This window comes from Aythya ferina (assembly GCF_964211825.1).
Source record: "Aythya ferina genome assembly, contig: HAP1_SCAFFOLD_29, whole genome shotgun sequence".
NCBI classification, from domain to species: Eukaryota; Metazoa; Chordata; class Aves; order Anseriformes; family Anatidae; genus Aythya; species Aythya ferina.
Window position 1 is genome coordinate 3,413,608 of NW_028181463.1, and position 69,917 is coordinate 3,483,524.

At 51.4% G+C, this 69,917-nt stretch overlaps 5 protein-coding genes across 5 annotated transcripts; 3 read left to right on the forward strand and 2 right to left on the reverse strand.

Moving 5' to 3' along the window:
• Nucleotides 1-9,163: 9,163 nt before the first annotated feature.
• LOC311427884 (olfactory receptor 14J1-like) lies at nt 9,164-14,367 on the reverse strand (the record flags this gene model as incomplete). Its single annotated transcript, XM_084539472.1, has 3 exons — nt 9,164-9,314; nt 9,753-9,775; nt 13,474-14,367. The coding sequence occupies 3 exons, from the start codon at nt 14,365-14,367 to the stop codon at nt 9,164-9,166; spliced, it is 1,068 nt and encodes a 355-aa protein (XP_084395598.1).
• Nucleotides 14,368-22,908: 8,541 nt separating this feature from the next.
• LOC311427885 (olfactory receptor 14J1-like) lies at nt 22,909-55,692 on the forward strand (the record flags this gene model as incomplete). The annotated part of the gene is made up of 2 exons (XM_084539473.1): nt 22,909-22,974; nt 54,823-55,692. 2 exons carry the CDS (start codon nt 22,909-22,911, stop codon nt 55,690-55,692), a joined length of 936 nt encoding a protein of 311 aa, XP_084395599.1.
• Nucleotides 31,578-32,498, forward strand: LOC311427984 (olfactory receptor 14J1-like; the record flags this gene model as incomplete). Its single annotated transcript, XM_084539556.1, has 1 exon — nt 31,578-32,498. One exon carries the CDS (start codon nt 31,578-31,580, stop codon nt 32,496-32,498), a length of 921 nt encoding a protein of 306 aa, XP_084395682.1.
• LOC311427985 (olfactory receptor 14C36-like) lies at nt 39,930-40,865 on the forward strand (the record flags this gene model as incomplete). The annotated part of the gene is made up of 1 exon (XM_084539557.1): nt 39,930-40,865. One exon carries the CDS (start codon nt 39,930-39,932, stop codon nt 40,863-40,865), a length of 936 nt encoding a protein of 311 aa, XP_084395683.1.
• On the reverse strand, nt 44,335-46,253 carry LOC311427987 (olfactory receptor 14C36-like; the record flags this gene model as incomplete). Its single annotated transcript, XM_084539558.1, has 2 exons — nt 44,335-44,352; nt 45,360-46,253. 2 exons carry the CDS (start codon nt 46,251-46,253, stop codon nt 44,335-44,337), a joined length of 912 nt encoding a protein of 303 aa, XP_084395684.1.
• Nucleotides 55,693-69,917: the final 14,225 nt, after the last annotated feature.

Below are 69,917 nucleotides of genomic sequence, written 5' to 3' on the forward strand. Positions count from 1 at the left end.
GAGTCTATGAAGCTCAGGTACTGAGAGGAGAACGATGCAACTGCTAGAGAAAGTAAAGTCAGAAGGAAAAGCTGAAGTGACTTGGGGTATTAATGGGCCCCACTGAGGGCTGTTACTAACGAAGCCTCCCCAGGGCCTTGTTAGGGCAGATAATCGGAGGCCATGATTGCAGACAGGCAAAGCACTGTGCTGAGAAAACTCTTTGTTGGTTTTTGTGAAGCAGAAGAGCCAAGGCCTGACCCCAGCCACTGGAAGGGGAGATCCTGCACCCCCACATCTGGCTCAAGGCTTTTCCTGGGGTCTGTGGGCTGTGGTGGGCAGTGTGATGCCATGAGAAGAACAGTGGTATGACACCTCTGAGGTGCTGCACAGGGTTGCAAGGAATCAATGAGGCCCCATTGCAGTGAGTACAACATATCTCCTCCTAAGCTACTGCCAAGGGGAAAAACCTTCACAGCTGTTTGGCCTTCCCTCTTTACCAGCACCCTCTGCCTTCTCCTCTGCAGGCTTTCCATTGCTGTCCCACACATTGCCCTATTTTCTTGAAGTCTGCAGACACCCATCTCAGTTCAGCATCTTGCTTTCATGCCTTGCTTTCACCCATGTCTCATCAGCCCTCACCAGCTGTTCCTTGAAACACAAAGCCAGGGTCTGATGAGAGGGTGACCTCTGGCACCACAGCATGACCCTTTGAGGGACATTTCTCCCTCCTTGTGACCAGTGCCAGCCTTCCTGGAACACTTTGTGGCAGTTTTTTCTCTACTGCTCTTCTTTGCTACCGCAGAAAGCTCCATCTGGTAGGAAACCACTCTTGAAGTAGGCATCCCAACCCAGCAGGCTCCTTGTGGCCTCTCAGCCAAGCAGACACAAGTCACCTCAGCAGCACCTTCCAAGCCATGGGCCTGCTGCTGGCCTTGCAGCTTCTTGGCTAGACACAGCCAAGCCTTGTGCCTCCTGCTGGCCAGTCATGGACTCAATCAGAATCACAGAATCACAGAATTTTCTAGGTTGGAAGAGACCTCAAGGTCATCGAGTCCAACCTCCAACCTAACGCTAACAGCCCTCCACTAAACCATATCCCTAAGCTCTACATCTAAGCGTCTTTTGAAGATTTCCAGGGATGGTGACTCCACCACTTAACTGGGCAGCCTGTTCCAGTGCCTCACAACCCTTTCAGTGAAGAAGTTCTTCCTAACATCTAACCTAAAACTCCCCTGGCTCAACTTAAGCCCATTCCCCCTCGTCCTGTCACCAGGCACGTGGGAGAACAAACCAACCACCACCTCGCTACAGCCTCCCTTGAGGTACCCATAGAGAGCGATAAGGTCGCCCCTGAGCCTCCTCTTCTCCAGGCTGAACAAGCCCAGCTCCCTCAGCCGCTCCTCGTAGGACTTGTTCTCCAGGCCCCTCACCAGCTTCGTTGCCCTTCTCTGGACTCTCTCGAGCACCTCGATGTCCTTCTTGTAGCGAGGGGCCCAAAACTGAACACAGTACTCAAGGTGCGGCCTCACCAGAGCTGAGTACAGGGGGACGATCACCTCCCTAGCCCTGCTGGTCACACTGTTCCTGATACAAGCCAGGATGCCGTTGGCCTTCTTGGCCACCTGAGCACACTGCTGGCTCATATTCAGCCGACTATCCACCATCACTCCCAGGTCCTTCTCTGCCTGCCAGCTCTTCAACCATTCCTCTCCCAGCCTGTAGCTCTGCTTGGGGTTATTGTGCCCCAGGTGCAGGACCCGGCACTTGGCCTTGTTAAACTTCATGCAGTTGACCTCAGCCCATCGGTCCAGCCTATCCAGATCCTCCTGCAGAGCTTTCCTATCCTCAAGCAGATCGACACACGCACCTAACTTGGTGTCATCTGCGAACTTACTGAGGGTGCACTCGATGCCCTCGTCCAGATCATCGATGAAGATATTAAAGAGGACTGGCCCCAGTACCGAGCCCTGGGGGACGCCACTAGTGACTGGCCTCCAACTGGACTTGGCTCCATTCACAAAGCTCACAAACTGCCTGAGATTAACGTTAGTAAAACCAGAAAAGTGAGATAGCCAATTTATTGCTAAGTAAATAGAATCAGTTTTTTCAGTGTGGCTTTCAGCTCCTGGTTCCTCATGCTGTAGATGAGGGGGTTCAGTGCTGGAGGCAGCACCGAGTACAGAACTGCCATCACCATGTCCAAGGATGGAGAGGAGATGGAGGGCGGCTTCAGGTAGGCAAACATGACAGTGCTGACAAACAGGGAGACCACGACCAGGTGAGGGAGGCACGTGGAAAAGGCTTTGTGTCATCCCTGCTCACAGGGCATCCTCAGCACTGCCCTGAAGATCTGCACATAGGACAACACAATGAAAACAAAACAACCAAAGCCTAAAGAAACATTAAATGCAAGTGCCCCGACTTCCCTGAGGTAGGCATCTGAACAGGAGAGCTTGAGGATGTGGGGGATTTCACAGAAGAACTGGTCCACGACATTGCTGTGGCAGAGGGGCAGGGAAAATGTGTTGGCCGTGTGCAGGACAGCATTGAGAAAGCCACTGCCCCAGGCAGCACCTGCCATCTGGGCACAAGCTCTGCTGCCCACGAGGCTCCCGTAGTACAGGGGCTTGCAGATGGCTACGTAGCGGTCATAGGCCATGACAGTGAGGAGATAGTACTCTGAACAAAACAAGAAGACCGAAAAGAAGACCTGAGCAGCACACCCTTGATAGGAGATTGCCCTGGTGTCCCAGAGGGCATTGGCCATGGCTTTGGGTAGAGTGGTGGAGATGCAGCCCAGGTCAAGGAGGGCGAGGTTGAGGAGGAAGAAGTACATGGGGGTGTGGAGGCGGTGGTGGCAGGCTACGGCGCTGAGGATGAGGCCATTGCCCAGGAGGGCAGCCAGGTAGATGCCCAGGAAGAGCGCGAAGTGCAGGAGCTGCAGCTCGTGCGTGTCTGCGAATGCCAGCAGGAGGAACTCGCTCACTGAGCTGATGTTGGGCATTTGCTGACTTTGGACATGGACACTGCCAAATGAGAAAAAAATATAAATAGAGTGTCACGAGTAATGTCTGTTAGCATAATTCAGTTAATTCACAGTGAAAGCCTTAAATTACCTGTTTCAAGAGGACCTTTGTCTGTCTCCCTGTCTGGAGCCCTGCTCTGTGCTTGCTGAATGTCCTGTACACTGCAGCCTCCTCTGCCCAGCAGCTCCCAATGAGCCTACTCTGCTCCATTCGAGGTTCCAAGAGGGAAGGTTCCTGGGCAGTGGCTCCCTCTGCTGACTGCGGGGTGTTTGGCTGTGTGACTCTGTGTGCATCTTCCCTGTTCAATACCCAGGAGACAAAACCAGCAGGTGGATCATGCGTGTCTGGCTGGAGAAAACAGGAAGCATCTCCTCCTGCTTCACCCTTCGTGCACAGCACTCCCTGTCAGAATCAGGCACCACCAGCTGCCACGCTGGGCAAGGGAGAGAAGCAGGCATGGGCAGGCAGGGCGGACCCAACCCAGTGCAGAGGCTGTGGTGTCGATGAGGTAGAGCCTGTCCTCACAGCCCTGTGCCATCTACCCTGCACAGACAGCAGAGGGACAAGAGCTCTGGAGTGTAAGAAGAGTTTGGAATATGCTCCTGGTCATATGGTAGAAGTTTGGGGGCAAGACCTGTATGGAGCCAGGAGTTGGACTTGATGATCCCTGTGGGTCCCTTCCAACTCAGGATATTTTATGATTCTCTGATTCTGTGCCTTCTTCCACGGAGGAAGGTGGAGGGGGCTGCAGCAAATGTGTCTACTGACACAGAGATTTAGGGTTCAGACACCCCATATTCTCAGCCCCCCAGGTTATACATGCCGTGACAGAAGCTGTGAGGGGAAGAGAGGAGACCAGGGGCTGCTGCAAGAAAGGCGCCTGCACTGCAGGGGATGGCAGGGAGGGAGCAGCTCCCTCTCACTGCCTGTCTATGTCCCTGCTGCCTGCAGTTGTCCCTGCCAGCAGGTCTTTCTCTGTCCCCACGGCTCCTCCCGTCAATGCTCACAGCCCCCATTCCACCCGCTGTGTGCCAAGCTCAGCCCTGCAGACAGCTGCCGGGGATGAGGACAGCTCTGGGGAGATCTCCCTGTCTGCAGGTCCTTAATGAATATCTCAGCAAAGCCCTGGTGCAGTGTGTAAGCAGAGAGAACTGAAGGGATGTTCTCGGGTTCATCACTAACCTGTTTATGTCTTATTCAAACGCAACAGGAAGCTCCATCACCTGGGCAAACCCAGCCACTCTGTTAATGCAGAGTCTGCCCCACAATCATAGCAGGATGAGGCAGGCAGAGAGTGCAGAAAGTGCCTTCTCTTTGCAGGCAGACTCTGACCTGCTCATCTTCTGTCCAAGGCTGCCCTGCAGCATCTTCTCCTCCACACCGCACAAGCCACGAGAGGCATCCTGGCAGCTCCTGGCCAGGCAGAGACATTCCACAAACAGAAGTCCCTTCCAAGAGCTTGCCCTGCACTGTCGTGCAGCCAGAGACTTACCATGGGCAGAGCTGTGAAGGTTTCTCCTTCACTGAGCTCTCCTTTGCCCACAGCCTCCAGGCTGCCTGGAATCCCTTTCTGCCTGGGTGCCAGCTGTGGTCAGAGCCCCCAGCCCTGCTGCGCTGTGCAGAGGAGCTGCTCCTGGGCACAGCTGTCTCTCTGCACCACGGCCCTCTTGCCACGAGCTCTCTCAGCCCCATGAGCCCGTCCCAGCTCAGCAGCACAGCACCAGCCCAAGGCACTGCAATCACCCCTCTGGGGGCTTTGCTGATGAGCCCATGAACCTCAGGCACTCAGAGACAATTGAAGACAGCTCTCCAGAAGTCCAAGTCAGAGGCAAGTTTCCTGCAGTGTCCCCCTGAGGACCAGCACTGACACAGCCTCCCTTGGAGCTCGTTAGAGCAGAACCCTGGAGGCAGTGAGGACAAGGAGACAAAGGCAGTGTGCAGGTGACACTAAGGTGTGGGAAAACTGGATGTGTGTCACCAAGCACAAGGGTCAGGCCTTGACCCATGTCCCCTGGGAAGGGAGATCCTTAGCAGTCACACCTTGCTCAGGGCTCTTTGTGGGGCAGTAGGAGATGGGGATGTGCATGGCCAAGTACAGGAGAATGCTACGACCCCTGCCTGGTTCATACGTGGGGCTGAGGAGGCAATTAGGCCCTGGTGCTTTAATGATAAGCTGTCTCCTCATGGGCATCAGTGGCAGAGATAACAGTCATAGATATGAACACAAAGACCTGGTCCTGTTGGGACTTTCAGCCTTGTCACAGTCTTCTACCCTGTCTATACATGGCTTTGCTAGGGACTCCAAGGCCTCCACATCTTTCCTTTTTGGCTGCAGACCCTTATCTGTGTGGTGTCACAGCAGATCTGAGATGAGTGCCCACCTCACAGATCTTAACCAAGTTCTTTCTGAACATTCATCATCCCCTGGTCAATCCTCAGGTTCCTTAGTGGTGGTGTGGGAAGGATGAGAGAGGTGCTAGGGGAGGTGTTGACATTGTCATAAGACCTATCTCAAATACCTTGAAAAGGACAGATGGATCAAAGACTTTCCTCGGGACTTGGAGAAGGCAGATGTCAAACCCATCTTCTAGTAGAGGGGCAAGCAGAAGGATGATTAAGCCTAACTAAAGAGAAAAGTGCCAGCTTTAACCTTAGGCCCCAAACCAGACCTAAACTGAAGTCCTCAAAACTTGCCCTTATTCTAAACCCTGAGCAGGATCCTTAGGCACAACACCAAACAATTCCTTGAAGCCCTTGCCATTCCTTTAAACCTGGAATGTGACCTCTAATCCCTAAACATTAACCTGATCATCTAACCCTCATAGCCCTCCACCATGCACACAACACATCTCAGCTTCAACCCCACTCCTACCCCTACCTTGTGTGGCTTTTATGCTTGGGGTAGGGCAGGGATTGTGAGGTCCTGCAGCAGTCCATGGCATTGGAAGAGGCATGTGAGGTGACAGGTATGTGATCAGATCAGAGGCCACAAGGAGGAGCTGGCTGGGAATGCTGGGATGGGATCAGGTGTGCCTCAGGATGTGCTGGGCCTGCTGGATGCATGTAGATGTGAAGGAGGCTGGGAGGTCACTTCTGTCGGTGGAGCTGATGGACCAGCAGGAGGAATGTGGCACAGATAGGGACCGTAAAGGCCAGAAGCATGCACATGGCACTGAAGATGATGGTGAGGCATCTTCTGTTCTGGTCAGGTGAGAGACCACAGGAGGGCTGATGGGGTGGGAGTCATGCTTGAGGTATAGCTAGTGAGACCATAGAATCAGAGAATGGCTCCTGTTGGAAGGACTTTAAAGATCACCTATTGCTAACCCCCTGGCCATAAACAGGGATGCCCCCCATGAGATCAGGTTGCTCAGGGTCCTTTGCACAGGAATCCCTTCCTCTGTTGCACCAACTACACCTCTCAGCTTGGTGTCATCTGCACACTTGCTGAGGGTGCACTCGACCCCACTGTCTATGTCACTAATAAACATATTAAACCATACAGGTCTGAGGACAGACCCCTGAGGTACAAGACTCATCACCAGCCTCCACTTGGACATAGAGCCATTGAGCACCACTCTCTGTGTGTGACCTTCAGGCCAACTCCTTACCCACTGAATGGTTCACCCATCAAATGAATATCTCTCTAATTTGGAGACCAGGATGTCATGTGGGACCATGGCAATGGTCTTACAGAAGTCCAAGTAGATGACATCGGTCGGTCTTCCCTTGTTGTCTGATGTGGTCACTCCATTCTAGAAAGCCACCAGATTGGTCAGGCAAGATTTGTCCTTTGGTGAAGCCATGCTGGCTGCCTGAGATCACCTCTTTGTGCCTTGACATCATCTCTTTGTGCCTTGAGGCTCACCATTCAGTAGTTCCCTGGGTTATCCTTTCTACCCTTTTTAAAAATGGGAGTGATATTTCCCTTTTTCAAGCCACCAGGGACTTCACACAACTGACAGGAATCTTCAAATATGATGGAGAGAGGCTTGCCAACTGCTTCAGCCAGTTCTCTCAGGACGACGGGATGCAAGTCATCAGGTGCCATAGACTTGTACTTGTTGAGTTCCATCAGGCGGTCTCAAACCTGCTCTTCACTTAGAGTGGGTGGGAATTTGCACCTCCAGCCTCCATCCATGGGTTCAGGGAAATGAAAGACTTGGGAAGCCTGACTGGCAGGGAAGACTGAGGCAAAGATGTTGTTGAGTCCCTCAGCCTTCTCCATGTCTGTCATTACCAGTCCACCCTTCTCATTCATTGCAGGGGGTACACTCTCCTTGGCCTTTATTTACCGAGTGATGTATCTCTAGAATCTCTTCTTATTATTCCTTGCATCTCTTGCCAAGATGAGGCTTACTCACCCAAATGCCTTCCGTGGACACTAGTATTAAAATGCTCTATTTATCCCTCAATTTCTTGGCAGACCTAAATAAAATGCTAAACTACAGAGCTTGCCTATACCCTAACCACAGAAGAACACCAAACGTTCCCAAAAAACCTCTGTTTACTCTCTAACCCAGAAAAGTGAGTCCTAGTCCCTAAGGGACTAGGGAGATACGAGCTCGGCTTCAGGATCTCCTGCCCCAACAGGAGGAATGTGACTGTGGCAGGGACTGTGAGGTCACTTCTGTCTCTGCACTTGATAGGGCAGCAGTAGGAACGTGTCACGCAAAGGGACTGTGAGGTCACTTGTGTCTGGAGGTGGCAGGTCAGCCTTGGCTTCTCCCTGGGATCTGCACTTTTGGGCTGACATCTGGCAGTGGCCCTGCTAGGCCAGCACAAGGCACCTGCTTGGCATGCTGACTGGGGGATCCCCTCTGCCTCCAGAGCCAGGAGGACCAAGACAGAAAGAAGGCCCCAACATGAGTTGTCCTGTCCCTTCTGCTTGAGTCCATGAGTGGGCAGCAGGAGGCACAAGGCTTGGCTGTGTGTAGCCAAGAAGCTGCAAGGCCAGCAGCAGGCCCCTGGCTTGGAAGCTGCTGCTGAGGTGACTTGTGTCCGGTTTGTGACTTGTGTTTTGGCTTGGACTGGCGCACGCTTCGTTGGGTTAGAAACTGGCTGGATAGCCGGGCCCAAAGAGTCGTGGTGAATGGAGACAAGTCCAGTTGGAGGCCAGTCACTAGTGGCATCCCCCAGGGCTCGGTGCTGGGGCCGGTCCTCTTTAATATCTTCATCGATGATCTGGACGAGGGCATTGAGTGCACCCTCAGTAAGTTTGCAGATGACACCAAGTTAGGTGCGTGTGTCGATCTGCTTGAGGATAGGAAAGCTCTGCAGGAGCATCTGGATAGGCTGCACCGATGGGCTGAGGCCAACTGCATGAAGTTCAACAAGGCCAAGTGCCGGGTCCTGCACCTGGGGTGCAATAACCCCAAGCAGAGCTACAGGCTGGGAGATGAGTGGTTGGAGAGCTGCCAGGCAGAGAAGGACCTGGGAGTGATGGTGGATAGTCGGCTGAATATGAGCCAGCAGTGTGCTCAGGTGGCCAAGAAGGCCAACGGCATCCTGGCTTGTATCAGGAACAGTGTGGCCAGCAGGGCTAGGGAGGTGATCGTCCCCCTGTACTCAGCTCTGGTGAGGCCACACCTCGAGTACTGTGTTCAGTTTTGGGCCCCTCGCTACAAGGAGGACATCAAGGTGCTTGAGCGGGTGCAGAGAAGGGCGACAAAGCTGGTGAGGGGCCTGGAGAACAAGTCCTACGAGGAGCGGCTGAGGGATCTGGGCTTGTTCAGCCTGGAGAAAAGGAGGTTCAGGGGCGACATTATCGCTCTCTATAGGTACCTCAAGGGAGGCTGTAGCGAGGTGGGGGTTGGCCTGTTCTCCCACGTGCCTGGTGACAGGATGAGGGGGAATGGGCTAAAGTTGCGCCAGGGGAGTTTTAGGTTAGATGTTAGGAAGAACTTCTTCACTGAAAGGGTTGTGAGGCATTGGAACAGGCTGCCCAGGGAAGTGGTGGAGTCACCATCCCTGGAAGTCTTTAAAAGATGTTCAGATGTAGAGCTTAGGGATATGGTTTATTGGGGACTTTTGGCGTTAGGTTAGAGGTTGGACTCGATGATCTTGAGGTCTCTTCCAACCTAGAAATTCTGTGATTCTGTGATTCTGTGATTCTGAGTTCAGCTTTAAAAAGTCCCAGGGTGTTCTGTGAGGGATCAAGAGCTGCACCAAGAGCTCTCTTTATGGTGGCACTTCCCGAAGTAGACAACTGGATTGATCTCGATGGGACTGCACCTCCTGCAGTGAGGCTGATGGCCGATGCAGGCCTGCAGAGGAATCTGGATCTGCCGGGAGATGTCAGGGGATCTGCAGGAACAATGTGCTCAGTGCGTAGCGATTAGGACCTCGTAAAATGAGTGACCATCCGAAGAATAATGTTTACGTGTATTTTTTAAAGGGAAAAGTAAATCTGAGGATTCTTTGTTCTAAACAGGTCTCTGCAATGCTGGGGGAGGAAGTGAAGAGCCAGCAGGTGAAGGCCCATAAGACTGCAAAGGAACAGTGGACACCCTCTTATAGGCTCCTGGGCCAGGTCTGGTGCAGCACTCACCTGTCCTTTGTGCCCTTAGAGATACCCCATGGTCCTGCCCAGCACTGCCCTGTGCTGCTGAGCCATCAGGGCAGATGGAAGGGGGCTCAGCAGCAGAGATCCCCATGGATGTAGGTCTCCTGCCCAGCCTGAACAGCATGGGCAGGGGGGGAGACCCCCGGGGATCCCAGGGCACCACAGCCCCTGGCTCTCACAGCAGCACCGCCAGCTTGGGGCTCTGTGGGGAGCACAGGGCAGGAAGCAGCAATGGCTGACCTGGCCAGCACAGACACACTGCCCTGGGCAAGGCTCTCTGGGAGCAGGAATGGCCCTGGGGAAGAGCAGGGCAGCATTGCTGGGCCTGCACTGATGGGGAAAGGGCAAAGGGAAAGTTCTTTGTGCAGGCCCCTGCTCGGGGCAGGCTGCTCTGTGCCTGAGCCAGGCCTCTTGTGCTGGCCTGGGGAGCGGGGCTGGCCCTGCGGGGAACAGGCACTGTGTGCTGGGGATCTGCCAGGCAAGAGAGCAGGGCTCCTGCAGCTACACAGACCTCCATCTCCTTGCAGCATAGCCAGCATCCTCCTTCCTCACCTGAACTAGCAACTAAACATGCATGAGCTGCCTGCTTCCTCCTCCTCTAGAGGGAGAGGAGGAAACACATCTGGAGGGAGAGGGGAAAGAACATAAAAACTCACAGAGAGATAGACACATGAGGAAGGGAAAGGAAAAGAAAAATGAAAGAAAAAGAAATAACAACCCCAAACATAAGGAATATTTAGTAACTCATCAATACCCACAAGCAGACTGCTGTGCTGCCAGTCTCTGAGAAACTGATACCTTGTCTTAAAAAGAAGACACCAATATTTACTTCTGAGCACCATGTTGTGTCCCATGTGGACTGTCTAGAGCTCAAGTGCTCAGTCTGGTGTGAGCAGGCAGAGGAGAGCTCTGCAGCCCCAGGGCACCGGGCACCACAGCCCCCTCACTCTGCAGACCAGCTGGGGTTTGGGCTGGAGCTGGGGCTGGGGCTGAGAGGGTGCTTCCCCTGAGTGTCTGCTAGGCCAGCTTCAGGCTCATGGCTTCTAGATACGAATGTGATCCCCACTGTGCACTAGGAGCTGAGAGACCACCAACAGGCATGGGGCTGGAACATTGCCTGCAAAGTCCCTCCTACCCTAGCACCTCCCAGGACTGGCACGGAACTGGCTCCTGTGTCTCAGAGAGGCTGGGAGCCCAGCAGGTGTGCCATGGGCTTGGAGGATCACAACCAGATCATTTTTACCTGGGCAGGTCCTGGCCCAAAAAGGGGGTGTTTTCTAGGTGTGGCATTATAAGCTCAGTGGTGTATCAGAAGCACTAAGTCCAGCAGGAAGCGAATGGCTGTTAAATGGCCTGTGAGGTGAGCTCTTTCTGAAGTAGCTGACAGGTCACCCTTGACTCCTGGCTGGGATCTGTGCCTTTAGGCTCACATCTGCCAGTGTCCATGGTAGGGCAGCAGAAGGCACTTGCTGTGCATGTAGTTTCTGAGATTGGTTCTTTCTAAGTACATGGTAGGCCCCATAGAGGAAGAGGTCTTGGATAGGGGTTGTCATGTCAGAGGTGTCAGCTTTTGCCTGAAGTCATCCTTTAGCAATGCTTTCAGTTTTCGACACAGAGGGGGCCACTGCCTCCAAGACGCTTGGGGCAAACTGAACCATGCATGAGGGTTTGGAAAAAGATAGCCTGGGTGCACAGGAGCCATTCCGTATCTAAAAGTTGGAGGCAGGAAACAAAATTTTGAGGTCGTACAAGAGCTGCTGGGCACATTGTGCAGGGTTCAGCTACAGCCTTTGTGTTCTTTTCCATCCTGACTTAGAGGCTGTGTCAGTTTCAAAAAAGGTGTAGCCAACAGATGTGAGGCAGGTACTCTGAGATCATGAAAGCCATCAGAAAGCTGCCCCTAAGAAGATGACTGATATGGCAAAGTCAGGAAAAGCCTGGCCAGGAGAGATGTGAGATTTGAGGGAGGAAAGAGGAGCTTGGCCAGCAGAAATTAATGATTTCTGTGAGGTTCGAACATTCAGGCAATGTTGATTTTGCTGTAACACTGACTTAAAATAGTCATGTAAAGCCCTTGCACTATTTTAATCACTGACATTAATCCCCAAACCTAAATGCTACTCCACACCCTGACAGGAATCCACTGTTCTTATGCCTGACCTCAAAGTATCCCTTCAAGCCAAAACACAGCCTATAGACGCTTCCCTTTATCTTGAGTCTCTTGCTCATCCTGATCTGATCAGCTTGTGGGCCACAAGGAGGAGATGGGTGGGGATGCTCTGAGGAGCTCAGCTCTGCCTCAGCATCTCCTGCCCCAGCAGCAGGAATGTGACTGTGGCAGGGACTGTGAGGTCACTTCTGTCTCTGCACTTGATAGGGCAGCAGCAGGAACGTGTCACAGAAAGGGACTGGGAGGTCACTTGTGTCTGGAGGTGGTAGGTCACCTTGCCTTCTCCCTGGGATCTGCACTTTTGGGCTGACATGTGGCAGTGGCCCTTCTAGGCCAGCAGAAGGCACCTGCTTGGCATGCTGACTGTTGGCATTGCTTCCTTGCAACACTGTGCAGGGCTGAGGAGGTGTCAAAATGAATTTCTTCTAGTAGCATCACAGTACCCACCACATCCCACAGACCCCAAGACTAGCCCTGAGCCAGACACGGGTGTGCAGGGTCTCCTCTCCCAGTGGCTGTGGTCAGGCCTTGGCCCTTCAGCTTCATTAAAACCAACCAAGATTTTTCTCAGCATAGTGCTTTGCCTGTCTGTAACCATGGCCTCCAATTATCTGCCCTAACATGTCCCTGGGGAGGCTTTGTTAGTAACAGCCCTCAGTGGGGCCCATCAATACTCCAAGTCACTTCAAGTTTTCCTTCTGACTTTAGCTTCTCAAGTGGTTACATCACTCTCCTCTCAGTACCTGAGCTGAGTATAGGGGGACGATCACTTTCTTAGCCCTGCTGGCCACACTGCTTCTGATACAAGCCAGGATGCTGTTGGCCTTCTTGGCCACCTGAGCACACTGCTGGCTCATATTCAGCCGACTATCAACCAGTACTCCCACGTCCTTCTCTGCCAGGCAGCTCTCCAACTACTCATCTCCCAGCCTGTAGCTCTGTTTGGGGTTGTTGAGCCCCAGGTGAAGAACCCGGCACTAGAACCCCAGAAAACAGAAGAGCAGGGAGCAACCTCTTGGCTGTATTCCGGGCAGCAGCTTTGGAGAGATGCCCAGGCTTCTGGGTTTGCCCTGAGGAAGACCCTCCTGTTACTGTTGTGCTTGCAGAGAGGCAACTGTGACCCAGGGTTGCACAGTGCCTGCTGCTGCCTGCAGTCACAGGGATGCCACTGCAGAGAGAACAGGACTGTCACCAAGGCATATGAGATATGATAGCTTATCCGAATAAAAGAGCACAGGAGAACACACTGAAAGCCAAAAGAGAGAAGCAGTGACAAGGCCACGTCCTGCTGCTGGCCATGGCCCTGGCTCCAGAGAAGCAGCAGCCCCTACCCAAACTCCATGTAGCAGCTGAGCTCTTAGCCCTGAGACCCTCCTGTGTACTGGGGCTCCTCCCCCAGCTCCTGAGTGTATGGGAAGAGATGGCAGCTGATAACAGTGTAGTTCTGATGTTTTGTTTTATTTACTTTTTTATTGTGTTTCTCTACATAACCTGCTTCTTTCAGTAATTAGATGACTGGGTATGATGACTGAGTAGATGACTGTAAATGAAAAAATAAAAATAAGAAAATCAGGTAGCAGGTTAACGATAACATAATTTAAATCAGAACAAATAATATGTAGAAAATATTTATAGAGTAGTAACAAAAATTTTCCTCACAGTTCCTGAAATAATCAGGGAACTCACAGACATTGATTGCAAAGAAACACGTATCCAAAGAGTTTCCTTACTGCAACCTTGAACTCCTGGTTCCTCATGCTGTAGATGAGGGGGTTCAGTGCTGGAGGCACCACGGAGTACAGAAATGACACCACCAGGTCCAGGGATGGAGAGGAAATGGAGGGGGGCTTCAGGTAGGCAAACACGGCAGTGCTGACAAACAGGGAGACCACGGCCAGGTGAGGGAGGCACGTGGAAAAGGCTTTGTGCCGGCCCTGAGAAGACGGCATCCTCAGCACTGCCCTGAGGATCTGCACATAGGATAACATGATGAAAACAAAGCAACAAAATGTTAAAGAAACGCTAAAAACTAGTGCCTCAACTTCCCTGAGGTAGGCATCTGAGCAGGAGAGCTTGAGGATCTGGGGGATCTCACAGAAGAACTGGTCCACAGCATTGCCTTGGCAGAGGGGCAGGGAAAATGTAGCGGCCATGTGTAGGACAGCATTGAGAAAGCCACTGCCCCAGACAGCTGCTGCCATCTGGGCACAAGCTCTGCTGCCCAGGAGGCTCCCGTAGTGCAGGGGCTTGCAGATGGCAACGTAGCGGTCGTAGGCCATGACAGTGAGGAGATAGTACTCTGAACCAAAGAAGAAGGCAAAAAAGAGAACTTGAGCAGCACATCCTTGATAGGAGATGGCCCTGGTGTCCCAGAGGGCATTGGCCATGGCTTTGGGCAGAGTGGTGGAGATGCAGCCCACGTCGAGGAGGGCGAGGTTGAGGAGGAAGAAGTACATGGGGGTGTGGAGGCGGTGGTCACAGGCTACGGCACTGAGGATGAGGCCGTTGCCCAGGAGGGCAGCCAGGTAGATGCCCAGGAAGAGCGCAAAGTGCAGAAGCTGCAGCTCGCGTGTGTCTGCGAATGCCAGCAGCAGGAACTCACTCACAGAGCTGATGTTGGGCATTTCCTGCTTCTGGTCATGAGGTCCTGCCCAAGGAAAAGAAAAACACTGAGAGTTTATCAGAGTTATCTTAACAGAGTTGTCTTACAAAAAAAAATAAAAAAATAATAATTCTTTTATGACTTAATTTCACATTTCAGAGGAAACTCATTCCATTTTGCATTTAATCCATCCCAAATAATTCTCCACTTCCATTCAGACTTTTGACAGGTCCTTTTCATGAGTTCTGGCTGGTGCTGCTAGAGGGTGTCACTGAGAGCATGGGACTTGCTGTGGGCAATACAGGAGTCAGTCCTGCGCTAAGCTACTGGTAAAGATCATATAGTGATTTTTGTCTCTTTTGTGCTAGCAGCCCCACTGTACTCAAAGTAAAACCTTGTGTGTCATCAACGTGGTGATGGCTTCAGTGCAGTGTCCTTGGAGAGCACATCAAGTCTGTGTGTTAGTCCTAGTGTCAACTGCCCTTTGCTGGTGTCTCTTTGACCTACGGGACAATTGCACTCCTATGTTTGCCTGAAACAAACCAGGATACTGCTGAGAGCAGAGACATCCAGGCTTAAAGTGCCCATCTGCAGACCCCTCACCCTGTCCCTGTACTCCCCTTCCCCCAAGCACACCGAGGGCTCACGCCATGGGCATGTGAAACCCCTATCCCCAGCCAGCCTGGGAACAAGACCAGCAGCAGCACGGCCAGCTGGAGAAGCCAGGAGGAATGCCAGCGTGCTGCTGCCAGGGGAGGCAAGGCCAGGGAGGGACAGAAGGACACTCAGCAGACCCTCCTGTGCTGCAGCTCTGCCTGCAGAAGAGGCAGCTCCTGCTCATTGCAAATGCTGTTTGCTCTGCTTTGGCCTGCAAACACCTCTCAAAGACAGAGGATATCAGGGGGGTTCTAGCTCCAAAAAATCAGCGAGGATAAAACCTGGGAGTACCACAATATGATGTTGGTGCAGTCCGTGAGATGAGGTTTGGGAAGGTATTTTACAAATTTCATCACTGACATATCAATTTCTCAGTGCAATGCTCCAGGAGTCTCAGTCTCCTGTACAACCCTGAAAATTCATTACCATGAAACCTTCGTCCACTCCACTGCAGAAATATGAATACACTGACTGAAAAAAACGTCTTGCTTTTCAGGTAGTCCCTGCCCAGGTCTTTCTCTTGAAAAAAACAATTTTAAATGCCATTCTCTAATGCATTTTCTACTCCTCACTGGAGAAACAGAGAGACCCACCCTGCCAGATGCTATCAGCCATTGGATGTGCCAGCTGTAGAAGACCCCTCTGGCAACCCAACCTGCAGTGCCCTGCTGCCAGAGCCTCACGGTGTCAAGAGCCTGCAGATGTGTCCTGCCACACGCTGCCCTCTGTTGTTGCGCTCCTCAGTGCCTCCAAGCCCTCTCTCCTTCTCTCCTCTCTGCGTGCCAGCTGCGGTCAGAGCCCCCAGCCCTGCTGCGCTGTGCAGAGGAGCTGCTCCTGGGCACAGCTGTCTCTCTTCAGCGCTTGCCAGGAGCTCCCCTTGGGCCCAGGAGCCCAGCCCAGCTCAGCAGCACAGCACCCAACCATGGCATCGCTTGCTCTGTGCCCTTGGGCTCCCTCGAGGTGTCCCCAAGGCCTCAGGGCTGACAGCTCCCCAAGGCAGCAGGGTCTCTGCTGGGGTGTGGTGGTTGAAGCAGACTGAAGGCATCACTGACTGCTTCTCTCTGTAGATGTCAGAGTGATTTTTTAAAGTGTGATTTGTGCTGTTGGACTGTGGTTGTCAAATATGAGTACAAATGTTTCCCTCCCTTAACCCCTATTCTGTTCCCACTGCATGGCAGGACACCTCAGCCACGACTGACAGGGATCATTTCACCCCTCTGAACGTGTCCTAACAAGAGAGGGGGGAACTGAATGCTCTAAAAGGTTTTCCATGAAGGGAATTGGACACTAAGACACCATTTGTTGATTTTTCCCAGTAATCCACATGGAAGATCCTCTACTGATACACAAATCTCTTCTTCCTCTCTCACATGACCAGCATGGAGACTGGGACGTGGAACAGCCTCAACACTGTGCTGGTGCCTGCCACCAAACACCTGCAGATGCCATGCTTCCTTCTGGGGACCATGTCCTATGGTCAGCCCTGGGCTGTATGCCATCCCCATTGTCTGCAAGGCTCGGGAAGTGGAAGGTCTGACTCCAGAAGGCAGCTGTACCTGAACCAGGGGAATTTCTCTCATGTACACTAATTCCTTCTCCTCCTCCCAGCTACTGTTCTGTGGCCCCAGTGTCATAGAAACCTCTTGTACTGTTTTGCCCCATTGCTGGAGCTGTCCTGCAGTGCCACAGTGATACTCATGGCCTTTGATTTCATAATCTACATTTTGGATCCAGTCTTCCTCTTCCCTCTCATGCAGTTTTCAGGTGTGTGTGTGTCCTGTGTTGGCAGGCCCAAAGCCTTATCCACCTGCTCTTCTGTCCACACAAGTGTCACTCTTTTCTATGATACTGCCATCACAGTCTGTGTGAAGCCCATGACAGCCCTCATCAGAGATTTTAATGAAACCCTTTGCCAAGCAAACATCATCGTCCTGGTCACTCCTCAGGTTGCCTTAGAGGTGGTGTGGTAAGGATGAGAGAGGTGCTGGTGGAGCCGCAGATGTTGTTATAAGACCTCTCTCAAAGACCATGGAAAAGCCAGATATAGGAGAGACGTTGCTCAGGATTTGGAAAAGGCAGAGGTAAAAGGTATCTTCTACAAGAAGGGTAAAGAGAAGGATGATTAAGACTAACTAAGGATTGATGAAAATGCCAGCCTTAAACCTAGCTCTCTAACCAAACCTAAATTAAAAACCTCAAAACTTGTCCTTATCCCAGACCTTGAGAAGGCACCTTGAACAGAACGTTAGTCCCTCACTTGAAGCCTTTGCCATTCCCTTAACCCTGGAGGGTGACCTCTACTTTCTAAACATTAACCTGATCATCTAATCCCCAAAGCCCTCCACCATGAACACAGCACGTCTCATCCTCAACCCCACTGCTATCCCTAACTTCAGCTGCTTGTCCCCTTGGGATAGGGTAGGGACTGTGAGGTCCTGCAGCAGTCCCATGGCATTGAAAGAGGCATGTGAGGTGACAGGTATGTGATCAGATCAGAAGTCACAAGGAGGAGCTGGCTGGGAATGCTGGGATGAGGTCAGGTGTGCCTCAGGATGTGCTGGGCCTCCAGGAGGCCCATGGCTGTGAAGGAGGCTGGGAGGTCACTTCTGTCCGTGGAGCTGACGGACCTGCAGAAGGAATGGGGTACAGATAGGGACCGTAAATGGCAGAAGCATGCACAAGGCATTGAAGATGATGGTGAGGCACCTTCTGTTGTGGTCAGGTGAGAGACCACAGGAAGGCTGATGGCATGGGAGTCATGCTTGAGGTATAGCTAGTGAGACCATAGAATGAGAGAATGGCTCCTGTTGGAAGGGACCTTAGAGGCATCTAGTTCCAAGCCCCGGTCCATGGACGCCATAAGCAGGGATGCCCCCCTTGAGATCAGGTAGCCCAGGGCCTCATCTCACATGCTCTTGATCAGTTCCAAGGATGGGGCATCCCTAAGGTCTCTCAGCAACCTGTTCCAGTGCTTCAACAGCCTCTGGGTGAAGAGTTTCCTCCTAATCTCTAGTCTAAATCTCTAGTCTTTTACTTTAAAAACATTTCCCTCTTGTCCTGTCATACGACTGAGCAAAGAGTCACTCTCCATCTTTTCTAGAAGTCTCCTTTGAGTTCTGAAAGGCCACAAAGAGGTCACCCTGGAGCCTTCTCTTCTGCAGAATGATCAGCCACCAAGTATGATGGAGAGAGGCTTGGCAACTACATCAGCCAGTTCCCTCAGGACCCTGGGATGCATGTTATCAGGCCCCATAGACATGTACCTGTTTAGTGTCATCAGGTGGTCTTGGACCTGCTCTTCACTCCCACCAGGTTGGACTTTGCACCCCCAGCCTCCATCTACAGGTTCAGGGAAATGAAAGACTTGGGAAACCTGACTGGCAGGGAAGATTGAAGAAAAGACGTTGTTGAGTCCCTCAGCCTTCTCCATGTCTGTCATTACCAGTGCACCCTTCTCATCCATCAGAGGGCGTACACTCTCCTTGGCCATTCTTTTCTGAGCAGTGTATCTGTAGAATCCCTTCCTATTATTCCTTGCATCCCTTGAGAAGATCAGTTCCATCTGTTCCTTAACTTTCCTTATTCCATCTCTGCATATCCAAAACAGAACCGTGCATGAGAAAAAAATAAATAAATAAATAAAAGCCATTCTGGAAACAAAATTTGTAGGTAGGAAGCGCAGTTTTGTGGCAGTGCAGAACTGATGGGCACATTGTGCAGGATGCGCCTAAAGATCTTTGTGTCCTTTTCTCTTCTAACTACCATGCCAATAGTGTCTCAGGAATGGAGGAGCCAACAGAGGTGAGACAGATACTCTGCGATCATGAATGTCATCAGAAGGCTGATCCCAATAAGATATGGAGAGGTCAAGAGCAGCCTGGACAAGAGAGATGTGATATGTTGGGGTGGGAAGAAGAGCTTGGCCAGCAGAAACTTATGATTTCATAGAAGTAATAGTGTTTATGTAATGTGGATGCTGTGGTAGCACTGACTTAAACTAGTCACATATAGCCCTTACCTTACATGAGCCAGTAATTTTAATGCCTAAACCTAAATGCTACTACAATACTCAGAAAGGAATATTTTTTTTTCTTTTTTTTTTTTTCTCTTGCTAAACCTAATGCCTTCCCTTAACAGTAACATGAAAACTCTCTGTTTAACCCTAGACTCCTTGGCAGACTTAAAAATACCCTAAACCGTAGAGCTTGTCCATACCTTAACCACAGACACAACACCACAAGCAGAACAACACACACTCCCACTAAAACTTTGCTTAGTCTCTAACCCAAAAAGAGAAAATCAGGTACCTAGATAGTGAGAGAGAGGTCAGCTCTGCCTCAGTATTTCATGGCTCAGCAGGAGGAATGTGATGGTGGCAGGGACTGTGAGGTCACTTCTGTCTCTGCACTTGATAGGGCAGCAGCAGCAACGTGTCACAGAAAGGGACTGGGAGGTCACTTCTGTCTGGAGGTGGCAGGTCACCCTTGCCTTCTCCCTGGGAGCTGCACTTTTGGGCTGACATCTGGCAGTGGCCCTGCTAGGCCAGCAGAAGGCACCTGCTTGGCATGCTGACTGGGGGATCCCCTCTGCCTCTAGACCCAGGAGGACCCAGGCAGAAAGAAGGCCCCAACATGGGTTGTCCTGTCCCTTCTGCTTGAGTCCATGAGTGGGCAGCAGCAGGCACAAGGCTTGGCTGTGTCTAGCCAAGAAGCTGCAAGGCCAGCAGCAGGCCCCTGGCTTGGAAGCTGTTGCTGAGGTGACTTGTGTCTGCTCGGCTGAGAGGCCGCAAGGAGCCTGCTGGGTTGGGATGCCTACTTCAGGAGTGGTTTCTACCCTGATGGAGCCTGCTTTGGCAGTAGGAAAGAGCAGGAGAGAAAAAAAAAAAAAAAAAAACACAAACAACCCTAAAAGTTGGGCACTGGCCATGAGGAGGAAGAAAAACCCAGGGAAACAACTGGTCCTGCTGCTAGTAACAGAGGCAAAGAAGGCATTAAGTACCTCAGCCTTTACCTCATCTCTTGGCACCAGGTTTCCCCCCACATCCAATAATTTATGATGATTCTTAATCCTCTTTAATTTAAAGTATTTATATAAGCAGTGTTTATTGTCTTTGACAGGAATGGATTGATTAAGCTCCAGCTGGGCTTTGGCCCTTCTAACTTTGTCCTGCACAGCCCCATAACATTTAGGACAGAGCTCCTGAGAAACTGACAGCATGCATGAGAATGAAGAACAGAAAAAGTAGAATCTGGAAGACTTCCACCCACTACCTTTCTGTGACTGTGCTGCAATTCCATTTAGCCAGTTACTCCTGTATTATCCAAACATTGGTTTAGTGGAGGACTTGTTAGTGTTAGGTCAGAGGTTGGACTCGATTATCTTGAGGTCTCCTCCAACCCAGACAATTCTGTGTGATTCTGTGTCCCCTGTACCTCCCAATACCGCTGTCTTGTCAGAGACAGCACAATCACATGAAGGCTGAACTGTCTGCCTGTGGACAGGAACATCTGACAGAACAGAGCATCAGTGTGGTGGGAGCTTGAGAAACTACAGGATTTTGTCTAAAGAAACCTCTAGACATTTACAAGGAGAAGAGCCCAGTCCTGAACGAGAGGGAGAGTAACGCCACATATCAGAGCAGACTGGGACACTGCAGAGTACACAGGACGAGGAGGGCCTGGGCACCACAAGGGATGCCATATGAGCAGAGGTGCCTCCTCACGAGGAACCAGACCAGCTTTCTACAAAGCTGCCTCATGAGGAGCACGGCCACCAAAAAGATCTGAGTTATCATGCTCATATCAGATCCGGTATGACACCACAAGGACAAGTGTCTTCAACTAACCAGTGAAGAGGTACAGGTCTGGGATTCTCTAGGCCATCCTGGTTTGGAGAGGAGCAAGGGCTATGGCAAGGCTCAAAGTCCCAGCAGGACCCAGGTCTTTGTGTTCATGGCTATGGCTGTTGTCTCTGCCACTGAGCCCTTAGAGGAGACAGCTGATTGGTAAAGCACCAGGGCCTCATTGCCTCCTCGCCCCCACCCATGAACCAGGCAGGGGTCGTACCATTCTCCTGCACTTGGCAATGCACATCCCCATGTCCTACTGCCCCACAAAGAGCCCTGAGTAACCTGTCAAGGGAAAGGATCCCCCTTAAAATGGGATGGATGTCAAGTCCTGGCCCTTGAGCTTGGTGACACACATCCACTTTTCCTACACATCAGTGTCACCTTCACATTGCCTTTGTCTCCTTGTCCTCACTGCCTCCAGGGTTCTGCTCTAACGAGCTCCAAGGGAGGCTGTGTCAGTGCTGGCCTTCAGGGAGACACTGCAGGAAACTTGCCTCTGACTTGGACTTCTGGAGAGCTGTCTTCAATTGTCTCGGAGTGCCTGAGGTTCGTGGGCTCATCAGCAAAGCCCCCAGAGGGGTGATTGCATTCCCTTTGGCTGGTGCTGTGCTGCTGAGCTGGGCTGGGCTCGTGAGCCCAAGGGGAGCTCGTGGCAAGAGGGCCGTGGTGCAGAGAGACAGCTATGGCCAGGAGCAGCTCCTCTGCACAGCACATCAGGAAAGAGACACAGAGGCACAGACACAGAGAGAAGAAAATGAGAGAGGGGCTGAAGGCAGTTGGGAGTGGGAGGATGCTGAGAGCTGCCTGCAGGAGAAACCTGCACAGCCCTTGACAAGGTAAGTGTCTGGCTGCAGGGCCATGCAACTGCAGATCCTGGAAGGGTCTCCTCCTGCTGGGTCTTGTTTCTGGGAGGGCAGTGGGCAATGCAGTAGGCTTTGAGAGTCCTGCTGGGTTTCAGGGCAAGGGGAGGAAGCCTGGCAGAAGCCCCTTGGAGTGCCCTAAGGCAGGTGCCCCTGGGCAGCCATGAGCAGAGTGGCCAAGCCTCCCCCAGACCCTGCAGGGGGAGCATCTGGGATATGGGACACTCCAGCTTTCAGATATCCAGCTCTGCCTGTGGGGCATCCTCCTGAGCTGCAGGCTGCTCTCCAGCAGGATGCAGCTCTCTTGTGGCATCCTTTTGTTATCCAGGTACCCCAAGGAGAAGACACCTCCTTGCTAAGGCCATGTCCATGCTGCTGGATGGCTTTCTGTGGGCAGCTGCAATGAGGTGCAATAACATTTGTTGTCTCCTCAGGGTTTATCAGGTCTTCAGGAGCTGCAACCCCTGTGATGCCCTGTACTCAGGAAGCACACAGCTTGTGGGATGGGGTCTGTGAGCAAGGACATGGAAGATACGTGGGGACAGAAATTCTGTTTCCAGCATGGACATAGGAAGGCAGTAGAGATTTGGCAGTAGAGATTTGGGAGGGCAACCAAAGAGAGGGAGCTGCTGCTAGAAATGCTGTGCGAGGGAGGGCTCAGGCACCTCCCTGCCAGCCCCTGCAGGGCAGGCGCCTTCCCTGGGACACCCCCTGCTCTCCTCTCCCACCAGCACAGCCTCTGTCCTCAAGCCCCCGGTGTCCCCAGCAGGAGCTGCCTCGTCTGCAGGCAGAGCTGCAGCACAGGAGGGTCTGCTGAGTGTCCGTCTGTCCCTCCCTGGCCTTGCCTCCCCTGGCAGCAGCACGCTGGCATTCAATGTGCTTGGGGAAATGGGAGTATGGGGCCAGGGTGAGGGGTCTGGAGATGTGCGCTTTGAGCCTGGATTCCTCTGCTCTCAGCAGTGTCCAGGTTCTTCTCAGGAGAACCTCCTTAGTGCAATTGCCCTGCAGCTCAAGGACACGCCAGCAGAGAACAACTGAAACCAATGAAGGAAAGGGATCTGCCAACTGTCTACATGCAGTTCGGCAAATGCTTTGAGAGGTTTAACTGAAAAATGAAATGTTTTTTTCTCAGATAATCGTGATATATTATCACTCTATTTCTGTTCCTTTAGCAGGACAACATACACAAAACAAGCAAATGCCCAACAGCAGCTCAGTGAGCGAGTTCCTCCTGCTGGCATTCGCAGACACGCGCGAGCTGCAGCTTCTGCACTTCACGCTCTTCCTGGGCATCTACCTGGCTGCCCTCCTGGGCAACGGCCTCATCCTCAGCGCTGTAGCCTGCGACCACCGCCTCCACACCCCCATGTACTTCTTCCTCCTCAACCTCGCCCTCCTCGACCTGGGCTGCATCTCCACCACTCTGCCCAAAGCCATGGCCAATTCTCTCTGGGACACCAGGGCCATCTCCTATCAAGGCTGTGCTGCACAGGTCTTCTTTTTCTTCTTCTTGGTTGGAGCAGAGTATTCCTTTCTCACCATAATGTCCTACGACTGCTACGTTGCCATCTGCAAGCCCCTGCACTACGGGAGCCTCGTGGGCAGCAGAGCTTGTGCCCAGATGGCAGCAGCTGCCTGGGGCAGTGGCTTTCTCAATGCTGTCCTGCACACGGCCAACACATTTTCCCTGCCCCTCTGTCGAGGAAATGCTGTGGACCAATTCTTCTGTGAAGTCCCCCAGATCCTCAAGCTCTCCTGCTCAGATGCCTACCTCAGAGAAGTCAGGGCACTTGTGTTTAGTATTTCTTTAGCCTTTGGTTGTTTTGTTTTCATTGTGCTGTCCTATGTGCAGATCTTCAGGGCAGTGCTGAGGATGCCGTCTTCTCAGGGCCGGCACAAAGCCTTTTCCACGTGCCTCCCTCACCTGGCCATGGTCTCCCTGTTTGTCAGCACTGGCATATTTGCCTACCTGAAGCCTAAATCAATCTCTTCCCCATCCCTGGACCTGGTGATGGCTGTTCTATACTCACTGTTGCCTCCAGCAGTGAATCCCCTCATTTACAGCATGAGGAACCAGCAGCTCAAACATGCAGTGAGGAAAATATTTTATACCTCTTTCTTCAGCATTAATAATGTGCATATAATACTAATAGGATTTCTGCAAACAAACACTCTTAGTGCAAATTCTTGAAAGTAATTTTCTTTATTATTATTTCCTATAACTTCTGGCTTTGATTTAATGTTATTCTAAGCCTCCTAATTATTTTTATTTTATTATTATTATTATGAAGTCGATAATTTCAAATACCTTTACAATCAATATTCTTGTTTAAATAAAGACAATAAAGAAACTGGGGCAATTTCATTAGTCTCTGCTGCAGTCTCTTCCCATCGTCAGTGCTTCCAGCAGTGAACCCACTCATCTAAAACATGAGGAACCTGGAACTAATGGATGCTGTGAGGACACTGCTTGAATACATATTCTTCAGCTTTTTTGTCTATAACAATAAGCTTATAATCAGAAACACCTATTTTTCAAAAAACTTTATGATATTTTTTTTTTATATATTTGTCTGTGTTGTTATTTTCACTAGCTTTTGTGTCAGATATAAATAATATTAATCTTAGCCTCCTACTTGTTAAAGATTTACCTATAGAACCAGGCTTCCTGTGTAGATAAACACAAAAAAGAATCCAGGAGAAATTCATTGGTCTGAGCTGCCATCTCTTCCCATCTCCTCTGGAGCTGGGGGAGCAGCCCCAGCACACAGGAGGAGCTCAGGGCCAAGAGCCCAGCTGCCACATGCAGGAGAAGCCCCGGTGGTCCTCGGGGCTGCCCCTCACTGCCTGCTGGGCTCTGCCTCTCTGCTGCCTTTGGTTTGGGGCTGCTGCTTCCCTGGAGCCATGGCCATGGCCAGCAGCAGGACATGGCCTTGTCACTGCTATTCTCTTTTGGTTTCCACAACGTGCTTCTTTTTTTCTGGGTAAGCCCTGATATGTCGTGTACCTTGGTGACAGTCCTGTTGTCTCTGCAGTGGCATCCCTGTGGCTGCAGGCAGCAGCAGGCACTGTGCAGCCCTGGGTCACAGCTGGACTCCCTGCTTGCACCACAGTAACAAGAGGGTCTTGCTCAGGGCAAACCCAGGACCCTGGACACCTCTTCCAAATGTGCTATCAGGAGCACAGACAAGGGGTTGCTCCCTGCTCTTCTGTTTCCTGTGGATCTTCATGGAGTGAAGGACACAGGATGAAAGTCCCAGGGTGGTTTGTGCGGAAACAAGGGCAGGACTAAGTACTCCTGTTGTGGCAGCACTTGCCTAAGGGGATGTCAACTGGTCTTGGACTCATCTGCATGGGACTGTGCCCCCTGCAGTGGGGCTGATGGCCGATGTCAGCCTGGAGAGGAATCTGGAGCTTCCAGGAGATGTCAGGGGATCTCCAGGGACAGGGTGCTCAGTGGGTAGTGATTAGAACCTCATAAAATGACTGTGCAAGGTCGTTTCAGGTAACAAACAAGGTGAATCTGAGGAGTGCATGGGCAGCTCAGACTGCTCAGGCTGGGTCAGCTGTCACTGCAGGTTCTCCTCCCAGCCTCTTGCCCACATGCAGTCAACTGTCTCCTGGGGCAGAGTGAGAAGCAGAGAAGGCCTTGATGCTGTGCAACCACGGGTGACCAACACTGCTCTGGTCACATATCAAAAACACAGCACCACACGGCCTGATCTGCAGAGAGAAACACCGTCCCAGCGATGAGTCAGCATCCCCACAATGGACAAGAAGCTCTGGAAGGAGTTGGGAAGGTGCTAATAAGCACCAGGACAATTGAGGACGCCCAAAGGCCCTTCTGAAGGGTCACTGAGTGCCACCTGAGGGGCAGTGCTGGGCAGTGGGGAGGGCCACAACAAAGATTTGGGTAAAGGTTGTGAGGAACAAAGAAATTCAGGGCTTTAGCAGCTGTCTGTGTGCTCAGGTGGCCAAGAAGGCCAATGGCATCCTGGCTTGCATAAGAAACAGTGTGACCAGCAGGGCTAGGGAGGTGATCGTCCCCCTGTACTCGGCTCTGCTGAGGCTGCACCTTGAGTACTGTGTTCAGTTTTGGGCCCCTCGCTACAAGGACATTGAGGTGCTCGAGCGACTCTAGAGAAGGGCGACGAAGCTGGTGAGGGGCCTGGAGAACAAGTCCTACGAGGAGCGGCTGAGGGAGCTGGGCTTGTTCAGCCTGGAGAAAAGGAGGCTCAGGGGCAACCTTATTGCTCTCTACAGGTAACTTAAAGGAGGCTGTAGCGAGGTGGGGGTTGGTCTGTTCTCCCACGTGCCTGGTGACAGGACGAGGGGGAATGGGCTAAAGTTGTGCCAGGGGAGTTTTAGGTTGGATGTTAGAAAGAACTTCATTACTGAGAGAGTTGTTAGACACTGGAACAGGCTGCCCAGGGAAGTGGTGGAGTCACCATCCCTGGAGGTTTTTAAAAGACGTTTAGATGTAGAGCTTAGGGATATGGTTTAGTGGGGACTGTTAGTGTTAGGTCAGAGGTTGGACTCGATGATCTTGAGGTCTCTTCCAACCTAGAAATTCTGTGATTCTGTGTGAGTAGGAGGATGAGTTCACTCCTGGGACTGGGGCAGGGCTGAAGGGCCCTGCGTTAATCTGGTCTGATGGAGAAGTGTCCACCTTTCATGTGTGCCTCAGCCTGGGAGCAGGGGCCTGCCCACAGTGCGGGATACCTGGGCTGTGCTCAGCCATGCCCCAGGAGATGACCTTGCTCTCTTCCTCCCCACCACTACCCACACAGGGCAGGCCCTCAGGAAACACCCCTGAGCCTGGAGATGCACCAACCTGCTGCAGTGAGGTGCCACTACTGCAGGGGAAGAGGGGAGGGTTGGAGAGACACATGGGGCCTATGGGCAAGAGTGGTGTGGTCTGGGGAAGTGAGTGCCTGGGAAAAGTTACCCTGGAGCCATAGGAGCCATTCTGGAAAGAAAACTTGTAGGCAGGAACCGCACTTTTGTGGCACTGCAGAGCTGCTGGGCATATTATGCAGGGTGCTCTGATGGAGTTTTGTGTCCTTTCCGTCGTGTCTTAAGTGCCACTTTTCTCAGAAATAGAGTAGCCAAAAGACCAGTGACAGATAGTCTAAGATCATGAAAGGCATCATAAGCATGCCCCTAAAAAGATAACTGATATGGAGAAATCAGGAGAAGCCTGGCCAGGAGAAATGTGAGACTGAGAGGAGGGAATAGGGGCTTGACCAGCTGAAATTAAGGATTTTGTAGAGGTAAGAGGGTTCAGGTTATGCTGATGCAGATGTAACCATGACTTAAAATAGACATACAAGGCAATTCGTCCAGCTTCAACCTGTAAACTTATTTCCTAAACCTAAATGCTACTCAGCACCCTGACAGGAATCCACTACTCTAATGAGTGACCTCAGCGTACCCTTTGAAGACAAAACTCAGCCCATAGCTGCTTCCCCTAGCTCTTACTCTCTTAATCACTCTGATCTCTGCCCTTAATAGTAGCATTAAAATGGTCTATTTAACACTAGAAAAGTGCTTAAGAGACCTAAACCAAACCCTAACTCCAAATGAATGTGAGGGGCCATGGATCTGATCAGCTTGTGGGCCACAAGGAGGAGATGGGTGGGAATGCTCTGAGGAGCTCAGCTCTGCCTCAGCATCTCCTGCCCCAGTAGGAGCAATGTGACTGTGGCAGGGACTGTGAGGCCACTTCTGACTCTGCAGCTGATAGCACAGCAGCAGGAACATGTCATGGAAAGGGACTGTGAGGTCACTTGTGTCTGGAGGTGGCAGGTCAGCCTTGACTTCTTCCTGGGAGCTGCACTTTTGGGCTGACATCTGGCAGTGGCCCTGCTAGGCCAGCACAAGGCACCTGCTTGGCATGCTGACTGGGGGATCCCCTCTGCCTACACACCCAGGAGGACCCAGACAGAAAGAAGGCCCCCAGATGGGTTGTCCTGTCCCTTCTGCTTGAGTCCATGAGTGGGCAGCAGCAGGCACAAGGCTTGGCTGTGTGTAGCCAAGAAGCTGCAAGGCCAGCAGCAGGCCCCTGGCTTGGAAGCTGCTGCTGAGGTGACTTGTGTCTGGTTGGCTGAGAGGCCGCAAGGAGCCTGCTGGGTTGGGATGCCTACTTCAGGAGTGGTTTCCACTCTGATGGAGCTTTCTTTGGTGGTAGGAAAGAGAAGGAGAGGAGAAACAACCACGAAGCGTGCCCTGGAAAGTTGGCACTGGCCATGAGGAGGAAAAAATGTCCAGGGAAACAACTGGTCTTGCTGGTAGAGTCAGAGGTAAAGAAGGAATTAAGTACCTCAGCCTTTACCTTATCTCTAGATCATTACAAGATTTCCCCCACATCCAATAAAGGATGATGATTCTCCTTAATCCTCCTTTTTTAAAGTATTTCTATAAGCAGTGTTTATTGTCTTTGGCAGTCATAGCTGGATTGAGCTCCAGCTGGGTTTTGGCCCTTCCAATTTTCACTTGCAGAGCCCCAAACATTTAGGACACTGCTCCAGACAAATTGACAACATGCATGAGAAGAAATTGCAGTAAATGTGGGACCCGGCAGCCTTCCATCCCCTACCCTTCTGTGGCTCTGTGCTGCAATTCCATTCAACTGATTATACTTGTGTTATCCAAACTTTCCTGCAACTCTTGATGCTGCTGTCTTCTCAGAGATAGCACAATCACAGCAAGGTTGAACTGTCTGCCTGCAGACATGAAGAGCTGACAGAATGGAGCATCAGTGTGGGCGAACCTTGAGAAACTGCAGGATTTTGCCTACAGAAACCTCTTGACATTTAGAAGGAGAAGAACCCAGTACTGCACCAGAGGAAGAGTAACCCACACATCAGGGTAGCCTGGGACCCTGTTGAGAGAGCAGTGCGCAGGAGGAGGAGGGCCTGGGAACCACATGGGATGCCATACGAGCAGTGGTGCCTGCTCACCAGGAACCAGGCCACCTTCCTAGAGAGCTGCCTTACGAGGAGCACGGCCACCAAGAAAATCTGAGTTATCAGACTCAGCTCTGATCTGGTGTGACACCACATGGACACGGGTCTGCAGCCAGCAGTGAAAGGTGTGCAGGTTGGCCTGTTCTCCCACGTGCCTGGTGACAGGACGAGGGGGAATGGGCTTAAGTTGAGCCAGGGGAGTTTTAGGTTAGATGTTAGGAAGAACTTCTTTACAGAAAGGGTTGTGAGGCATTGGAACAGGCTGCCCAGGGAAGTGGTGGAGTCACCATCCCTGGAAGTCTTCAAAAGACACTTAGATGTAGAGCTTAGGGATATGGTTTAGTGGAGGGCTGTTAGCGTTAGGTTGGAGGTTGGACTCGATGACCTTGAGGTCTCTTCCAACCTAGAAAATTCTGTGATTCTGTGATTCTGTGTGACTGGGAGTCCTTTAAATGGTCAGGTGTAGACAGGATAGAGGGCTGTGGCAAGGCTTAAAGTCCCAAAAGGAACCCAGGTCTTTGTGTCCATGGCTATTGCTACTGTCTCTGCCACTGAGGCCCATGAGCAGACAGCTGATCGTTGAAACACCAGGGCCTCATTGCCTCCTCATCCCCTCCCATAAACCAGGCAGGGGTCGTACCATTCTCCTGCACTTGGCCATGCACATCCCCATCTCCTACTGCCCCACAAAGAGCCCTGAGCAAGGTGTGAATGGAAAGGATCTCCCTTCCCAGAGGACAAGGGTCAAGGCCTGTCCCTTGTGCTTGGTTACACACATCCAGTTTTCCTACACATCAGTGTCACCTTCACATTGCCTTTGTCTCCTTGTCCTCACTGCCTCCAGGGTTCTGCTCTAACAAGCTCCAAGGGAGGCTGTGTCAGTGCTGGCCCTCAGGGGGACACTGCAGGAAACTTGCCTCTGACTTGGACTTCTGGAGAGCTGTCTTCAATTGTCTCGGAGTGCCTGAGGTTCGTGGGCTCATCAGCAAAGCCCCCAGAGGGGTGATTGCAGTGCCTTGGGCTGGTGCTGTGCTGCTGAGCTGGGCCAGGCTCATGGGACTGAGAGAGCTCGTGGCAAGAGGGCCGTGGTGCAGAGAGACAGCTGTGGCCAGGAGCAGCTCCTCTGCACAGCGCAGCCGGGCTGGGGGCTCTGACCACAGGCACCCAGGCAGGAAGGGATTCCAGGCATCCTGGAGGGTGCAGGTAGAGGAGAGCTCAGAGCAGGAGAAACCTTCACAGCTCTGTCCACAGTAAGTCTCTTCCTGCCAGACAGTGCAGGGCAGGTTCCTGGAAGGGGCACCTGGATGCGGGGTGTCTCTGCCTGGCCAGGAGCTGCCAGGATGTCTCGTGTGGCTTGTGCAGTGTGAAGGAGAAGGTGCTGCAGGGCAGCTGCAGGGCTGCCCAGGGCTGTGGTGCAGAGCAGGGTCCCTCCCTGCTGTGCCCCAGGGGCTGTGTGCCGGGGCAGGGCCTCTGCCGCCTGCCAGGCTCAGCACTCAGCCTGCCCAGGGAGCCCAGGGGCTTGGGCAGAGCAAGGGCAGAACAGGGGATGCCTGCAAAGAGAAGGCACTTTCTGCACTCTCTGCCTGTGTCTTCCTGCTTTGATTGTGGGGCAGGCTCTGTGTTAACAGAGTGGTTGGATTTGCACAGGTGACTTAGCTTCCTATTGCCTTGAACCGAGACATAGGTTAGTGATGAACCTGAGAATATCCCTTCCCTTCTCTGCTTACAGACTGCACCAGGACTTTTCTGAGCTGTTCTTTAGGACCTGAAGACAGGGAGATGTCCCCAGAGCTGTCCCCATCCCCAGGAGGTTTCTGCAGGGCAGAGCTGGGCACACAGCAGGTGGGATGGGGGCTGTGAGCATGGACGGGAGGAGACGTAGGGACAGCAAAAGAGCTTCTGGCAGAACAGCTTCAGGCAGCAGGGACATGGGTAGGCAGTGAGAGGGAGCTGCTCCCTCCCTGCCATCCCCTGCAGTGCAGGCGCCTTCCTTGCAGCAGCCCCTGGTCTCCTCTCTTCCCCTCACAGCTTCTGCCACGGCATGTATAACCTGGGGGGCTGAGAATATGGGGTGTCTGAACCCTAAATCTCTGTGTCAGTAGACACATTTGCTGCAGACCCCCTCTACCTTCCTCTGTGGAAGAAGGCACAGAATAAGAGAATCATAAAATATCCTGAGTTGGAAGAGACCCACAGGGATCATCAAGTCCAACTCCTGGCTCCACAGCGGTCTTACCCCCAAACTCCTACCATATGACCAGGAGCATATTCCAAACTCTTCTTACACTCCAGAGCTCTTGTCCCTCTGCTGTCTGTGCAGGGTAGATGGCACAGGGCTATGAGAACAGGTGGTACCTCACCGACACCGCAGCCTCTGCACTGGGTTGGGTCCGCCCTGCCTGCCCATGCCTGCTTCTCTCCCTTGCCCAGGGTGCCAGCTGGTGGTGCCTGATTCTGACAGGGAGTGCTGTGCACGAAGGGTGAAGCAGGAGGAGATGCTCCCTGTTTTCTCCAGCCAGACACTCATGATCCACCTGCTGGTTTTGTCTCCTGGGTATTGAACAGGGAAGATGCACACAGAGTCACACAGCCAAACACCCCTCATTCAGCAGAGGGAGCCACTGCCCAGGAACCTTCCCTCTTGGAACCTCAAATGGAGAAGAGCAGGCTCATTGGGAGCTTCTGGGCAGAGGAGGCTGCAGTGTACAGGACACTCAGCAAGCAGAAAGCAGGGCTCCAGACAGGGAGAGACACAAAGATCCTCTTAGAAAGAGGGAATGTAAGATTTTAATTGGGGATTAACTGATTTTTGCTCACAGTCATTACTCATAACACACCGTCTCACTCTCTAAATATGTTTTGTTTCTCATTTCGCAGTCTCCTTGACCAAAGTAAGCAAATGTCCAACATCAGCTCACTGAGCGAGTTCCTCCTGCTGGCATTCGCAGACACACGCGAGCTGCAACTCCTGCACTTCACGCTCTTCCTGGGCATCTACCTGGCTGCCCTCCTGGGCAATGGCCTCATCCTCAGTGCCATAGCCTGCGACCACCACCTCCACACCCCCATGTACTTCTTCCTCCTCAACTTCGCCCTCCTTGACCTCGGATCCATCTCCACCACTCTGCACAAAGCCATGGCCAATGCCCTCTGGGACACAAGGGCCATCTCCTATCAAGGATGTGCTGCACAGGTTTTCTTTTCGGTCTTCTTGATTGTAGCAGAGTGTTATCTCCTCACCATCATGTCGTACGACCGCTACATTGCCATCTGCAAGCCCCTGCACTACGGGAGCCTCCTGGGCAGCAGAGCTTGTGCCCAGATGGCAGCAGCTGCCTGGGGCAGTGGCTTTCTCAATGCTGTCCTGCACACGGCCACTACATTTTCCCTGCCCCTCTGCCATGGCAATGCTGTGGACCAGTTCTTCTGTGAAATTCCCCACATCCTCAAGCTCTCCTGCTCAGATGCCTACCTCAGGGAAGTTGGGACACTTGTCTTTAGTGTTTCTTTAGCATTTGGTTGTTTTGTTTTCATTGTTTTCTCCTATGTGCAGATCTTCAGGGCAGTGCTGAGCATTCCCTCTGAGCAGGGCAAGCACAAAGCCTTTTCCACGTTCCTCCCTCACCTGGCCGTTTTCTCCCTCTTTATCAGCACTGTCATGTTTGCCTACCTGAAGCCCCCTTCCATCTCCTCCCCATCCTTGGACATGGTGATGGCAGTTCTGTACTCGGTGGTGTCTCCAGCAGTGAACCCCCTCATCTACAGTATGAGGAACCAGGAGCTGAAAGCCACACTGAAGAAACTGATTCTATTTACTTAGCAATAAATTGGCTATCTCACTTTTCTAGTTTTACTCAAGTTAATCTCAGGCAATTTGTGACCTTTAGGTATAGCATTCTTTAAAATTCTCTTTGCACTTAGATGTTTGCTTTCATTCCTCTTTTCCAGATGACCATTCCTCTGTGTGACCCAGAGGCTTTCTCTGAATGCGTTTGTCCCTAAATGACACCTGGCCTCTGTTCTGGCATCTTGTTAGTAAAATTAAATTGCTCATGCTTAGGGTTCTTCTTCCCAATCTGGAGTGCAGAAGACAATCAGGGAATGCCAGGCTGAAGGTCTCGATCTTGTACTGGGGATCCTCCTGGACACAGGGCCATGGGGGCACCGGATTTTGGGTGAGGGAGCGAGGGCTGGACTGAGTTGTCACTGGTGGATGCCCAGTGCCCCTGGAGACCCTGACAGGTCAAGAAGCAGCTTCCTGGGTTTGAAACGTGACAGGACTGGTGGCATCAAGGAGGTATTGTGAACCACCAGAATATCCTAAGGGTTCTCCTGGGACACTGTGTGCCTTATGTTGAGTGGGCAGTGAGTGGATCTTCACAGTAAAGTTAAGCCAAAGGATGCATTTGCTAAAGGGAGCTCTGCAATGCCAGGGCACAGAACGGGTCTCAGAGGGCTTCAGTGAACAAGTGGAAAGGGCCAAAAGACTGGGTGACCAGGCAAGGGCAGGGAGATGGGGAGAGATGGGCAGGGGCTGGGCTGGGCTGGGCAGTGCCCGGCAGAGGGCAACAGCAGTGTCAGGGAGCAGTGGCAGCATGCAGGGGAGGGCTCCCAGCAGGGCTTGGTGCTGCAGAGCCAGGGCTGCACCAAGGGAGCCCAGAGCTGCAGGGGCAGGGGAGAGGAGGCCGAGGGCCAGGGCAGCTGCTGCAGGGGCAGGGAGCTCAGCATGGCCCTTGCAGCCCCCTGCCCTGGGCCTGCCTCTGCCCTTGGGCTCGGCCCCGGCCTTGGCTCTGCTGGCAGCAGCGCTCTTGCCATGGTCTTTTTGGCCTCCCCGTGCTTGTGCACAGCTGCTGCCCACTCAGGCTGCTGCCACAAACGTGTCCTCAGAAGCAGCACCACCCCTTGGGCTGCTTCTCCTGGCCTCCCCCAGCCCACTGCCTTGACTCCTTTTCTCTGCTGGGACCCACCTTCCACACCCGAATGCATCCCTTGACTGTCAGCACCCTATCCCCTGCCCTGTGAGATGACAGCGCCACGGTGGGACGTGTTTCCTTTGGTCTCTCTACCGGCAACATAAATGAACACTATGAGCAGGACTTGTGGTGTCCTGCTTCCAGCCAGGGGGAGGCAGGGAAGAAAGGGAAAATCGGGTTTACTGGACTCGGTATATTTGATGGTTTGGCACATCAGACCCACAAATGTATCAGGCTCTACTGGAGACCGGTGCACAGTGTACCCTAATGCCATCAAGCTAGAAAGAGGTAGAACCCACCTGTATTTCTGGAGTGACAGGGGCAGCCCAAGAGAAAACTGTACTGGAGGCTGAAGTGAGTCTAACAGGGAAGGAATGGCAAAAGCACCCCATTGGGACTGGCCCAGAGGCTATGTGCATCCTCGGCATAGACTGCTTCAGGAGAGGGAATTCAGAATTCCAAGAGGGCACCACTGGTGGGGCTTTGGCAGAGCTGCCTTGGAGACAATGGATATGAAACAGTTGTCTACCTTGCTTGGCCTTCCACAGAACCCTTCTGTTGGGGGTTTGCTGAGGGTTGAAAAACAGCAGGTGCCAATGGCTACCATGGTGACACACCTGAGGCAGCGTTGCGCTAACCGAGACTCCCTGATTGCCATCCATGAGCTGGGTCATCGACTGGAGAGCCAAGGTGTAGATGTAGAGCTTGATAGCATGGCTTAGTGATGGACTTGTCAGCACTAAGGTAAAGTTGCCTGACCTGGGTGACACATCCCAGAGTAGTGTCAGGCACAATGCAATTCTTTTTGCCTTCTGCATCTATAGCACAGGAAGTAGGACTTTGACCTACTCTATTGACTGGGCAGCTCTTTTCACTTTACTCTATTTAGGATTCTGTGTCTGGAAGGGAACAATTTCTGCAATGAGGCCAGGCTCATGGGTACAGCTACAGCCAATAAAGATGTATTTTCTTTATTTTTCACCCTGAGTTTTCCACAGATGACCCAATATAGTCCATGGATGTCTAGGTGTCTACTGAGATTCAGGCTGAATTTCTCAGGATCCAATGGTCATTTGAATCTTATCTTATTTTATTTTATTTTATTTTATTTTATTTTATTTTATTTTATTTTATTTTATTTTATTTTATATTTTTATTTTCTTTTATTATTTTCTGAACACACCCCTGACTTCTCTTAGAAAGGGTTTCATGTGCTGGGCTGGGCTGCACTGACAGGGACAAAGACTACTGCTGGCAGTGGAGCTGTCAGACCAGCACACTCTGCTCTTCCTCCTGATGAAGGTCTCCAAAGAAGTCACCCTGGATGAATAGCAATAGGAGAATGATGTTCAAAACTGAAATGCAGCAAAATTCAGCCTTTGAAACATGAAAATTTTTTTATTGGTTGCTCTTTGAAATCTTCCTTAATTACATCTTGCAGCTCTGCAATTAGCTGCAAAAGGAATGAAGGCTTCAAGAAAACTATCAAAGAGATGTTAGGTGTTTCTGCATTTTAATGAGTTCCATGGTGCATTTTGGTGCTGAGTCTGTGAAGTTCAGGTACTGAGAGGACAATGATGCAACTGCTAGAGAAAGTAAAGTCAGAAGGAAAAGCTGAAGTGACTTGGAGTATTAATGGGCCCCACTGAGGGCTGTTACTAACAAAGCCTCCCCAGGGCCTTGTTAGGGCAGATAATTGGAGTCCATGATTGCAGACAGGCAAAGCACTGTGCTGAGAAATGTCTTGGCTGGTTTTGGTGATGCAGAAGAGCCAAGGTCTGGTCCCAGCCTCTGGAAGGGGAGATTCTGCACTGCCACATCCGGCTTAAGGGTCTTGCTGGGGTCTGTGGGATGTGGTGGGCAGTGTGATGCCATGAGAACACTGGTATGACACCTCTGAGGTGCTGCACAGGGTTGCAAGGAATCCATGAGGCCCCACTGCAACGAGTATAACATCTGTCCTCATAAGCTCTAGCCAAGGTGACAAAACCTTCAGGGCTGTTGGGACCTTCCATTCTTGCCAGCACCCTCTGCCTTCTCCTCTGTAGCTTTTCCTACGTTGTCCCACAATTTGTCCTATTTCCTTGAAGTCTGCAGACAAACATCTCTGTTCACCAATTTGCTCTCATCCCTTGCTTTCTCCCATGTCTTGTCAACCCTCACCAGCTGTTCCTTGAAACACAAAGCCATGGTCTGATCAGAGGGTGACCTGTGGCACTACAGCACGACCCTTTGAGGGATATTTCTTCGTCCTCATGGCCATTGCCAACATTCCTGGGCACACATTGTGGCAAGTTTTTCTCTCCTGCTCTTTCCTACTATCAAAGAAAGCTCCATCAGGTTGGAAACCACTCCTGAAGTAGGCATCCCAACCCAGCAGGCACTTGCGGCCTCTCAGCCAACCAGACACAAGTCACCTCAGCAGCACCTTCCAAGCCAGGGGCCTGCTGCTGGCCTTGCAGCTTCTTGGCTACACACAGCCAAGCCTTGTGCCTGCTGCTGCCCACTCATGGACTCAAGCAGAAGGGACAGGACAACCCATGTTGGGGCCTTCTTTCTGTCTGGGTCCTCCTGGGTCTGGAGGCAGAGGGGATCCCCCCAGCCAGCATGCCAAGCAGGTGCCTTCTGCTGGCCTAGCAGGGATATTGCCAGATGTCAGCCCAAAAGTGCAGCTCCCAGGGAGAAGTCAAGGGTGACCTGCCACCTCCAGACACAAGTGACCTCCCAGTCCCTTTCCATGACATGTTCCTGCTGCTGCCCTATCAAGTGCAGAGACAGAAGTGACCTCACAGTCACTGCCACAGTCACATTGCTTCTGCTGGGCCATGAGATCCTGAGGTAAAGCTAAGTTTTCTCTAGCCCCCTCGGTACCTATTTTTCACTTACTATGTTAGAGATTAAGCAAAGTTTTAGTAGGAGTGTTTGTTGTTCTGCTTGTGCTGTCAGGTCTGTGGTTGAGGTGTGGACAAGCTCTGTGGTTTACGGGTGTTTTACATCTGCCAGGGAGTCTAGGGTTGAATAGAGCATTTTAATGTTAGTTTTAAGGGAAGGGATTACGGTTATCAAGAGAGAAAATTGATTCCTTTTAGAGTGTTGTAGTAGCATTTAGGTTTAGGGATTAAAATTACTGGTTCAAATAATTAAGGGCCATATGTGGCTTTTTTAATTCATTGTTACTGCAGTATTGGCATTGCAGGAATGTTTTTACCTCTATGAAACCATTAATTTCTGCTGGCCATGCTCGTCTTCCCACACCAAAATCTCATATGTCTCTTGTCCAGGCTGCTTCTGACCTCCCCATATCTTATTGGGATCAGCTTTCTGATGACATCCGTGATCACATAGTATCTGTCTCACCTGTGTTGGTTACTCCATTCCTGAGAAGGAAGTCGTATTGTACTCAGGAGAGTAAAGGACACAAAGGTCTTTGTGCCCTTTGCCATGATCTGGCAAGATCATGGAAATGATCCTCCTGGAATCAATGTCAAGGCACATGCAAGACAAAGAGGTGATCTCAGACAACCAGCATGGCTTCACCAAAGTCCAAATTGTGCCTGACCAATGTGATGGCTTTCTACAATGGAGTGACCACATCAGACAACAACAGAAGACCGATCAATGTCATCTACTTGGACTTTTGTAAGACCATTGACACTGTCCCACATGACATCCTGATCTCCAAATTAGAGATATGCATTTGTTGGGTGAACCATTCGGTGGATAAGGAGTTGGCCTGAATGTCACACCCAGAGAGTGGTGCTCAATGGCTCTATGTCCAAGTGGAGGCTGCTGACAAGTGTTGTACCTCAGGAGTCTGTCCTGGGACTGGTGCTGTTTAATATCTTTACCTATGACAGACAATGAGATCAACAGTGAGACAGTACATTCTGTGCTTGTATCCCGGAAGGCCAACTGCATCCTGGGCTCCATAAGCAGAGGAGTGGCCAGCAGGTGGAGGGAGGTCACTTCTACTTCTTCTCCTTGTACTCTGCCCTTGTGAGGCCCCACTTGGAGTCCTGCATCCATAACTGGGGCTCCCAGCACTAGAAGGGTGTGGGTTTGTTAGAACAAATCCAGAGGAGGGCCACAAAGATGATCAAGGTGTTATAAATGGCTCAGGATTCAAATTAGGATTAAATAAAAAAATAGGATTTATTGAAAGAATATAAAGGAATAGAGGTAAGCAAACAGCGCTGGGTGCACCGGGAGTCTCTGCTCCACCAGGACGTACACCAGTTACATCAAGCAGCTGATTTTTATGCTCCTAGACTAATACATATTCATTACTACTTCTAAAAAAAAATAGATTATTAAAATTAGCTTCCGGGGTGCAGTCCCTCCTACTGGAGCATGCGCAGTCTCCTCTGGGGTCTCTTCTGGGGGTCTCTAGGGGTCTTTCATGCTGAAGGCTCGTAGTCTTCCTCTCCACCTTTGTACTTACTGGGCACCATACCAAGTTTACGGAACATCTTCTTCAAGTCTTGTCTCCCAGCCGCCCTTCAGCTTCTTTCTCCTTCCTCTTTATCTTTCGGCCCCCCCTAACCAGATACCAAAGATCCACATAGTATCCCATAACCGTCACTAGTTTTTATCAGTTGTTCTAAAACTCCCAGACACACGAGTAATTAAAACATTCTTCCCCAGCCATTCACAGACACATCTATAGCAGTGTTAGAAATAGAAGTCCGGAATAACAAAAGCAAACAGGTTCATAAATTTAAGAAGTGATAAATTGACTAGAATGAGGAATGAGGGGGAGACCGGGACACACTGCAGCTGTGGTTCAAGAATTGAATTGCCAGTGCAGGGCCCAGAGGCAGACAGGATTCAAACAGAATTGTTCTTTATGGACACGAATTGTTAAAACATTCCTCACACTGTCAAGGAAAGGATCTCCCTTCCGAAGCACTTGGAGTCCAGGCCTGGCCCTTGTGCTTGATGACACACATCCAGTTTTCCTACACATCACTGTCACCTTCACATTGCCTTTGTCTCCTTGTCCTCACTGCCTCCAGGGTTCTGCTCTAACGAGCTCCAAGGGAGGCTGTGTGAGTGCTGGCCCTCAGGGGGACACTGCAGGAAACTTGCCTCTGACTTGCACTTCTGGAGAGATGTCTTCAATTGTCTCTGAGTGCCTGAGGTTTGTGGGCTCATCAGCAAAGCCCCCAGAGGGGTGATTGCAGTGCCTTGGGCTGGTGCTGTGCTGCTGAGCTGGGCCGGGCTCGTGGGACAGAGAGAGCTTGTGGCAAGAGGGCCGTGGTGCAGAGAGACAGCTGTGGCCAGGAGCAGCTCCTCTGCACAGCGCAGCAGGGCTGGGGGCACTGCCTGCAGAGACAGAGTGCTTAAAGGCAGGCAGAAGTGGCAGGATGCACAGAGCTCACTGGGGGAGAACATTTCCCAGCCCTGAACACAGTAAGTCTGTGGCTGGAGGGCAATGCAGCTGCAGGTCCTGGAGGAAGGAGAAGCCGGGGGTGCAGACAGGGGTGTGCAGGGCTGCGGTGCAGAGCAGGGTCCCTGCTGTGCCCCAGGGGCTGTGTGCCAGGGCAGCGCCTCTGCTGCTTGCCAGGCTCAGCACTCAGCCTGCCTGAGGAGCTGCCCAGGGGCTTGGGCAGAAGAAGGGCAGGGCAGGAGCTGCCTGCAAAGAGAAGGCACTTTCTGCACTCTCTGCCTGCCTCTTCCTGCTCTGATTGTGGAGTAGGCTCTATATTAACAGGGTAGTGGGGCAGCCTCTATGTTATCGGCGTAGTTGGATTTGCACTGGTGACTGAGCTTCCTATTCCATTGAATTGAAACAAAAACAAGTTAGTGATGCACCTGAGAATATCCCTTCTCTTCTCTCTGCTTACAGACTGCACTAGGGCTTTTCTGAGCTGTTCTTTAGGACTTGCAGACAAGGGGATGTGGTTTTTCAGCACAACCTCTGTGTGCATCCATCCCGCAGGTGAATGCTGCAAGCAGCCAGCAGCTGGGCACCAGGGAATGGACAGAGCAGCCCTCCTGGATGTGCCCTCTGGTTTAGGTGTGCCTCCACAGCAACGACATTAACCATTTCACTGGATTAGAGGTGTCCCACTGGGGACAGATGGGCAGAAGTGGTTGCTGTGTACAGGACGCTCAGCAAGCAGAAAGCAGGACTCCAGACAAGGAGATAGACAAAGGTCCTCTTGGAAACAGGTAATGTAAGGTTTTACTGGGAATTTTAGTCAGAGACTTTACTCATAAGAGTTTATACTTTATATTTTCTTTCATTTCGCAGGCTCTATGTCCAAAATCAGCAAATGCCCAACATCAGCTCTGTGAGCGAGTTCCTCCTGCTGGCATTCGCAGACACACGTGAGCTGCAGCTCCTGCACTTCGTGCTCTTCCTGGGCATCTACCTGGCTGCCCTCCTGGGCAACGGCCTCATCCTCAGCGCCATAGCCTGTGACCACCGCCTCCACACCCCCATGTACTTCTTCCTCCTCAACCTCGCCCTCCTCGACCTGGGATCCATCTCCACCACTCTCCCCAAAGCCATGGCCAATGCCCTCTGGGACACCAGGGCCATCTCCTATCAAGGGTGTGCTGCCCAACTCTTTCTCTTTGCTTTCTTGGTTGGAGCAGAATATTACCTTCTCACTGTCATGGCCTATGACCGCTACGTCGCCATCTGCAAGCCCCTGCACTACGGGAGCCTCCTGGGCAGCAGAGCTTGTGCCCAGATGGCAGCAGCTGCCTGGGGCAGTGGCTTTCTCAATGCTGCCCTGCACACGGCCAACACATTTTCCCTGCCCCTCTGCCAAGGCAATGCTGTGGACCAGTTCTTCTGTGAAATTCCACAGATCCTCAAGCTCTCCTGCTCAGATGCCTACCTCAGGGAAGCTGGGGCACTTGTTCTTACTGTTTCTTTATGCTTTGGTTGTTTTGTTTTCATTTTTTTCTCCTATGTGCAGATCTTCAGGGCTGTGCTGAGGATGCCTTCTTCTCAGGGCCGGCACAAAGCCTTTTCCACGTGCCTCCCTCACCTGGCTGTGGTCTCCCTCTTTATCAGCACTGTCATGTTTGCCTATCTGAAGCCCCCCTCCCTCTCTTCCCCATCCATGGATCTTATTGTGTCAGTTCTCTACTCAGTTGTTCCTTCATCAGTGAACCCCCTCATCTACAGCATGAGGAACCAGGAGTTCAAGGATGCAGTAAGGAAACTCTTTGGATACATGCTTCTTTGCAATCAATAATGTTTGTGAGTTCCCTGATTATTTCAGGAACTGTGAGGAAAATTTTTGTTACTATATTTCTCTATCAATATTTTCTACATTTTTTTTCTTTTGATTTAAATTATGTTATCCTTAACCTGCTACCTGATTTTCTTATTTCTATTTTTTCATTTATAGTGACCCAGTCATCTAATTATTGAAAGAAGCAGGTTATGTAGAGAAACATAATAAATATAAAACAAAAACAAAACAAAACAAAACAAAAACATCAGAACTACATTTTATCAGCTGCCATCTCTTCCCATCCCCTCTGGAGCTGGGGTAGAAGCCCCAGCACACAGGAGGGGCTCAGGGCCAAGAGCCCAGCAGCTACATGGAGTTTGGGGGGGGGCTGTTGCTTCTCTGGAGCCATGGCCATGGCCAGCAGCAGGACGTGGCCTTTTCACTGCTGCTCTCTTTTGGCTTTCAGTGTGTTCTCCTGTGCTCTTTTATTCGGATAAGCTATCATATCTCATATGTCTTGGTGACAGTCCTGTTCTCTCTGCAGTGGCATCCCTGTGACTGCAGGCAGCAGCAGGCCCTGTGCAACCCTGGGTCACAGCTGCCACTCTGCAAGCACAACAGTAACAGGAGGGTCTTCCTCAGGGCAAACCCAGAAGCCTGGACATCTCTCCAAAGCTGCTGCCAGGAATACAGCCAAGAGGTTGCTCCCTGCTCTTCTGATTTCTGGGGTTCTAGTGCCGGGTTCCTCACCTGGGGCTCAACAACCCCAAACAGAGCTACAGGCTGGGAGATGAGTGGTTGGAGAGCTGCCTGGCAGAGAAGGACCTGGGAGTACTGGTTGATAGTTGACTGAATATGGACCAGCAGTGTGCTCAGGTGGCCAAGAAGGCCAACAGCATCCTGGCTTGTATAAAAAGCAGTGTGGCTAGCAGGGCTAAGAAAGTGATCGTCCCCCTATACTCAGCTGAGGTACTGAGAGGAGAGTGATGCAACCACTTGAGAAGCTAAAGTCAGAAAGAAAAGTTGAAGTGACTTGGAGTATTAATGGGCCCCACTGAGGGCTGTTACTAACAAAGCCTCCCCAGGGCCTTGTTAGGGCAGATAATTGGAGGCCATGGTTACAGACAGGCAAAGCACTGTGCTGAGAAAAATCTTGGTTGGTTTTAGTGAAGCTGAAGGGCCAAGGCCTGACCACGGCCACTGGGAGAGGAGACCCTGCACACCCATTTCTGGCTCAGGGCTAGTCTTGGGGTCTGTGGGATGTGGTGGGTACTGTGATGCTACTAGAAGAACTTCATTTTGACACTTCCTCAGCCCTGGACATTGTTGCAAGGAAGCAATGCCAACAGTCAGCATGCCAAGCAGGTGCCTTCTGCTGGCCTAGAAGGGCCACTGCCAGATGTCAGCCCAAAAGTGCAGATCCCAGGGAGAAGGCAAGGCTGACCTGCCACCTCCAGACACAAGTGACCTCCCAGTCCCTTTCCGTGACACGTTCCTGCTGCTGCCCTACCAACTGCAGAGACAGAAGTGACCTCACATTCCCTGCCACAGTCACATTCCTCCTGCTGGGGCAGGAGATGCTGAGGCAGAGCTGAGCTCATCACAGCATTCCCAACCTTCTTGTGGCCCACAAGCTGATCAGATCAGGGTGAACAAGAGAGTAAAGGTAAGGGAAAGGGGCTATGGGCTGCCTTTTGTCTTGAAGGGATACTTTGAGGTCAGGCATAAGAACAGTGGATTCCTGTCTGGGTGTGGAGTAGCATTTAGGTTTGGGGATTAATGTCAGTGATTAAAATAGTGCAAGGGCTTTACATGACTATTTTAAGTCAGTGTTACAGCAAAATGAACATTGCCTAAATGTTCTAACCTCACAGAAATCATTAATTTCTGCTGGCCAAGCTCCTCTTCTCTCCCCCATATCTCACATCTCTCCTGGCCAGGCTTCTCCTTACTTTCCCATATCAGTCATCTTCCTAGGGGCAGCTTTCTGATGGCTTTCATGATGTCAAAGTATCTGTCTCATATCCGTTGGCTACTCCTTTTTTGAGACTGATATGGCACCTAAGTCAGGATGGAAAAGAACACAAAGGCTGTAGGTGAACCCTGCACAATCTGCCCAGCAGTTCTTGTACCACCTCAAAATTTTTTTTTCCTGCCTCCAACTTCTGGATACGGAATGGTTTCTGTGCACCCAGGCTATCTTTTTCCAAACCCTCATGCATGGTTCAGTTTGCCCCAAGAGTCTTGGAGGCAGTGGCCCCCTCTGTATAGAAAACTGAAAGCATTGCTAAAGGATGACTTCAGGCAAAAGCTGACACCTCTGACATGACAACCCCTATCCAAGACCTCTTCCTCTATGCGGCCTAGCAGGTACTTAGAAAGAGCCGATCTCAGAAACTACATGCACAGCAAGTGCCTTCTGCTGCCCTACCATGGACACTGGCAGATGTGAGCCTAAAGGCACAGATCCCAGCCAGGAGTCAAGGGTGACCTGTCAGCTACTTCAGAAAGCAGTCACCTCACAGGCCATTTAACAGCCAGTGGCTTCCTGCTGGACTGAGTGCTTCTGATGCACCACTGAGTTTATAACACCACACCTAGAAAACACCCCCTTTTTGGGCCAGGACCTGCCCAGGTAGAAGTGATCTGGTTGTGATCCTCCAAGCTCATGACACACCTGTTGGGCTCCCAGCCTCTCTGAGACACAGGAGCCAGTTCTGTGCCAGTCCCGGGAGATGCTAGGGCAGGAGGGACCTTGCAGGCAATGTTCCAGCCCCATGCCTGTTGGCGGTCTCTCAGCTCCTTGTGCACAGTGAGGATCATGTTTGTATCCAGAAGCCATGAGCCTGTAACTGGCTTAGAAGACACAGGAGAAATGGCCTCCAAGCCCCAGTGCCAGCCCCAGCCCTATCCCCAGCTGGTGGTGCTGCTCTGCAGAGCGAGGGGGCTGTGGTGCCTGGTGCACAGGGGCACTCTGCAGGGGTGTGCTGGGCAGGCTGGGAGGCAGACCCAGCTCATGGGGTCACTGCCATTGCCCCAGGGCTGCAAGGAATCACTCACCAGGCTCCTTTGCTGGGGCTGCTGCGTGCCCTGGGGCTGCTGAGCTCTCCTCTGCCTGCTCACACCAGATTGAGCACTTGAGCTCTGCTCAGTCCACCTTGGAGGAGATCCCCCCTTAGGAGGGAAGTGCTGCAGTGGAGGCCAGCTGTGCCACTGCCGTGCCCACTGCCTGTCCCTGCCTGCAGTCCCAGCACAGCCCCACAGCACCACTGGCACCAAGTGAGAGGAGCAGCCGGGCCTGACCCCACCAGCAGGGCTCAGCAGGACAGGGCGGCAGTGGCAAGAGAGCAGCTCTGCATGCCCCAAGCGCTGGTGCTCCCTGGCCGTGCTGCTGGGATGGGACTCTTTTCCTCTGCACCCCTGCACATGGGCACTGCCCTTGCAGAGCCAGACCAGGTCTTGGAGGAAGGATATCAGACAAAAAAGCCTATTGAACTTTAACTTCCTAAAGGTTAAATTCACAGAGAGCATGGCTTCACATGCAGTCTATGAGCTATATTCAACAGGTACACCCATATCATTTTAATGGGTGTTCATTAGCTGAATTGATGTAATAAGAATATGTACAAGCACAACCACAAAAAAAAAAAAAAAAAAAAAAAAAAAGCATGTAGATGTAGAGTGGATATTCGTCCAATTATTGACATTACAAATCAGATGCAGAAGCAGATCCGAAATTTCTTGCATCCAAGACATATCTAGTCATTAATTTCCACAAAGCATGCTTGACCTCTTGGATTATTATGGTACAGATGAGGACGTGCTCTGCTGGAAGCACCACTGAGTACAGAACTGCCACCACCAGGTCAAGGGATGGGGAGAAGTTGGAGGGAGCTTCAGGCAGGCAACCATGACAGGCCTGAGGGAGACGGACACCATGGCCAGGTGAGGGAGGCACGTGGAAAAGGCTTTGTGCCAGCCCTGCTATAGAGACAAGAGGACTGTCACCTAGATGCACTAGTTCTAATCCAAATACACTGCTCCTACCCGTGGCAGCTGGGCTCTTGGCCCTGAGCCCCTCCTGGATGCTGGGTCTGCTCCCCCAGCTCGACAGAAGATGGGAAGAGAAGGATATTGAGACCAATGAATTTCTGCTGAGTTTTTTATTGTTTTATCTATCAAGGAAGCCCAGTTCTATATGTACAATAGATGATGTGGTCAAACCTTACAAAAGATGTAACATTCTGAAAGGTAGAATGAGATTATTAAAAACAAAATGAAATATTGTTCAAATACTAACAGAGAAAAATAATGTAAAAAATGTTATGTCATTTTGCCAAACACACTTTTATTTCTCTTAGGATTCTTATTAATGACAATGTTATGATAACACTAGTAACGATAAAAATGATATGATATAATGTGACTCAAAATATTTGCATATTATTAAAAATAAATTTTCTGAACACATAATGGATGCTTAAGAAGAATATATGGAAACAGATTCCTCACTGCATTCTTGAGCTCCTGGTTCCTCATGCTGTAGATGAGGGGGTTCACTGCTGGAGGCACCACTGAGTATAAAAATGACACCACCAGGTCCAGGGATGGAGAGGAAATGGAGGGGGGCTTCAGGTAGGAAAATATGCCAGTGCTAAGAAACAGGGAGACCACAGCCAAGTGAGGGAGGCACGTGGAAAAGGCTTTGTGCCGGGCCTGCTCAGAGGGCATCCTCAGCACTGCCCTGAAGGTCTGTACATAGGACAACACAATGAAAACAAAACAACCGAATGCTAAAAAGATACTAAACAGAAATGCCCAAAATTCTCTGAGATAGGAATCTGAGCAGGAGAGTTTGAGGATGTGGGGGATTTCACAGAAGAACTGGTCCACAGCATTGCCTTGGCAGAGGGGCAGGGAAAATGTGTTGGCCGTGTGCAGGACAGCAGTGAGAAAGCCACTGCCCCAGGCAGCTGCTGCCATCTGGGCACAAGCTCTGCTGCCCACGAGGCTCCCATAGTGCAGGGGCTTGCAGATGGCAACGTAGCGGTCGTAGGCCATGATAGTAAGGTTATAATACTCTGCTGATATGAAGAAGAGAAAGAAAAAGACCTGAGCAGCACATCCTTGATAGGAGATGGCCCTGGTGTCCCAGAGGGCATTGGCCATGGCTTTGGGCAGAGTAGTGGAGATGCAGCCCACGTCGAGGAAGGCGAGGTTGAGGAGGAAGAAGTACATGGGGGTGTGGAGGCGGTGGTGGCAGGCTACGGCGCTGAGGATGAGGCCGTTGCCCAGGAGGGCAGCCAGGTAGATGCCCAGGAAGAGCGCGAAGTGCAGGAGCTGCAGCTCGCGCGTGTCTGCGAATGCAAGCAGGAGGAACTCAGTGATGTTGCTTCTGTTTGACATTTGCGTTTTTGGGATGTGGTCCTGCACATAGAAGAGGAAGAACAGTAATAACGTACAACAGACTTATCAGAAAAACTCATCCCATTTCTCATCTAATATCACCAGAAAAGTTGCCCACTTCCAGAAAGGTATTTGGTGGTTCCCTTTCTTGAGTTCTTCCTGATGATGCCTGAGGTTATACCTCGGAGAAGGGGACTCCTCTGTCGACAATGGAAGAGTCAAGTTTGCCCTACAGCCAGAGATAAGGTTGAACATGGGGTAAACTCAGACTCATTTCACTGCTGGTATCAAAGAACCTTGCCCCAGTGTTGCTCCCAGGTCACCCAACTTCAGAGCAGATATATATATATGGATTTTTTTAATTTTTAATTCATAGGGTCAGAATTTTTTGTTGTTGCTACCCTACCACACCAGCTGAGCTTTTCTAAAACAGAATTCCTGGGCTTTTCTCCTGCACTTAATGGGAAACTTTGTGCATCCTAAGAGAAAAAAGGATTGTCCCTATAGCGTAGTGTGTCCTTTAGTGAGGACAGACAATCCGTCCATCAGTGCTGCTCTCAGCCACCTCGTGTGAGCTGCAGGAAAGTTCTACTCAGAGGTTGACCTGAGAAGAACAAAGACACTGCTGAGAGCAGAGGAATCTAGGCTCAAAGTGCACATCTCCAGACCCCTAAACCAGTCCCTGTACTCCCCTTCCTCCAAGCACACCGAGTGCTCACTCCATGGGCATGTGAAAGCCCCATCCCCAGACAGCCTGGGAACAAGACCAGCAGCAGCACGGCCAGCTGGAGAAGCCAGGAGGAATGCCAGCGTGCTGCTGCCAGGGGAGGCAAGGCCAGGGAGGGACAGACGGACACTCAGCAGACCCTCCTGTGCTGCAGAGGAGGCAGCTCATGCTCACTGCAGGTGATCTGTGCTCATCTCAAGCCAGCAGAGACCTCTCAAAGACAGGGCACTGGTCACTGGAGAATTTGCAGCTCCAAAAGATCAGCTAGGATAAAACCTGAGAGGACCACAACGATGATGTTGGTGTAGTTTCTGGGCTGAAGTGTCGGAAGGGACTTTATGAAGTTCATTGATTAAATATTGATCTCTCACTGCAATGTTCTAGGAGTCTCAGTCTGCAGTACAAACCTGACCGCCTATTACCATGAAACCGGCCTCCGCTCTATCACAGGTATCTGCAAGCACAGGCTACAGAAAAAGTCTTGCCATTCAGGTAGCCCCTGCCTTGGTCTTCCTTTTCAAAAATCCAATCATAAATGCCATTCTCTAAAGCATTTTCTACTCGTTTCTGGAGAAACAGAGAGACCCACCCTGACAGATGCTATCAGCCATCGGATGTGCCAGCTGTAGAAGACCCCTCTGGCAACCCCACTTGCATGTTCCTACTGCCAGAGCCTCACGGTGTCAAGAGCCTGCAGATGTGTCCTGCCACACGCTGCCCTCTGTTGTTGCGCTCCTCAGTGCCTCCAAGCCCTCTCTCCTTCTCTCCTCTCTGTGTGCCCGCTGCGGTCAGAGCCCCCAGCCCTGCTGCGCTGTGCAGAGGAGCTGCTCCTGGCCACATCTGTCTCTCTGCAGCACTTGCCAGGAGCTGCCGTTGGGCCCAGGAGCCCGGCCCAGCTCAGCAGCACAGCACCCGACCATGGCATCGCTTGCTCTGTGCCCTTGGGCTCCCTCGAGGTGTCCCCAAGGCCTCAGGGCTGACAGCTCCCGAAGGCAGCAGGGTCTCTGTTGGCGTGTGGTGTCTGAAGCAGACTGAAGGCATCACTGTCTGCTCCTTGATGAATTTGGGAGAGACTGATTTTATGCTATTAAAGTTTGCTTGTCAAACATGACTACAAATGATTCTCTCCCTTAACTCCTATTGTGTTCCCACGGCATGGCAGGACACTTCAGCCATGACTGCCAGGGATCATTTCACCCCTCTGAATGTGTTCTAACAAAAGAGGGGGGGGGGGAACTGAATGCTCTAAAAGGTTTTCCAAGAAGGGAATTGGACACTAAGACACCATTCATTGAGTTTCCCTAGCTGTCCATCTGGAAGATCCTCTACCCATACACAAATCTCTTCTTCCTCTCTTGCTTGACCAGCATGGTGACTGGGATGTGGAACACCCTCATCACTGTGCTGGTGCCTGCCAACAAACACCTGCAGATGCCCGTGGCCTTCTTCCTGGGGGAGAGTTGTCCTCCTTGCACAGCTCCAGCACCCTGTGCCAGGTGCTGGCCAGCTTCCTGGCTGGGGACAGCACCCCCTTTGCTCACAGAGGTGGCAGCACTCTCAGCTGCACCTTCTGCATGACCGCAGTGCTTCCTGCTTGGGGTTGTGTCCTACGGTCAGCCCTGGGCTGTATGCCACCCCTGTTCTCTGCAAGGCTCAAGAAGTGGAAGGTCTGACTCCAGAAGGCAGCTGTACCTGAACCAGGGGAATTTCTCTCATGTACAGGAATTCTTTCTCCTCCTCCCAGCTACAGTTCTGTGGCCCCAGTGTCATAGACACCTCTTGTGTGGTTTTGCCCCATTGCTGGAGCTGTCCTGCAGTGCCATAGTGATACTCTTGGTTTTGCTTTCAAAATTTGCATTTGCATCCAGTCTTCCAATTCCTAATCATGCAGATTTCATGTGTGTGTGTCCTGTGTTGGCAGGCCCAAAGCTTTATCCACCTGCTCTTCTGTCCTCACGAGTGTCACTGTTTTCTATGGCACAATCATCATTTTCTGTGTGAAGCACAGAACAGCCCACCTCACAGATCTTAACCAAGCTCTTTCCAAACCTTCATCATCCCCTGGTGAATCCTCAGGTTTCTTAGTGGTGGTGTGGGAAGGGTGAGAGAGGTGCTAGTGGAGATGCTGACATTGTCATAAAACCTATCTCAAATACCTTGGAAAGGACAGATGGATCAAAGACTTTCCTCAGGATTTGGAAAAGGTAGACGTCAAACCCATCTTCTAGTAGAGGGGCAAGCAGAAGGATGATTAAGCCTAACCAAGGAGAAAAGTGCCAGCCTTAGCCTTAGGCCCCAAAGCAGACCTAAACTGAAGTCCTCAAAGCTTGCCCTTATTCTAAACCCTGAGCAGGTTCCTTAGGCACAACACCAAACAATTCCTTGAAGCCCTTGCCATTCCTTTAACCCTGGAATGTGACCTCTTATTCCTAAACATTAACCTGATCATCTAACCCTCAAAGCCCTCCACCCTGCACACAGCACATCTCAGCTTCAACCCCACTCCTACCCCTACCTTGTGTGGCTTTTATGCTTGGGGTAGGGCAGGGACTGTGAGGTCCTGCAGCAGTCACTCAGCATTGGAAGAGGCATGTGCGGTGAAAGGTATGTGATCAGATCACAGTCCACAAGGAGGAGCTGGCTGGGAATGCTGGGATGGGATCAGGTGTGCCTCAGGATGTGCTGGGCCTGCAGGAGGCCCATGGCTGTGAAGGAGGCTGGGAGGCCACTTCTGTCTGTACAGCTGATGGACCAGCTGCAGAAATGTGGCACAGATAGGGACTGTAATGGCCAGAAGCATGCACATGGCATTGAAGATGATGGTGAGGCACCTTCTGTTCTAGTCAGGTGAGAGACCACAGGAAGGCTGATGGGATGGGAGTCATGCTTGAGGTATAGTTTGTGAGACCATAGAATGAGAGAATGGCTCCTGTTGGAAGGGACCTTAAAGGTCATCTAGTTCCAACCCCCCCGGCCGTAAGCAGGGATGCCTCCTACGAGATCAGGTTGCCCAGGGCCCTTTGCACAGGAATCCCTTCCTCGGTTGCATCAACTACACCTCTCAGCTTGGTGTCATCTGCACACTTGCTGAGGGTGCACTCGACCCCACTGTCTATGTCACTAATAAACATATTAAACCGTACGGGTCCGAGGGCAGACCCCTGAGGTACAAGACTCATCACCAGCCTCCACTTGGATATAGAGCCATTGAGCACCACTCTCTGGGTGTGACCTTCAGGCCAACTCCTTACCCACTGAATGGTTCACCCATCAAATGCGTATCTCTCCAATTTGGAGACAAGGATGTCATGTGGGACCATGGCAATGGTCTTACAGAAGTCCAAGTAGATGACATTGGTTGGTCTTCCCTTGTTGTCTGATGTGGTCACTCCATTGTAGAAAGCCACCAGATTGGCCAGGCACCATTTACCCTTTGGTGAAGCCATTCTGGTTGTCTCGGATCACCTCTTTGTGCCTTGACACTGATTCCAGGAGGATCTTTTCCATGATCTTTTGAGGCACAGAGCTGAGGCTCACCATTCAGTAGTTCCCTGGGTTATCCTTTCTACCCTTTTTAAAAATGGGAGTGATATTTCCCTTTTTCAAGCCACCAGGGACTTCACACAACTGACAGGAATCTTCAAATATGATGGAGAGAGGCTTGCCAACTGCATCAGCCAGTTCCCTCAGGACCCTGGGATGCAAGTCGTCAGGTGCCATAGACTTGTACTTGTGGAGTTCCAGCAGGTGGTCTCAAACATGCACTTCATTTACAGTGGGTGGGACTTTGCACCCCCAGCCTCCATCCATGGGTTCAGAGAAATGAAAGACTTGGGAAGCCTGACTGGCAGAGAAGACTGAGGCAAAGATGTTGTTGAGTCCCTCAGCCTTCTCCATGTCTGTCATTACCAGTTCACCCTTCTCATCCATCACAAGGGGTAAACTCTCCTTGGCCATTCTTTTCTGAGCAGTGTATCTGTAGAATCCCTTCCTATTATTGCTTGCATCCCTTGAGAAGATCAGTTCCATCTGTGCATTGCTTTCCTCATCCAATCCCTGAACACCCGAAATGGAAACATGTGAGAGGGCCTGGGAAAAGGAACCCTGGCTCCATAGAAGCCACTTGGGAAAAAAAACTTGTAGGTAGGAAGCATGATTTTGTGGAGGTGCAAAGCTGATGGGCACATTGTGCAGGATACTCCTAAAGACCCATGTGTCCTTTTGCCTCCTGACTACAATGCTGACTACAATGCTTCTCAGGAATGGGGTAGCCAACAGAGGTGAGACTGATACACTGAGATGTTAAATGTCATCAGAAAGCTGATCCCAATAAAATGTGGCACAGTCAGGAGCAGCTCGGACAAGAGACTGTAGATGCTAGATGCTACAGTAAAACTGATTTAAAACAGTCATGTATTGCCGTCACCTTATTTGAACCAGTAATTTTAATTGTTAAAACTAAATGCTACTAAATACTAAACGCTACTCCACCTCTCTGAGAGGAATCCACTACTCAAAGTATGCACTGAAGCAAAACACAGCCCTTAGCCCCCTTCCCTTACCTTTCCCGGACCTTTACACTCCTGCTTACCCCAATCCCTACCCTAAACACTGACATTAAAATGCACTATTTCGCTCTAGAGAAGTTGTAGGCAGGCCTTAAAATACTCTTAACCACAGGGTTTGCCCATAAGCTTATGACAGACCTAATAGCCACAGAAGAACACCAAAGATTCCCATTAAACCTGTGTTTATCCTCTAACCTAGAATGGTGAGCCCTAGTCCCTAAAGAACTAGAGAGAGGTCAGCCCTACCTCAGGATGTCCTTACCCAGCAGGAGGAATGTGACTCTGAAGTCACTTCTGCATCTGCACTTGATAGGGCAGCAGCAGGAATGTGTCACGGAAAGAGACTGTGAGGCCACTTCTGTCTGGAGGTGGCAGGTCAGCCTTGACTTCTCCCTGGGATCTGCACTTTTGGGCTGACATCTGGCAGTGGCCCTGCTAGGCCAGCACAAGGCACCTGCTTGGCTGGTGGATCCCCTCTGCCTCCAGACCCAGGAGGACCCAGGCAGAAAGTAGGCCCCAACATGGGTTGTCCTGTCCCTTCTGCTTGAGTCCATGACTGCACAGCAGCAGGCACAAGGCTTGGCTATGTCTAGCCAAGAAGCTGCAAGGCCAGCAGCAGGCCCCTGGCTTGGAAGCTGCTGCTGAGGTGACTTGAGTCTGCTTGGCTGACAGGCCACAAGAATTATGATGGGTTGGGATGCCGTCTTCAGCTGAGAGAATGGAGCATCAGTGTGGGCGAAACTTGAGAAAATGCAGGATTTTGCCTAGAGAATCCTCTTGACATTTACAAGAAGAACCCAGTCTTGCACCAGAGGAAGAGGAACCCTACACATGGGCAAACTGGGACCCTGCTAAGTGAGCGGTGCCCAGGAGGAGGAAGGCCTGAGCACCACGAGGGATGCCATACAGCAGTGGTGCCTGCTCACCAGAAACCAGGCCAAGCTTCCTACAGAGCTGCCTTAGGAGGAGCATGGACACCAAGAAGATCTGAGTTATCAGACTCAGCTCAGACTCGGTGTAACACCTCACGGACAAGTGCCTACAATAGCCACTAAAGAGGTACAGGTCTGGGAGTCCCTAGGACAGCCTGGTGTGGAGAGGATCAAGGGTTATACCAAGGCTGAAAGTCCCTACTCTCATTTCTGACTGAAACTCACTGCCACTGATGAATTTGAAGAGACAAGTTGATAATGAGCCCAAGGTCCTCATTATCGCTATGCATGCACCCATGAACCAGGCAGGGGTTGTACCATTCTCCTGCACTTGGTCATGTACATCCCCATCTGCTACTGCACCACAAAGAGCCCTGAGCTGTCTCTGAATGTAAAGGATCTCCCTTCCCAGGGGACATGGGTCAAGGCCTGGCCCTTGTGCTTGGTGACACACATCCAGTTTTCCTACATATCAGTGTCACCTTCACATTGCCTTTTTCTCCTTGTCCTCACTGCCTCTAGAGTTCTGCTCTAACGAGCTCCAAGGGAGGCTGTGTCAGTGCTGGCCCTCAGGGGGACACTGCAGGAAACTTGCCTCTGACTTGGACTTCTGGAGAGCTGTCTTCAATTGTCTCGGAGTGCCTGAGGTTCATGGGCTCATCAGCAAAGCCCCCAGAGGGGTGATTGCAGTGCCTTGGGCTGGTGCTGTGCTGCTGAGCTGGGCCAGGCTCATGGGACAGAGAGAGCTCGTGGCAAGAGGGCCGTGGTGCAGAGAGACAGCTGTGCCCAGGAGCAGCTCCTCTGCACAGCGCAGCAGGGCTGGGGGCTCTGACCGCAGCTGACATGCAGAGAGGAGAGAAGGAGAGAGGGCTTGGAGGCACTGAGGAGCGCAACAACAGAGGGCAGCGTGTGGCAGGACACATCTGCAGGCTCTTGACACCGTGAGGCTCTGGCAGCAGGGCACTGCAGGTGGGGTTGCCAGAGGGGTCTTCTACAGCTGGCACATCTGATGGCTGATAGCATCTGTCAGGGTGGGTCTCTCTGTTTCTCCAGAAAGGAGTGGAAGATGCTTTAGAGAATGGCATCTATGGTTGGACATTTAGAGAGGAAGGCTAAAACTGGGGTTACCTGAAGGGTAAGATTTTTTCTATAGTCTGTGTTTTGAGCTTATGGCAGTGGAGTGCAGGTAGGTTTCAAGGTAATTTGTTGTCAGCATTGTGTAGGAGACTGAGACTCCTGGAGCATTGCACTGAGAGATCCATATGTCAGAAATGAACTTCATAAAGTGCCTTCAGCCACCTCAGGTTAAAGATTGGACCAATGTCATGTTTGTGGACTCCTCAGGTTTTTACTGAGCTGACGCTAATCTGGCTCCTGGCAAGGATATGGGCAGGTAGCAGGGACATGGGCAGGCAGTGAGAGGGAGCTGCTGCCAGAAATGTTGTGTTAGGGAGGGCTCAGGCACCTCCCTGCCATCCCCTGCAGGGCAGGCACCTTCCCTGGGACACCCCCTGCTCTCCTCTCCCACCAGCACAACCTCTGCCCCGGTGTCCCCAGCAGGAGCTGCCTCCTCTGCAGGCAGAGCTGCAGCACAGGAGGGTCTGCTGAGTGTCCGTCTGTCCCTCCCTGGCCTTGCGTCCCCTGGCAGCAGCACGCTGGCATTCCTCCTGGCTTCTCCAGCTGGCCATGCTGCTGCTGTTCTTGTTCCCAGGCTGGCTGGGGATGGGGGTTTCACATGCCTGTGGGGTGAGCCCTCGGTGTGCTTGGGGGAAAGGGAGTATGGGAGTATGGGGACAGAGTGGGGGGTGTGGAGATGGACACTTTGAGCTTGGATTGCTCTGCTCTCAGCAGTGTCCAAGTTATTCTCAGGTGAACTTCTGAGTTCAGTTTTCCTGCAGCACAGATCAACTGAATCCATGGAGAGGATCCACAGGATCCACAGTATTTCACATGCAATAAGAAAGAAATGTACAGGATTTCTGCCTTAGAGATTCTCCACAGGAGTAATGGCTAAGCTAGAAGAAAAGATACAAGTCTTCCTATGTTATTTACCTATTGGTGTAGGACAGTATTGACTCCTGCATTGCCTAAAGCAGAGTCCTCTGCTCCAAAGCACAGCCTAAGGCAGCATCAATCCAACTGCAAGAAAGGGATCTGCCAAATATCTTCATGGAAGTGAGCAAGCATGTTGGGAGGCTTAAATGAGAAATTGAAATCCTTTTCCTTAGATAATTCTAATGTTAATAATCACCATCTTTCTGTTCCTTCGGCAGGACCCCATGCCCAGAACAAGCATATGCCCAACATCAGCTCTGGGAGTGAGTTCTGGGCGTGAGCTGCAGCTCCTGCACTTCGTGCTCCTCCTGGGCATCTACCTGGCTGCCCTCCTGGGCAACGGCCTCATCCTCAGTGCCATAGCCTGCCACCACCGCCTCCACACCCCCATGTACTTCTTCCTCCTCAACCTCGCCCTCCTTGACCTCGGATCCATCTCCACCACTCTGCCCAAAGCCATGGCCAATGCCCTCTGGAACACCAGGGCCATCTCCTATCAAGGCTGTGCTGCTCAGGTCTTCTTTTTTGTCTTCTTAGCTGGAGCAGATTATTACCTTCTCACCGTCATGGCCTACGACCGCTACGTTGCCATCTGCAAGCCCCTGCACTACAGGAGCCTCCTGGGCAGCAGAGCTTGTGCCCAGATGGCAGCAGCTGCCTGGGGCAGTGGCTTTCTCAATGCTGTCCTGCACACGGCCACTACATTTTCCCTGCCCCTCTGCCATGACAATGCTGTGGACCAGTTCTTCTGTGAAATCCCCCAGATCCTCAAGCTCTCCTGCTCAGATGCCTACCTCAGGGAAGTTAGGGCACTTGTGTTTACTGTTTCTTTATTTTTTGGATGTTTTGTTTTCATTGTGCTGTCCTATGTGCAGATCTTCATTGTGGTGCTGAGGATGCCCTCTGAGCAGGGACGACACAAAGCCTTTTCCATGTGCCTCCCTCACCTGGCCGTTGTCTCTCTGTTTGTCAGCACTGCCATATTTGCCTACCTGAAGCCACCCTCCATTTCCTCACCATCCTTGGATCTGGTGGTCGCACTTCTGTACTCGGTGGTGCCTCCAGCACTGAACCCCCTCATCTACAGCATGAGAAACCAAGAGGTGAAGGATGCAGTGAGGAAACTGTTTCAATACATGCTTCTTAAGCATCAGTAATGTGTTCAGAAGATGTATTTCTAATAATGTGGAATTTTGATTCATATTATGTTATTTCATTTTTATCTTTACTAGTGCTATCATAACACTATCATTGATAATAATCCTAACAGAAATAAAAGGATATTTGGGAAGATGATATAATATTTTTTTAAATTATTTTTCTCTGTTAATATTTTAAATATTTTTTTTTTATAATGCAATTCTTAGCATTCTGAATGTTACGTTTTGTGTTAGTTTTCACCACGTCATCTGTGACCCAGAGGCTTTCTCTGAATGTGTTTATCCCTAAATGACACCTGGCCTCTGTTGTGGCATCTTGTTTATAAAATGAAGTTGCTCAGTGCTCAGGGGTCTTCTTCCCAATCTGGAGTGAAGAAGACAATCAGGGAATACCAGGCTCAAGGCCTCGGTCTTGTACTTGGGTACCACCTGGACACAGGGGCATGAGGACATGGGGTGCTGGGTGAGGGAGTCAGGACTGAGTCGTCACTGGTGGATGCCCATTGCCCCTGGAGACCCTGACCTGTCAAGAAGCAGCTTCTTGGGATTGACAAGTGACAGGACTGGTGGCATCAAGGAGGTATTGCGAGCCACCAGAATATCCTAAGGGTTCTCCTGGGACACTGTGTGCCTTGTGTTGGGTGGGCAGTGAGTGGATCGTCACGGTAAAGTTAAGCCAAAGGATGCATAGGCTGGTGGGAGCTCTGCAGTGCCAGGACACACAGTAATTACCCATTAATTTATTTAGTACTTAATTAATAAAACAACAACTCATCAGCTCAAAAGATTCTATCCCTTCCGTAAAATGTCTCACATGAAGTGTAATTTCTATCATGAAGAAGTGTGATTTTTCAGGATGCATATTCATCGCAGGAGAAGAAATACTGGTGTTCACCTGTACTTGCATTGTCCTCACTTTTCTATCATGGTGTGCTCCCTCCTTCATCTTCCAGGCACAAAACTCATCTTGATTACACAGAACATGCTGAATGTCTCCTTTTACCAGCTGCCAGTCTGGACCCATGCACTTCCTATTGTTCTCCTGGTTTGCCTTCCCCTTACTCTTTAATCATTCAGACCTCTCTCACCAACCCAGTTGCTGCTTTGAGTTTCAGTGAGTTCAAGCTCACCCATCTCTCAGCAGTCTGTCTAATGGTTTCCTTAGCAAGACCCTCATAATTTATCATTGAATGAATATGATACGGATTTATATAAACACTATTTTTTTTAATTTCCTTTTAGTCATTTTAAAATACATCGTGTACTTAGCCATCCTTTTGGGAATATAAACATTACTGGAGGCAACAAAATAAAGAACTTGAGCTTTGTTTTTTTGAAAATTGCAAAGCCTCCCCAGGGACATGTTAGGGTAGATAACTGGAGGTCATCATTACAGACAGGCAAAGCACTGTGCTGAGAAAACTCTTGGTTGCTTTTCTTGAAGCACAGGGGCCAAGGCCTGACCCCTGGAAGTGGGAGGGGAGATCCTGCACCCCTACATCTGCCTCAGGGCTCTTCCTGGGGATCTGTGGGATGTGGTGGGCAGTGTGATGTCATGAGAAGAACACTGGTATGACACCTGCCAGCCTCTGCACAGGGTTGCAAGGAATCGATGAGGCCCCACCGTAATAAACATCTCTCCTCATAAGCTCTAGCCAAGGGGACAACAATGTCAGGGTTTTTGGGGCCCTGCATTCTTGCCAGCACCCTCTGCCTTCTCCTCTGCAGGCTTTCCTATGCTATCCAACATTTCTTTTTCTTTCCTTGAAATCTGCAGACACCCATCTCTGTTCACCCCCTTGCTCTCATCCCGGCATTTCAGTCATTTCACCAATGTCTCATCAACCCTCACCAGCTGTTCCTTGAAACACAAAGCCATGGTCTGATCACAGACACTCTTTGGTTGACCTCTGGCACCACAGCACAACCCTTTGAGGGACATTTTTTCCTCCTCGTGGCCAGTGCGTAACTTCCATGCTGCAGTCTGTGTCATTTTTTTTTTTTCTCCTGCTCTTTCCTACTACCAAAGAAAGCTACATCAGGGTGGAAACCACTCCTGAAGTAGGCATCCCAACTCAGCAGGCTCCTTGCGGCCTCTCAGCCAAGCAGACACAAGTCACCTCAGCAGCAGCTTCCAAGCCATGGGCCTGCTGCTGGCCTTACAGCTTCTTGTGGAGACACAGCCAAGCCTTGTGCCTGCTGCTGCCCACTCATGGACTCAAGCAGAAGGGACAGGACAGCCCATGTTGGGGCCTTCTTTCTGCCTGGGTCCTCCTGGGTCTGGAGGCAGAGGGGATCCCCCTGTCAGCATGCCAAGCAGGTGCCTTCTGCTGGCCTAGCAGGGCCACTGCCAGATGTCAGCCCAAAAGTGCAGATCCCAGGGAGAAGTCAAGGCTGACCTGCCACCTCCAGACACAAGTGACCTCACAGTCCCTGCCACAGTCACATTCCTGCTGCTGGGGCAGGAGATCCTGAGGCAGAGCTGAGCTCCTCTGATCATCCCCACCCATCTCCTCCTTGTGGCCCACAAGCTGATGGCTTTCATGATCTCAGAGTATCTGTCTCATATCTGTTGGCTACTCCTTTCCAGAGACTGACATGGCACCTAAGTCAGGATGGTGAAGAACACAAAGGCTGTAGGTGAACCCTGCACAATATGCCCAGCAGTTCTTGTACTACCCCAAAATTTTGTTTCCTGCCTCCAACTTTTGGATACAGAATGGCTTCTGTGTACCCAGGCTATCTTCTTCCAAACCCACATGCACGGTTCAGTTTGCCCCAAGCGTCTTGGAGGCAGTGGCCCCCTCTGTGTAGAAAACTGAAAGCAGTCCTAAAGGATGACTTCAGGCAAAAGCTGACACCTCTGACATGACAACCCCTATCCAAGACCTCTTCCTCTATGGGGCCTACCAGGTACTTAGAAAGAGCCGATCTCAGAAACTACATGCGCAGCAAGTGCCTTCTGCTGCCCAAACCATGGACACTGGCAGATGTGAGCCTAAAGGCACAGATCCCAGCCAGGAGTCAAGGGTGACCTGTCAGCTACTTCAAAAAGCAGTCACCTCACAGGCCATTTAACAGCCATTCGCTGGACTTATTGCTTCTCATACACCACTGAGCTTATAATTCCACACCTACAAAACACCCCTTTTTTAGGCCAGGACCTGCCCAGGTAGAAGTGATCTGGTTTTGATCCTCCAAGCTCAAGATCCTCCAAGATCCTCCACACCTGCTGGGTTCGCAGGCTCTCTGACACACAGGAACCAGTTCCGTGTCAGTCCTGGGAAGTGCTAGGGCAGGAGGGACCTTGCAGGCAATGTTCCAGCCCTGTGCCTGTTGATGGTCTCTCAGCTACTAGTGCACAGTGAAGTTCACACTCACATCCAGAAGCTGTGTGCCTCAAGCCAGTCTAGAAGAGACTCAGGGGAAGCATCCTTGCAGCCCCAGCCCCAGCTGGTGGTGCTGCTCTGTAGAGCAAGGGGGCTGTGGTGCCGGGGGCATGGGGCACTCTGCAGCGCTGTGCTGGGCAGGCTGGGAGACAGACCCAGCTCATGGGGTCACTGCCATTGCCCCAGGGCTGCAAGGAATCACTCGTCAGGCTCCTTTGCTGGGGCTGCTGTGTGCCCTGGGGCTGCAGAGCTCTCCTCTGCCTGCTCACACCAGATTGAGCACAGGAGCTCTGGTCAGTCCACCTTGGAGGAGATCCCCCCTTAGGAGGGAAGTGCTGCAGTGGAGGCCAGCTGTGCCACTGCCGTGCCCACTGCCTGTCCCTGCCTGCAGTCCCAGCACAGCCCCACAGCACCACTGGCACCAAGTGAGAGGAGCAGCCGGGCCTGACCCCACCAGCAGGGCTCAGCAGGACAGGGCGGCAGTGGCAAGAGAGCAGCTCTGCATGCCCCAAGCGCTGGTGCTCCCTGGCCGTGCTGCTGGGATGGGACTCTTTTCCTCTGCACCCCTGCACATGGGCACTGCCCTTGCAGAGCCAGACCAGGTCTTGGAGGAAGGATATCAGACAAAAAAGCCTATTGAACTTTAACTTCCTAAAGGTTAAATTCACAGAGAGCATGGCTTCACATGCACAGTCTATGAGCTATATTCAACAGGTACACCCATATCATTTTAATGGGTGTTCATTAGCTGAATTGATGTAATAAGAATATGTACAAGCACAACCACAAAAAAAAAAAAAAAAAAAAAAAAAAAAAAAAAAAGCATGTAGATGTAGAGTGGATATTCGTCCAATTATTGACATTACAAATCAGATGCAGAAGCAGATCCGAAATTTCTTGCATCCAAGACATATCTAGTCATTAATTTCCACAAAGCATGCTTGACCTCTTGGATTATTATGGTACAGATGAGGACGTGCTCTGCTGGAGGCACCACTGAGTACAGAACTGCCTCCACCAGGTCAAGGGATGGGGAGAAGTTGGAGGGAGCTTCAGGCAGGCAACCATGACAGGCCTGAGGGAGACGGACACCATGGCCAGGTGAGGGAGGCACGTGGAAAAGGCTTTGTGCCAGCCCTGCTATAGAGACAAGAGGACTGTCACCTAGATGCACTAGTTCTAATCCAAATACACTGCTCCTACCCGTGGCAGCTGGGCTCTTGGCCCTGAGCCCCTCCTGGATGCTGGGTCTGCTCCCCCAGCTCGACAGAAGATGGGAAGAGAGGGATACTGAGACCAATGAATTTCTGCTGAGTTTTTTATTGTTTTATCTATCAAGGAAGCCCAGTTCTATATGTACAATAGATGATGTGGTCAAACCTTACAAAAGATGTAACATTCTGAAAGGTAGAATGAGATTATTAAAAACAAAATGAAATATTGTTCAAATACTAACAGAGAAAAATAATGTAAAAAATGTTATGTCATTTTGCCAAACACACTTTTATTTCTCTTGGGATTCTTATTAATGATAATGTTATGATAACACTAGTAACGATAAAAATGATATGATATAATGTGACTCAAAATATTTGCATATTATTAAAAATAAATTTTCTGAACACATAATGGATGCTTAAGAAGAATGTATGGAAACAGATTCCTCACTGCATTCTTGAGCTCCTGGTTCCTCATGCTGTAGATGAGGGGGTTCACTGCTGGAGGCACCACTGAGTATAAAAATGACACCACCAGGTCCAGGGATGGAGAGGAAATGGAGGGGGGCTTCAGGTAGGAAAATATGCCAGTGCTAAGAAACAGGGAGACCACAGCCAAGTGAGGGAGGCACGTGGAAAAGGCTTTGTGCCGGGCCTGCTCAGAGGGCATCCTCAGCACTGCCCTGAAGGTCTGTACATAGGACAACACAATGAAAACAAAACAACCGAATGCTAAAAAGATACTAAACAGAAATGCCCAAAATTCTCTGAGATAGGAATCTGAGCAGGAGAGTTTGAGGATGTGGGGGATTTCACAGAAGAACTGGTCCACAGCATTGCCTTGGCAGAGGGGCAGGGAAAATGTGTTGGCCGTGTGCAGGACAGCAGTGAGAAAGCCACTGCCCCAGGCAGCTGCTGCCATCTGGGCACAAGCTCTGCTGCCCACGAGGCTCCCATAGTGCAGGGGCTTGCAGATGGCAACGTAGCGGTCGTAGGCCATGATAGTAAGGTTATAATACTCTGCTGATATGAAGAAGAGAAAGAAAAAGACCTGAGCAGCACATCCTTGATAGGAGATGGCCCTGTTGTCCCAGAGGGCATTGGCCATGGCTTTGGGCAGAGTAGTGGAGATGCAGCCCACGTCGAGGAAGGCGAGGTTGAGGAGGAAGAAGTACATGGGGGTGTGGAGGCGGTGGTGGCAGGCTACGGCGCTGAGGATGAGAAGCAACTCAGTGATGTTGCTTCTGTTGGACATTTGCATTTTTGGGATGTGGTCCTGCACATAGAAGAGGAAGAACAGTAATAACGTACAACAGACTTATCAGAAAAACTCATCCCATTTCTCATCTAATATCACCAGAAAAGTTGCCCACTTCCAGAAAGGTATTTGGTGGTTCCCTTTCTTGAGTTCTTCCTGATGATGCCTGAGGTTATACCTCGGAGAAGGGGACTCCTCTGTCGACAATGGAAGAGTCAAGTTTGCCCTACAGCCAGAGATAAGGTTGAACATGGGGTAAACTCAGACTCATTTCACTGCTGGTATCAAAGAACCTTGCCCCAGTGTTGCTCCCAGGTCACCCAACTTCAGAGCAGATATATATATATGGATTTTTTTAATTTTTAATTCATAGGGTCAGATTTTTGTTGTTGCTACCCTACCACACCAGCTGAGCTTTTCTAAAACAGAATTCCTGGGCTTTTCTCCTGCACTTAATGGGAAACTTTGTGCATCCTAAGAGAAAAAAGGATTGTCCCTATAGCGTAGTGTGTCCTTTAGTGAGGACAGACAATTTGTCCATCAGTGCTGGTCTCAGCCACCTCGTGTGAGCTGCAGGAAAGTTCTACTCAGAGGTTGACCTGAGAAGAACCTGGACACTGCTGAGAGCAAAGGAATCTAGGCTCAAAGTGCACATCTCCAGACCCCTAAACCAGTCCCTGTACTCCCCTTCCTCCAAGCACACCGAGTGGTCACTCCATGGGCATGTGAAAGCCCCATCCCCAGACAGCCTGGGAACAAGACCAGCAGCAGCACGGCCAGCTGGAGAAGCCAGGAGGAATGCCAGCGTGCTGCTGCCAGGGGAGGCAAGGACAGAGAGGGACAGACGGACACTCAGCAGACCCTCCTGTGCTGCAGCTCTGCCTGCAGACGAGGCAGATCATGCTCATTGCAGGTGATCTGTGCTCACCTCAAGTCAGCAGAGACCTCCAAAAGACAGGGCACTGGTCACTGGAGGATTTGCAGCTCCTAAAGAGAAGCTAGGATAAAACCTGAGAGGACCACAATGATGATGTTGGTGTAGTCTGTGGGCTGAGGTGTGGGAAGGGACATTATGAAGTTCAATGATGAAATATTAATCCCTCACTACAATGCTCTAGCAGTCTCAGTCTGCAGTACAAACCTGACCACCTATTACCATGAAACCAGCCTCCACTCTACCGCAGGTATCTGCAAGCACAGGCTATAGAAAATGTCTTGCCTTTCAGGTAGCCCCTGCCTTGGTTTTCCTTTTGAAAAATCCAATCATAAATGCCATTCTCTAAAATATTTTCTACTCATTTCTGGAGAAACAGAGAGACCCACCCTGCCAGATGCTACCAGCTGTCAGATGTGCCAGCTGTACAAGACCCCTATGGCAACCCCACCTGCATGGCCCTGCTGCCAGAGCCTCACGGTGTCAAGAGCCTGCAGATGTGTCCTGCCACACGCTGCCCTCTGTTGTTGCACTCCTCAGTGCCTCCCAGCCCTCTCTCCTTCTCTCCTCTCTGTGTGCCAGCTGCGGTCAGAGCCCCCAGCCCTGCTGCGCTGTGCAGAGGAGCTGCTCCTGGGCACAGCTGTCTCTCTGCACCACGGCCCTCTTGCCACGAGCTCTTTCTGTCCCACGAGCCCGGCCCAGCTCAGCAGCACAGCACCAGCCCAAGGCACTGCAATCACCCCTCTGGGGGCTTTGCTGATGAGCCCACGAACCTCAGGCACTCAGAGACAATTGAAGACATTTTGCCAGAAGTCCAAGTCAGAGGCAAGTTTCCTGCAGTGTCCCCCTGAGGGCCAGCACTGACACAGCCTCCCTTGGAGCTCGTTAGAGCAGAACCCTGGAGGCAGTGAGGACAAGGAGACAAAGGCAGCGTGAAGGTGACACTGATGTGGAGGAAATCTGGATGTGTGTCACCAAGCCCAAGGCCCAGCGCTTGCCCCATACCCTGGGAAGAGAGATCCTTTCCTTCCCACATTGCTCAGGCCTCTTTGTGGGGCAGTAGGAGATGGGGATGTGCATGGCCAAGTGCAGGACAATGGTACGACCCCTGCCTGGTTCATGGGTGGGGGTGAGGAGGCAATGAGGCCCTGGTGCTTTAACAAGATGTCTCCTCATTGGCTTTAGTAGCTTAGATAGCAGCCATTACCATGGATACAAAGATTTTGGTTCTGTTGGGACTTTCAGCCTTTCCAGTGTCCTTGCTCTTCTCTGAACCAGGCTGTCATAGGAAATCCCAGTCCTGTACGTTTTTACCCATTCCTGTAGACCATTTTGTTTGTGGTGTCTCACTGAATCTGAGCTTAGTCTGTTAACTCCGATTCTCTTGGTGGCCATAGTCTGTGTAAGGCAGCTCTGTAGGAAGCTGGCCTGGTTCCTGGTGAGCAGGCACCACTGCTCGTACGGCATCCCTCATGGAGGGTGTTCACAAATCTATGGAGCTGGATGGGATATAGCCGAGGGTACTGAGGGATCTGGCAGAAGTGCTCACCAAGCTGCCTTCCATCATTTATCAGCAGTCCTGGCTATCAGGGGTGTTCCCAGTCAGCTGGTGACTAGCAACTGTGATGGTCACCTACAAAATGGCTGGAAGGAGGATCGTGGAACTACAAGCCTGTCAGTCTGAACTCGGTACTGGGGAAGCTCTTGGAGCAGATTATCTTGAATTCCATCACACAACGCTTCCAGAACAACCAGGTGATCAGGCCCAGTCAGCATGGGTTTGTCAAAGGCAGGTCCCGCTTGGCAAATCAGATCTCAAGGTGTGACAAGGTGATGCTCACAGTGGGTGAGGGAAAGGCTGTGGATGTGGTCTACCTAGACCGCAGTAAGGATTTTCCATCTTTTCCCACAACATTCTCCAGAGAAACTGGCTGCTCAAGGCTTGGACAGGTGTACGCTTTGTGGGGTTAAAAACTGGCCCAAAGTCATGGTAAATGCAAATAAATGCAGTTGGAGGCCTGTCCTTAGTGTCCCGCAGGGCCCAGTACTGTGGCCAGGTCTCTTCAGTATCTCCATCAATGATGTGGATGAGGGGATCGAGTGCACCCTCAGTAAGTTTGCAGATGACACCAAGTTTGGAGTGAATGTTGATCTGGTAGAAGGGCTTGTGAGGCCACAACTCGAGTACTGTGCTCAGCTCTGGGGCCCCAATAAGGATGTGTGTCTGTTAGAAGGAGTCCAGAGGAGGGCCATGAGGACAATCAATGGGCTGCAGCCCTTTTCCTAGGAACATGCTGAGGAAGATGGGTTTGTTCAGCCTGGACAAGAGAAGGCTCTGGGGAGACCTTAAAGAGCCCTTCCAGTACCAATAGGGGGCCTACAGCTGGGGAGGGACTCTTCATCAGTGTCATGATAGGACGAGCGGTAATGGTTTTAAACTGAAAGAGGGTAGATTTAGATTAGCCATTAGAAAGAAGTTCTTGACTTAAGGGTGGTAAGGCAGCGGAACAGGCTGCCCAGGGAAGCTGTGGATGCCCTGTCCCTGGAAGTATTCAAGGCTAGGTTGGATGGGGCTTTGAGCAACCTTATCTAGTGGAAGCCGACTCGATGGTGGGGCAGAGTGAGAAGCAGAGAAAGCCTTTATGCTGTGCAAACTCTGCACAGGAACAGCGACTACAGCCATGGGTGACCAACATTGCTCTGGTCACATATTAAAAACACAGCACCGCAGGGACTGTTCTGCAGAGAGCAACTCCATCCCAGCCAGAGCCAGTGTCCTCATGAGGGACAAGAAGGCCCTGGAAGGAGCCAGGAAGTTGCTAATAAGCACCAGGACAATTGAGGAAGCCCAAAGGCCCTTCTGAAGGGTCACTGAGTGCCACCTGAGAGGCAGTGCTGGGCAGTGGGGAGAGCCAGGAGAAAGACTTGTGAGGAGGCTGTGAGAAACAAGGAAATCCATGGCTTTACCAGATCCTTAAAGTCCTGCCTGAGTCCCCAAATGGAAAGCAGGGTATGTCTGTGGGTGGAGAAGTAGCCAAATCTTGGGACTGGGACAGGGCTGAAGGTCCCTGTGTGAAGCTGGACTGATGGATAAGTGTCCACCTTGCATGTGTGCCTCAGCCTGGGAGCAGGGGCCTGCCCACGGTGCGGGATGGCTGGGCTGTGCTCAGCCATGCCCCAGGAGATGACCTTGCTCTCTTCCTCCCCACCACTCCCCACACAGGGCAGGCCCTCAGGAAGCATCCCTGAGCCTGGAGATGCACCAACCTGCTGCGCTGAGGTGCCACTACTGCAGGGGAAGAGGGGAGGGTTGGAGAGACACGTGGAGCCTGCGAGCAAGGGTGGTTTGGCCTGCGGAAGTGAGTGCCTGGGAAAAGTTACCCTGGAGCCATAGGAGCCATTCTGGAAAGGAAACTTGTAGGCAGGAACCACACTTTTGTGGCAGTGCAGAGCTGCTGGGCACATTGTGCAGGGTGCTCTGATGGACATTTGTGTCCTTTTCCATCGTGTATTAAGTTCCACTTTTCTCAGGAATAGAGTAGCCAACAGAGCACTGACAGATAGTCTAAGATCATGAAAGGCATCATAAGCATGCCCCTAAAAAGATAATTGATATGGGGAAATCAGGAGAAGCCTGGCCAGGAGAAATGTGAGACTGAGAGGAGGGAATAGGGGCTTGGCCAGCAGAAATTAAGGATTTTGTAGAGGTAAGAGGGTTCAGGTTATGCTGATGCAGCCGTAACTCTGACTTAAAATAGTCATACAAGGCTATTCCCCAGCTTTAACCTGTAAACTTCTTTCTTAAACCTAAATGCTACTCAGCACCCTGACAGGAATCCACTACTCTAATGAGTGACCTCAACGTATCCCTAGAAGACAAAACTCAGCCCATAGCCGCTTCCCCTAGCTCTTACTCTCTTAATAACTCTGATCTCTGCCCTTAATACTAGCATCAAAATGGTCTATTTAACACTAGAAAACTGCTTAAGAGACCTAAACAAAACCCTAACTCCAAATAAATGTGAGTGGCCATGGATCTGATCAGCTTGTGGGCCACAAGGAGGAGATGGGTGGGAATGCTCTGAGGAGTTCAGCTCTGCCTCAGGATCTCCTGCCCCAGCAGGAGCAATGTGACTGTGGCAGGGACTGTGAGGTCATTTCTGCCTCTGCATTGATAGGGCAGCAACAGGAACGTGTCACAGAAAGGGACTGTGAGGTCACTTCTGTCTGTCTGTATGTGGCAGGTCACCTTGACTTCTCCCTGGGAGCTGCACTTTTGGGCTGACATCTGGCAGTGGCCCTGCTAGGCCAGCAGAAGGCACCTGCTTGGCATGCTGACTGGGGGATCCCCTCTGCCTACACACCCAGGAGGACCCAGACAGAAAGAAGGCCCCCAGATGGGTTGTCCTGTCCCTTCTGCTTGAGTCCATGACTGCACAGCAGGAGGCACAAGGCTTGGCTGTGTCTCCACAAGAAGCTGCAAGGCCAGCAGCAGGCCCCTGGCTTGGAAGGTGCTGCTGAGGTGACTTGTGTCTGGTTGGCTGAGAGGTCGCAAGGAGCCTGCTGGGTTGGGATGCCTACTTCAGGAGTGGTTTCCACTCTGATGGAGCCTTCTTTGGTGGTAGGAAAGAGAAGGAGAGGAGAAACAACCACGAAGCGTGCCCTGGAAAGTTGGCACTGGCCATGAGGAGGAAAAAATGTCCAGGGAAACAACTGGTCTTGCTGGTAGAGTCAGAGGTAAAGAAGAAATTAAGTACCTCAGCCTTTACCTTATCTCTAGATCATTACAAGATTTCCCCCACATCCAATAAAGGATGATGATTCTCCTTAATCCTCCTTTTTTAAAGTATTTCTTTCAGCAGTGTTTATTGTCTTTGGCAGTCATAGCTGGATTGAGCTGCAGCTGGGTTTTGGCCCTTCCAATTTTCACTTGCAGAGCCCCAAACATTTAGGACACTGCTCCAGACAAATTGACAACATGCATGAGAAGAAATTGCAGTAAATGTGGGACCCGGCAGCCTTCCATCCCCTACCCTTCTGTGGCTCTGTGCTGCAATTCCATTCAACTGATTATACTTGTGTTATCCAAACTTTCCTGCAACTCTTGATGCTGCTGTCTTCTCAGAGATAGCACAATCACAGCAAGGTTGAACTGTCTGCCTGCAGACATGAAGAGCTGACAGAATGGAGCATCAGTGTGGGCGAACCTTGAGAAACTGCAGGATTTTGCCTACAGAAACCTCTTGACATTTAGAAGGAGAAGAACCCAGTACTGCACCAGAGGAAGAGTAACCCACACATCAGGGTAGCCTAGGATCCTGTTGAGAGAGCAGTGCGCAGGAGGAGGAGGGCCTGGGAACCACATGGGATGCCATACGAGCAGTGGTGCCTGCTCACCAGGAACCAGGCCAGCTTCCTACAGAGCTGCCTTACGAGGAGCACGGCCACCAAGAAAATCTGAGTTATCAGACTCAGCTCTGATCTGGTGTGACACCACATGGACACGGGTCTGCAGCCAGCAGTGAAAGGTGTGCAGGACTGGGAGTCCTTTAAATGGTCAGGTGTAGACAGGATAGAGGGCTGTGGCAAGGCTTAAAGTCCCAAAAGGAACCCAGGTCTTTGTGTCCATGGCTATTGCTACTGTCTCTGTCACTGAGGCCCATGAGCAGACAGCTGATCGTTGAAACACCAGGGCCTCATTGCCTCCTCATCCCCTCCCATAAACCAGGCAGGGGTCGTACCATTCTCCTGCACTTGGCAATGCACATCCCCATCTCCTACTGCCCAACAAAGAGCCCTGAGCAACCTGTCAAGGGAAAGGATCTCCCTTCCCAGAGGACAGGGGTCAAGGCCTGGCCCTTGTGCTTGGTGACACACATCCAGTTTTCCTACACATCAGTGTCACCTTCACATTGCCTTTGTCTCCTTGTCCTCACTGCCTCCAGGGTTCTGCTCTAACGAGCTCCAAGGGAGGCTGTGTCAGTGCTGGCCCTCAGGGGGACACTGCAGGAAACTTGCCTCTGACTTGGACTTCTGGAGAGATGTCTTCAATTGTCTCTGAGTACCTGAGGTTCATGGGCTCATCAGCAAAGCCCCCAGAGGGGTGATTGCAGTGCCTTGGGCTGGTGCTGTGCTGCTGAGCTGGGCCGGGCTCATGGGACTGAGAGAGCTTGTGGCAAGAGGGCCGTGGTGCAGAGAGACAGCTGTGGCCAGGAGCAGCTCCTCTGCACAGCGCAGCCGGGCTGGGGGCTCTGACCACAGGCACCCAGGCAGGAAGGGATTCCAGGCAGCCTGGAGGGTGCAGGTAGAGGAGAGCTCAGTGCAGGAGAAACCTTCACAGCTCTGTCCACAGTAAGTCTCTTCCTGCCAGACAGTGCAGGGCAGGTTCCTGGAAGAGGCACCTGGATGCGGGGTGTCTCTGCCTGGCCAGGAGCTGCCAGGATGTCTCGTGTGGCTTGTGCAGTGTGAAGGAGAAGGTGCTGCAGGGCAGCTGCAGGGCTGCCCAGGGCTGTGGTGCAGAGCAGGGTCCCTCCCTGCTGTGCCCCAGGGGCTGTGTGCCGGGGCAGGGCCTCTGCCGCCTGCCAGGCTCAGCACTCAGCCTGCCCAGGGAGCCCAGGGGCTTGGGCAGAGGAAGGGCAGGACAGGGGATGCCTGCAAAGAGAAGGCACTTTCTGCACTCTCTGCCTGTCTCTTCCTGCTTTGATTGTGGGGCAGGCTCTGTGTTAACAGAGTGGTTGGATTTGCACAGGTGACTTAGCTTCCTATTGCCTTGAACTGAGACATAGGTTAGTGATGAACCTGAGAATATCCCTTCCCTTCTCTGCTTACAGACTGCACCAGGACTTTTCTGAGCTGTTCTTTAGGACCTGAAGACAGGGAGATGTCCCCAGAGCTGTCCCCATCCCCAGGAGGTTTCTGCAGGGCAGAGCTGGGCACACAGCAGGTGGGATGGGGGCTGTGAGCATGGATGGGAGGAGCCGTGGGGACAGAGAAAGAGCTGCTGGCAGAACAGCTGCAGGCAGCAGGGACATGGGCAGGCAGTGAGAGGGAGCTGCTCCCTCCCTGCCATCCCCTGCAGCGCAGGCGCCTTCCTTGCAGCAGCCCCTGCTCTCCTCTCTTCCCCTCACAGCTTCTGCCACGGCATGTATAACCTGGGGGGCTGAGAATATGGGGTGTCTGAACCCTAAATCTCTGTGTCAGTAGACACATTTGCTACAGACCCCCTCTACCTTCCTCTGCGGAAGAAGGCACAGAATCAGAGAATCATAAAATATCCTGAGTTGGAAGAGACCCACAGGGATCATCGAGTCCAACTCCTGGCTCCACAAAGGTCTTGCCCCCAGGCTCCTACCATATGACCAGGAGCACATTCCAAATGCTTCTTAAACTCCAGAGCTCTTGTCCCTCTGCTGTCTGTGCAGGGT